The sequence below is a fragment of the Leptodactylus fuscus genome, chromosome 2 (genome assembly GCF_031893055.1).
Source record: "Leptodactylus fuscus isolate aLepFus1 chromosome 2, aLepFus1.hap2, whole genome shotgun sequence".
Classification (NCBI taxonomy): Eukaryota; Metazoa; Chordata; class Amphibia; order Anura; family Leptodactylidae; genus Leptodactylus; species Leptodactylus fuscus.
The window spans coordinates 101,619,710-101,691,798 of record NC_134266.1 but is presented as its reverse complement, the minus strand read 5'-3'; the positions used below and the strand labels follow the sequence as shown (position 1 = coordinate 101,691,798).

General features: G+C 42.0%; 1 protein-coding gene across 1 annotated transcript; it reads right to left on the bottom strand.

Annotated features, from left to right (window-relative positions):
* Positions 1-22,883: 22,883 nt before the first annotated feature.
* SARS1 (seryl-tRNA synthetase 1) lies at positions 22,884-48,490 on the bottom strand. Its single transcript, XM_075264302.1, has 11 exons — positions 48,247-48,490; positions 44,797-44,867; positions 39,801-39,881; positions 38,840-38,998; positions 36,133-36,276; positions 34,231-34,386; positions 29,222-29,443; positions 28,501-28,630; positions 27,685-27,842; positions 26,323-26,452; positions 22,884-23,244 (listed from the first exon to the last, which is right to left on the bottom strand). The coding sequence occupies exons 1-11, from the start codon at positions 48,380-48,382 to the stop codon at positions 23,096-23,098; spliced, it is 1,536 nt and encodes a 511-aa protein (XP_075120403.1). The 5' UTR covers positions 48,383-48,490; the 3' UTR covers positions 22,884-23,095.
* Positions 48,491-72,089: the final 23,599 nt, after the last annotated feature.

The window sequence follows — 72,089 nt, the reverse complement described above, 5'->3', positions numbered from 1 at the left end:
GTTCCACCTTAATATTTAATACAAAACAAACACTTACATTCACCTTCCATCACTCACCTTCCATCGTTCCCCCGACACTCCTCTCTCCAGTCACATACGCGATGCAGGAGCTGTGACAGCTCAGCTCCTGCTTAGCTGCGGCCCGGCTTGCGTGTGTAAGCGTGATGTGATGACGTCATCGCGCCTACACACGCAAGCCGGGCCAGAGCTTTAAAGCAGGAGCTGAGCTGACAGCTCCTGCTTTAATCGCGTATGTATTCAGCTCATCGGCGGATGGACGCCGATGAGCTGAAATCGTGACAGGCAAGTGCCGGGGGCCCCCAGAGGCTCTGTGGGCCCCGGCACTTGCCCGACTATGCCGAGCTGACCCGGACCATTTTGTTAGGTTGCCCGGCTCGCCCGGCCCTGGATCCGCCCCTGCTGTCAATACACAAACATAAAACTTTATGAGCCATCACTAGTGTGTCCTTTAACAAGAAGATCATATACCTGTGTGATGAGAAGAAGAATGAAAGTCATAATCATGCCATGTATAAGTGCACTTTGGTTAATCTGCCCTTCGGTTAAAATGCAATTTGGTTAAGATTAGAGATGAGCGAACACCGTTCGATCGAATATCAGGCTGTTTCAGGTATTCATTCCCAATCGAATACCACGCGGCATACGCAGTAAAAATTCGTATCCCCTCCCACCTTCCCTGGAATGTTTTTGCAGGGGAAGTGGGACAGGAACTACGACAACGGAGCCATTGAAAAAAATTTAAAAAACCCATTGGCTGCCAAAAACATGTGACCTCCCATTCATAAGAACGGCCGCCGCCATATTCGTGTCATTTCGCGGTGAAAGATGGGGAGAGAAACATACCTGCTGAGGGCTAGATAGACATTAGTTTCAGATAGGCAGTGAAAACCCGAAGAACAACAACAGCTCTTCTCAGAGCTATACACTACAGGAGTCCAGCTTTCCACGGACGGTGGAAAACAGGGATACTGAACAGTTACTTGTTGCTATATATGTATGCTATATATATACACCAGCTTTTGTTAGGGGTGCCCCCCCACAAAATAGCAGGAATGCACAGCTGTTACTTCTTGCTATATACGTGCAAACCAGCTTTTATTAGGGGTGTCCCCCACAAAATAGCAGGAATCCACAGCAGTCAGTTCTTGTTATATACGTTTAAACCAGCTTTTCTTTGGGGTGTCCCCCCCCCTAAATTTTCAGGAATACAGAGCAGTTACCTCCTGCTATATACGTGTATACAAAATAGCAGGAATCCACAACAGTTACTTCTCGCTGTATACGTGAAAAACTGTTTTTTTAGGTATGTGTCCCCCCCCCCCCCAAAAAAAAAAAAAAGATAGCTGGAATCCACAGCAGTTACTTCTTGCTATATATACGTGCAAACCAGCTTTTCAGGCAGTGTGTAAGCCAAAAACAGGGATACAGAGCAATTAGGTCCGGCTCAATCCAGATATCCAGGGTGTGTACCCCCAAAACCTAGGTGGGAGACACCGAAATTCAGTCCGGCTATGTACGCTCAATACAGATATCCAGGGTGTGTACCCCTAAAACCTAGGTGGGAGAGACACAAATTCAGTTGGCTATGTACGCTCAATCCAGTTTTTCACGGTGCGTACCCCCAAAACCTACCTGGGAGACACAGAAATTCAGTCAGGCTATGTACGCTGTATCCAATTTTTAAGGGTCTACCCCCCAAAAGCTAAGTGGGAGACCCAGAAATTCAGTCACGCTGTATCAGCTCAATCCAATTTTGTGTTCAATCCAGTATTGTTTGCTCCTCATGATGTGAACTATGCCTTTGTTTCTTGAAAAGCAACCCAACATGAAGTCAGCCATATGTGCCATTATGTTACTTGGCATGACTTTGCTGCCCCCAACTGTAAGGGTCACTCTTCATTTCCTCCATTTTCCATTCCCCTTCACACCATCCGTGCTGAAGCAATGGGATGGACTGAAATTCACCCTCAAGCCTCGTGTGGGACAGTGACATGAAATGCCACTTCATCCCCCTCGTCTTCCTCCGCCAGCCAGCGGTGCGAAGATGACAGGAGTGTGCTCTGAATGTTTTCAGCCTAGCAGAGGCTACTTCTCACTTATGAAAATGGCCGCACTTTGACCAGTATATCAGGCACAATGGTGTAGGTTTCAAAGAACCTTTGCACCAACAAGTTGAAAACGTGGGCCATGTGTGGACCGTGTTTGAGTCTGGCAAGCTACAGATCTGCTACCAGGTTCCGGCCATTATCACATACGCAAACATGCCTGGGCCCAGGTGCAGAGGGGAAAACCATATTGCCATATCATCCTGGATGGCATCCCTCACCTCGGAGGCAGTGTACTATCTGTCCCTCAAACTGATGAGCTTCAGCACAGCCTGCTGACATCTCCCCACGCCAGTGGTACAGCGTTTCCAGCTCGTAGTTGGGGTCGAGGTTGCAGCGCAGGAGTAGGCTTTCAGAGAAACCCTGCCATGAATTTTGGGCTGGGAGTGGAGATAGGCCACCCCAGTTTGCACCCCGGGCCCAGACTCCACTACATTCACCCGGCCTGTTATTAAAGATAAGCAACATCCCTGACCGCAGGCGCTTATCGATGCATCAGTGGTCAAGTGGACCTTGCAGCAAAGCGCGGAACTCTGGGCCCGACTGATATTATGGGACACGTGCAGGCGCAAGGCCGGGACAGCACACCAAGACAAGTAGTAACGGCTAGGCCCAGCATAGGGAGGTGCCCCAGCTGCCATCTGGTGACAGAAAGCCTGGGTATCCAGAAGCATAAACGCCAACATCTCCAGGGCCGTTGAGGGCTTGGACATGTGGGTGGCTTACGCTGTACTTCTACCTGCAATGAAACGTCTGGGAGATGGGGAGTGGCTGGGAAGAGGCGCATGATGGTGCAGGCCAAAAGGGCAGATGAAGGTGAACTCCCCAATGTGTCAGAGACAGATGTGTAGGTGTCCAGGCTGGTGTAAACAGTGGAAGAGGCAGTGTCGGCAACGCCGGGCCACGATTGTCCTGCATTTGCTCTCTCCCACTGAGCCCAGGGCTTGCCTTCCAAATAACAGCGCACGCAAAAGGTGGTAAGGTTGCTCTTTTCAGAGCCCCTACTCAGTTTAGGCTTGCAAAGTGTGCAAACCGCACTAAATTTGTCATGTAACTGGTGACACTAGGCACCTCAGTGGTGGTAGTGTGGCCAGGGGGTGCCACTAGCCTCCTGTGTGACAATGAAATCATCTGCCACTTCGTCATCCTCCTCTTCCTCCATCAATATATGCTGTGAAGTGGACAGGAGTGTGCACTGAATATCCTGCTGCAATGGTTCTGCTCCTATGCCTGACTAATTAACGTACAATGCGTTATCCCTGATAGTGATGAGGGATTCTTGCATCACAACATGCGCCTATACTTGTCCCTCCTGGTGACACTAGGCCCCTCAGTGGGGGTAGTTTGGCCAGGGGGTGACATTAACGTGTCCCAGACCTTGGAGAGTGTGACCCTGGTGGGTGTGGACCAGATGGCAGTTGTTAGCCTGTTGGAGGAATTAGTCTGGCAACATGGGCAAGTTTTGCATGAGTGGCAAATCTGTGGCCTTGCTGCCTCTGGACATGCCTCTGCCTCTAGCCACCTTTTTTGCTGCTGCGCTTGCATCCACATCTACACTGCTTTCATCCCTAGACATCACCCCAGTCCATGCCTCTGCCTGTAGCCACCTTTTTTCCTGCTTAGCTTGCCTCCACATCTACACTGCTTTCCCCGCTATACACCACCCCTGTCCATTTAGGGTCGGTGGCCTCGTCGTCCACCAACTCCTCTTCCAATTGCTCACTCTCCTCTTACTGCAAACCGCACATGACAACAGCATGCCCTGATGGCAACTGTGTCTCATCATCATCACTGAGCACGGAAAATGATGGTTGCGGGTCCACAACCACAAAATTGCGAGGTGATGGCGGATGCTCCAGTGTTTGGGCATCAGTACACACAAAGTAGTCTGGTAGCTCCTGGGATTCAGGAAGTGGTTCAACAGAGGGAGAGACAGTAAAAGGACCCGAAAAGAGATCCTGAGAGGGGGCAAGGGTGGGATGAGTATGTTGGGAAGATTGGGCATGTTGGGAGGAAGGAGGGGCAGACACTTGGGCAGAACACAACTGCAGGTAGTGGCTGACCGGCTGACCGGCTGCTGGAAAAGCAGCTGGAAGCATTATTCACTAGCCATTGTAACACCTGTTCCTGGTGCTCGGGCCTGGTCTGTGTTATACCCTGCACCCTGCTTAACACAGCTGTCATATCAGCAATTGTGATAAGCGCAAGCTACTGTTTCTTGTCCAGTGGAAAGGATGGGATAGGATTTCACATAAGTCTGCCACCCATAGAAACTCATGGTGCAGAAACTGAGGGAGCTGACTTTGATGCACCCTTGGGTTTTGTAGATGGAACTCCAATCAAAGGTCTCTGCTGCTCACACACCCTGCTCAACATACGGTATCTAGGGTTTCAGCACGTGGTGACCTCGAACAACAGCCGGTGCTTCAGGCAGATGTAGGCATTGCTGGAGTGTATTGAGGCTAGCACCAGGTACTGTAGACTTGCCAAAGTGGGAGCACAAGCGCCTCACTTTAACCAGTAGCTTGTGTAAATTGGGGTAAGTTGCTAGAAACCGTTGCACCAATAATTTGAAAACGTAGGCCATGTGTGGACCGTGTTTGAGTCTGGCAACCTCCAGATCTGCTACCAGGTTCCGGCCATTATCACATACCCCAACCTGCACCTGGGCCCAGGTGCAGTGGGGCAAAAAATATTGCCATCTCATCCAGGATGGCATCCCTGACCTTGGAGGCACTGTGCTGTCTGTCCCCCGAGCTGATGAGCTTCAGCACGGCCTGATGACATCTCCCCACACCAGAGTTGCAGCGTTTCCAGCTCCTAGGTGGGGTCGATTTAACGGCGGAGGAGGAAGGTGGTGTTTCAGCACTCCTGCCAGGAATATTGGGCGGGGAGACAAGGCAGGCCGCCACAGTTTGCGATCCAGCCCCAACTACATTCAGCCAGTGTGCCACGATTGAGATGCAGCGTCTCTGGCCGCATGCACTTGTCCACGCGTCGGTGGTCAAGTGGAACTTTGTGCAACTTTGCACAGAACTTAGGGCCCGCCTGATGTTACGGGACACGTGCTGGTGCAAGGCTCAACTCACCCTAAGGGCCAAAAACACTGCTGGTGAATTTTTTTTCAGTTTCAAAGGACTTTGTGTTTAGATTTGGCCCAGTCGCAGCTACAGGACATGCCTTTGAAGGCAAGGTTTCCTTTAGTGGCTCCATCTCAGCAGGATGATGATGGTGAAGCTTGGTTAAATCTGGTGACGGAAGGGAAAGTGGTTTCTGATCTACATCTAAAGTACTGGAGCATGTTGTTTGGACTATTAACACCTGATCAGAACCCTGTAGAGGTAATGTAGAATCCGATATTAGAGGACCATTACCGGTAGTAGTGGTTGCAGCCAATTCTCTACCTTTGCAGTCCTCTAAATAAAAGTTACCCCCAGGACTTGATGCCAAAATGTTATCAATTTCCCAATCAAAATCAAGGTCAATGTCTGGGTCCTCAGTCCAATCCACTGCATCAATCCCACACAATGAGAGTGATGGTTCTGGAACCACCGTTTTAGGGGCTAAGAATTTTAAAGGGGCTAACACTCTGCTGCTGCAAGGCTCAACTCACTTAAAGGGCCTAAAACTCTGCTGGTAGCTTAGTTTAAGGGGGCTCTATCAGTAAAATCATGCTAATAGAGCCCCACATATGCGTGAATAGCCTTTAAAAAGGCTATTCAGGCACCGTAAATCTTATATTAACCCCCGGTCCCGTTTTTAAATAAAAGGGTAAAAACATATATGCAAAACTTACTTGAACGTGCACTCTGGGCGGGGGTGCACGGTGCGACGTCATCTTCGGGCACGCCTGCCTCTTCTGTCTTCTTGGAGTAACGCCCTCTTCTCCGTGTCTCCTTCCGGCTTCTTCTCGTAAAATCCCGCGCCTGTGTAGTAGCGCTTCCCTCTGAATCGCTACTGCTCAGGCTCACTTTCCATTTCACTTAATGGCAGTTTGCGATTGTACTGCGCATGCGCAGTACTGTCACGTAAGTCTACGGGGACTGAGCCTGTGCAGTAGCGATTCGGAGGGAAGAGCCTACTACGCAGGCGCAGGATTTCACAAGAAGAAGCCGGAAGAAGAGGGCGTTACTCCAAGAAGACAGAAGAGGCAGGCGTGCCCGAAGCTGACGTCGCATCGTTTATCCCCACCCAGGGTGCACGTTAAGTTTTGCATATATGTTTTTATCCTTTTATTTGAAAACGGGACTGGGGGTTAATATAAGATTTACGGTGCCTGAATGGCCTTTTTAAAGGCTATTCACGCATATGTGGGGCTCTATTAGCATGATTTTGCTGATAGAGCCCCTTTAATTTGGAAGGGCTCAGGTTAAGGGCCAGAAAAGTTAATTTTGGAAGGTCTTACCACATCACACACACATCCACAATGACAGTTAAGGGTGCGGGGTTTTGGATTTCCCATTGCCTATTCTATCTGTGGTTGTCATGGGCAACGTGATTTAAAGGGGTGCTTGTTAATGTTTCTTTAGCTTAAATTTGGGTTTCTGTCCATCCATTTGGGGAAGAAAGAAGGCTGTGATAGTGGGGTAAAACAGTGACTTGGGCTTGTTAGATGCCCCCAGGCATGCTTCCCCTGCTGTCCCAGTTGCATTCCCGAGGTGCTGTCATAGTGGACTTGGTGACCCTCCTGAGTCGAATTGTGGGATCCCTTGAAACGAAGCATTTTTCCCCATAGCCTATAATGGGGTTCACTATTCGATTGAATAGTCGATTATTGAGCGGCTATTCGAAACGAATATCGAATATTTTACTGTTCACTCATCTCTAGTTAAGATGGATGCTGCATATGCTGGATTTTATGCTCTCTAATGATAAAATTTCCTTTGCACATTTTATCACTCGTCACTGCGCACTGTGCACTGTCACTTTCTTATTTATTTATTTATTTATTTTGTACACTCATTTTTTGCACAATTTTAATATTTGTTATATATGCATATATGAATATTGTGGATATCAATTAACACATTCTTATGATATATTTATATATATTTATTGTCATAATTTTTAATCACTAACTTATAAAATTGTCTTTGTTATTATGTATAGTAGCACACAGTCACTTTATTTACTGATGAATTAATTTGATATTCGGGCTCCAGCAGTAGTATCCATTATCCAGCATCATGAGAAATGGATCGATCATTTATTTACATTTGGCGCCTGCGCGGCGGCCATTTTTGATGTGATTTTTTACTATTTGGCCTATTGCAATATTAAGCAGTTTGCGTATGCGCAGAGCGATCACGCTCCGCCATTTTCTTCCCTTCAGTGCCGGAAGCACTATTACGGCTTTGCACATGGAAACGTGGCGTTACACATGGTGATGCTGATATGTAATGACGCAACCTGTACACTGGTTTTTGTTTGTACCTAATTTCTACCCCTATTTATACCATCATGTTACTCCATTCCCTATTTCTTGACAAAGCCCATTTTTGGGCGAAACGTACGTTGGGTGGTCGCAGATCCCTATGGTTCTGGTTGTATAGGTAATACCCTCCATAGTAGTCCCTTGTTTGTTTTTTTATCAGGTTTGTTGGTGTATTTACACATATGTTTATACTTCTCATGATTTCATAGTGATACTGATGTACGTGGTTGTATTTACTCACAATACTGCCTTTATACACAAACGTTTATTGGGACCTTTTGTGTATACATGCTTATCATCCTATACTCCGCTTTCCATTGGATTTTAGTATTGTTTGTTCTTTCCCCCTTTTTTTCAACTCTGTGTACTTTGTTTACTGTTTTTATTTTATTATTTTAATAAAATCATGGTTTTATTACCTTAGCTGGGTGTTTTTTGTATTTGAGTATATGTTTAATATTGATGCACACAGCACAGAGTTATTTTGTTTGCTTTGTATTACGCTGTGTGTGGTATGTTCCTTTGGTATGCTTTGTGAATTACACACTATTGATCACCAGGTGGTGCTATAGTTCTGTACATGCTATTTTCCATGGTATGTTCCATTGGTATTTTTTTGTGCGTTGCACACTATTCACCACCAGGTGGTGATGTCGCTCTCTGCGTGGTACATTCCATTGGTATTCTATGTACATTACACATTATTATTAGAGATGAGCGAACACTAAAATGTTCGAGGTTCGAAATTCGATTCGAACAGCCGCTCACTGTTCGAGTGTTCGAATGGGTTTCGAACCCCATTATAGTCTATGGGGAACATAAACTCGTTAAGGGGGAAACCCAAATTCGTGTCTGGAGGGTCACCAAGTCCACTATGACACCCCAGGAAATGATACCAACACCCTGGAATGACACTGGGACAGCAGGGGAAGCATGTCTGGGGGCATAAAAGTCACTTTATTTCATGGAAATCCCTGTCAGTTTGCGATTTTCGCAAGCTAACTTTTCCCCATAGAAATGCATTGGCCAGTGCTGATTGGCCAGAGTACGGAACTCGACCAATCAGCGCTGGCTCTGCTGGAGGAGGCGGAGTCTAAGATCGCTCCACACCAGTCTCCATTCAGGTCCGACCTTAGACTCCACCTCCTCCCGCAGAGCCAGCGCTGATTGGCCGAAGGCTGGCCTATGCATTCCTATGCGAATGCAGAGACTTAGCATCAGATGTAGCAATCTGATGTAGCAGAGCCGAGGGTGCACTAGAACCCCTGTGCAATCTCAGTTCACGCTAATAGAATGCATTGGCCAGCGCTGATTGGCCAATGCATTCTATTAGCCCGATGAAGTAGAGCTGAATGTGTGTGCTAAGCACACACATTCAGCACTGCTTCATCATGCCAATACAATGCATTAGCCAGTGCTGATTGGCCAGAGTACGGAATTCGGCCAATCAGCGCTGGCTCTGCTGGAAGAGGCGTAGTCTAAGGTCGGACCTGAATGGAGACTGGTGTGGAGCGATCTTAGACTCCGCCTCCTCCAGCAGAGCCAGCGCTGATTGGCCGAATTCCGTACTCTGGCCAATCAGCGCTGGCCAATGCATTCTATTAGCCCGATGAAGTAGAGCTGAATGTGTGTGCTTAGCACACACATTCAGCTCTACTTCATCAGGCTAATAGAATGCATTGGCCAATCAGCGCTGGCCAATGCATTCTATTAGCTTGATGAAGCAGAGTGTGCACAAGGGTTCAAGCGCACCCTCGGCTCTGATGTAGCAGAGCCGAGGGTGCACAAGGGTTCAAGTGCACCCTCGGCTCTCCTACATCAGAGCCGAGGGTGCGCTTGAACCCTTGTGCAGCCTCGGCTCTGCTACATCAGAGCCGAGGGTGCGCTTGAACCCTTGTGCACACTCTGCTTCATCAAGCTAATAGAGTGCATTGGCCAGCGCTGATTGGCCAGAGTACGGAATTCGGCCAATCAGCGCTGGCCAATGCATCCCTATGGGAAAAAGTTTATCTCACAAAAATCATAATTACACACCCGATAGAGCCCCAAAAAGTTATTTTTAATAACATTCCCCCCTAAATAAAGGTTATCCCTAGCTATCCCTGCCTGTACAGCTATCCCTGTCTCATAGTCACAAAGTTCACATTCTCATATGACCCGGATTTGAAATCCACTATTCGTCTAAAATGGAGGTCACCTGATTTCGGCAGCCAATGACTTTTTCCAATTTTTTTCAATGCCCCCGGTGTCGTAGTTCCTGTCCCACCTCCCCTGCGCTGTTATTGGTGCAAAAAAGGCGCCAGGGAAGGTGGGAGGGGAATCGAATTTTGGCGCACTTTACCACGCGGTGTTCGATTCGATTCGAACATGGCGAACACCCTGATATCCGATCGAACATGTGTTCGATAGAACACTGTTCGCTCATCTCTAATTATTATCATTATTATTATTATTATTATTATTATTATTCTTTATTTATATAGCACCATTAATTCCATGGTGCTTTACATTTGGGGGTTACATACAGTACACAAAATATACAGGTAGATATAATACTAACAATGACCAACTGGCACAGTGGGGTAGAGGACCCTGCCTGCAAGGGCTTACAATCTATGAGAGAAGGGGGGTAGAGACAGAAGGAGAGGGGGAGACTGTACAGATGGTGATGTGGTGATAGTGTTATTGGAGGTTGTAGGCCTTCCTGAATAGGTGAGTCTTCAGGGCCTTCTTGAAGCCTGTGATTGTGGGGATCAGTCTTATGTGTCATGGTAATGAGTTCCAGAGTATGGGGGATGCACGGGAGAAATCTTGGAGGCTGTTGTGTGAGGAGCAGATGAGAGAAGAGTGGCGTAAGAGGTCATTGGAGGATCTGAGGTTACGTGTAGGCAGGTAGCGGGAGATTAGGTTGGAGATATATGGAGGGGACAGGTTGTGGATGGCTTTGTATCTTAATGTTAGTAGCTTGAACTCAATTCGCTGGGCTATGGGTAGCCAGTGGAGTGACTGGCAGAGGGGAGCAGCCGATGATTCGGGGTGAGATGAATTAAACGAGCAGCGCAGTTTAAGGTGGACTGGAGGGGGGCGAGGGTGTTTGCTGGGAGTCCATGGAGAAGGGTGTTGCAGTAATCTAGGTGGGAGATTATGAGGGCCTGGACGAGCATCTTATTCGCTTCAGGGGTGAGGAAGGAGCGGATTCGGTGGATGTTCTTCAGTTGGAGGCGGCAGGATGTGTTGAGGGTTTGAACGTATGACTTGAAGGATAGGTCGGGGTCCAGTGTTACTCCAAGGCATCGGGTCTGTGGGACAGGGGTAAGAGTGGTTCTGATGACTTTGATAGATGGGTCGCGTGGAGGGGCCATACAGGATGGGGCAAAGATGACGAACTCTGTTTTCTCCGTTTGAGAAAGCGAGAGGAGAGGATGGAGGCTACAGCCGTTAAACAATCTGGAACTCTGGCCAGCAGAGAGGTAATGTCTGGTCCAAAGATGTATATTTTGTTATTGCTCTGTGAATAGTATATTCCACTGGTATTCTATGTGCGTTTCGCTCTATTAGCCAACAGGTTGTGCTGTCGCTCTGTGCGTTGTATATACCATTGGTATTCTATGTGCATTACACACTATTCACCACCAGGTGGTGCTGTCACTCTATGCAAGGATTATTGCATTGATATTCTATGTGCGTTGCACACTATTCACCACCAGGTGGTGCTGTCGCTCTGAGTCTAGTACATTTCTGTGGTATTCTATGTGAATTACACACTATTCACCACCAGTGGTGCTGTAGCTCTGTGAATTGTGTAGTCCAATGGTATTCTATAAGCATTACACACTATTCACCACCAGGTAGTGCTGTAGCATTGTGCATGGTATATTCCATTGGTATTCTATGTGTGTTGCACACTGTTCACCACCAGGTGGTGCTGTCGCTCTGTGCATGGTATATTCCATTGGTATTCAATTTGCGTTTCACATTATTTACCACTAAAAGGTATTGTAATGTGTGTTGTTCACTATTCACCACCACGTGGTTCTGTAATAATAATAATAGTAATAAATTTTATTTATATGGCGCCTTGTTGGCACAACGCTGTACAATTAGTAGGGTTCAAATACAGATAGAAAGATACATTACAAGAAATGCCATTTCACACAATGGGACTAAGGGCCCTGCTCGCAAGAGCTTACAATCTATGAGGTAGAGGGAGTGAAACAAGAGGTAGCAGGGGCGGCATTGCTTATACAGACAATTTTGTCATTACACAAACATAAAACTTTGAGCCGTCACCAGTCGTGTCCTTTAACATGTGGATGGAGCTTGGACATATAAAGTTAGCCTGAGATGGCATCATATCATGTGGGGTAATGTGGGAGCTTGAACAGAGGAGGGTTACATTTTGGGGATTCTAATGACGGTACGGAAGGGTTTACATTAAGAATTGTGATAGGCAATTGGGATTGTCTGAAAAGATGCGTCTTTGGGAGCTAATCTGATTGTCCAGGGTAGAGCATTCCAGAGAAGTGGTGCAAGTTGGGAGAAGTCTTGTATACGAGCGGGGGAAGTTCTGATAATAGAGGATGTAAGTGTTAGGTCATTGAGTGAATGGAGAGCACGGGTTGGGCGGTAGACAGAGATGAGGGAGGAAATGTAGGGAGGTGCAGTATTATGGAAAGCCTTGTGGATGAGGGTGATAACTTTATATTTTAGCCAATGTAGTGGCCGGCACAGACCAGAGGCATCGCTGTAGCGTCTAGACTGATAGATGAGCCTGGCCGCTGCATTCAGAATAGATTGTAGAGGGGAGAGTTTAGTGAGGGGAAGACCGATTAGTAAGGAGTTACAGTAGTCAAGGCGAGAATGAATCAGAGAGACAATAAGTGTCTTTAGTGTATCTCTGGTAAGGAAAGGGCGTATTCTGGAGATGTTTTTGAGGTGGAGGTGACATGAGCGTGCAAGTGATTCAATATGGGGAGTAAAGGAAAGGTCTGCGTCAAACATGACCCCAAGGCAGCGGCCATACTGCCTAGGAATTATAGTAAGGCCTGAGACTGCAATGCATATATCAGGGACAGATTGATTAGATGGTGGAAACAGTAGTAGTTCAGTCTTAGAAAGATTTAGTTTCAGATAGAGCGAAGATTTGTCTCAGATTTGAGACAGCAGAAAGATAGTCGCTGGTGTTCTGTATGAGTGCAGGGGTGATGTCACTGGAAGATGTGTATAATTGGGTGTCATCAGCATAAAGATGGTACCTGAAGCCAAATCTGGTGATGGTTTGTCCAATGGGGACTGTGTAGAGAGAGAAGAGCAGGGGGCCTAGGACCGAGCCCTGAGGAACCCCAACAGCAAGGGAAAGAGGGGAGGAAACAGCGCCTGCAAATGATACACTGAGAGTGCGGTCTGAGAGATAAGAGGAGAACCAGGAGAGCACAGTGTCCTTGAGGCCGACTGAGCGGAGCATAGTGAGGAGGAGATGATGGTCAACAGTGTCAAAAGCTGCAGAGAGGTCCAGAAGAATAAGAAGAGAGAAGTCACCATTAGATTTAGCCATTAGGAGATCATTGGAGACTTTGCTGTAGCTCTGTGCATCGTATAGTCTATCGATATTCTATGTGCGTTGCACACTATTCACCACCAGGTGGTGCAGTAACTCTGTGTATATTATATTCCATTAGTATTCTACTGTATGTGTATTACCCACTATTCTCCACCACGTGGTGCTTTAGCTCTGTGCATGGTATATTCCATTGGTATTCTTTGTGCATTACACATTATTGACCACCAGGTGGTGCTGTCGCTCTGTGTATGTTATGTTTCTTTAGTATTCTATGTGCTTTGCACACTAATCACCACCAATTGGTGCTGTCGCTCTGTGCGTGGTATAGTCCATTTTTATTATATGTGCGTTGCACACTATTTACCACCAGGTGGTGCTGCCGCTCTGTGTATGATATATTTAATTTGTATTCTATGTGTGTTGTATGCTATTCACCACCAGGTGGTGCTATTGTTCTGTGCATGGTATATTCCATTGGTATTATATGTGCATTGTGCACTATTTATCACCAGGTGGTGCTGTAACTCTTTGTATGGTACATCCATTGGTATTCTATGTGCATTACACACTATTAACCACCATGTGTTGCTGTAGCTCTGTGCATGGTACATTCCATTGGTATTCTATGTGCATTACACACTACTCACCACCAGGTAGTGCTGTAAGCTCAGTGCATGGTATGTTCCATTAATATTGTAGGTGCATTACACAGTATTCATGAGCAGGTGGCGTGATAAAATAAGATAATCTTTTAATAGTCCCACAATGGGGAAATTTCAGTGATACAGTTTCATAGATGGTACAGTAGTATATAACAAGAGAGAAACACATGCAAGCTCATGGCAGATAGAGATACTAGGAATCATAGCAACTAAAATGAAAAAAATACAAAGACACACTGCAGGATAATAATAAATTTATTTATATAGCGCCAACATCTTCCGTAGCACTGTACAATTTGTAGGGTTCAAATAAAGACAAAAAGATACATTACAAAGAAAGTCATTTCACACAATGGGACTGAGCCCTGCTTGCAAGAGCTTACAATCTATGAGGATCATTTAGTTCTCTGTGTGAAGTGATGTTAATAATACAGCCAGCTGTGGTTGGAGGACATGAGGAGGGGGGTCACCGCATGTAGATATAACAGGCAGAAACTTTTTTTTTTTTTTTGCAGAGGTGGGGGACATATGTAGCTATCATGATAACATATGGTAGTTCTTTGGTAGGTAGTGAGATCTCATGCTCAGAGCTAATAGTTCGGTATCTTGTATCAGCACTATTGTTCCTTAACCACAAAAAATGCCCCAAATGTCCTTCATCACAAGCCCTGCTCGTTTCTTCTTACCACTGTGATCTACTGCCCAAAGAAGTCTGAAGTCATCCAGGTGGACAGGGTGCTGCTCTCTTGCCAAGCTTCCAAAAACTCGTGGGGTAGGTGGGTGATGGTAGATTCCCAGGCTGTAACAGAGTCCCATGTGTCCACAGTAAAAGAAATACCAGTCAGCTGTAGGCATCTTCACACATCAGCAATAGATGCCAAAAATCATCTCATTGAAAGAAGAAGTCCACTTTTCCATGCAGGTTTCTCCTCCAGCTTTCTCTGCCGCATGGTGACCATGCTGTCCTTAGCTCGTGGGGAGATGGTAACAGGCACATGTGCACACAGGAAATTCCAGGTCTTGAGTCTTGTCCATGCTTTTCGCAATAGAAACAAAAGGGAAAAAAAATACTCCACAGGGTTTTCCATTCGATTTATAGTTGCTAATTCATAGTGCTAGTTTGCTTGAGTAGAGGATTCTTGAAGATACAGACAAAAAGAGTGAAAAGGAAAGATAAAGGTTGCTCTCAGCTTAGAGCTCTGTATCGAGGCTGCCACTCATGCGGCGCCATCTGTGCATGGAATTTTCCATTGGTATGCTATGTGCATTGCACATTCTTCACCACCCCTCCCCTCTTCCTCCCCTCTTTCCCTTGCTGTTGGGGTTCCTCAGGGCTCGGTCGTAGGCCCCCTGCTCTTTTCTCTCTACACAGCCCCCATTGGACAAACCATCGCCAGATTTGGCTTCAGGTACTATCTTTATGCTGATGACACCCAATTATACACATCTTCCCATGACATCACCCCTGCACTAATACAGAACACCAGTGACTGTCTTTCTGCTGTCCGTAATATCATGTCCTCACTCTATCTGAAACTAAATCTCTCTAAGACTGAACTACTACTGTTTCTACCATCTAATAGATCTGTCCCTTATATATCCATTGTAGTCTCAGGCCTTACTATAACTCCTAGGCAGTATGTCTGCTGCCTCGGGGTCATGTTTGACGCAGACCTTTCCTTCACCCCTCATATTAAATCACTCGCACGTTCATGTCACCTCCACCTCAAAAACATCTCCAGAATACACCCTTTCCTTACCAGAAATACACTAAAGACACTTATTGTCTCTCTGATTCATTCTCTCCTTGACTACTGTAACTCCTTACTAATCGGTCTCCCCCCTCACTAAACTCTCCCCTCGACAGTCTATCCTGAATGCAGCAGCCAGGCTCATCTATCAGGCTAGACGCACGCACGCACGCACGCACGCACGCACGCACACACACACACACACACACACACACACACACGGAGGTGGGGCGAGCGCGCCACTTCCAGTGAAGAGCCATGAGGGTTTTAGCAGCTGTAAAAAGATAAAGAAACAACTTCGATGTCTTTTTGCCCAAATGTGCAGGGGGGAGATTAAGCAAATAAACAAGGGGATCTAATGGGACACTCTGGCGTGTGATACTGGGTGCTGACCTGTGTATCTAATCCTTTGATCTGATCTGTATCTCAGTTTGGATATCAGTGGTGGATTGTACATGTGCAGTGATAGTGTTTATGGCAGTTGGAATATGAAAGAAAGACTTGCAGGTTTATATTTGCTAATGGGGGTCAGGGTTTTGGGAAATCTGTATCTCTGGAACAGTACGTTACAGCAAGTTGGGGCCTCATCTTAAACCTTCCCGGACACCTGAAGTATCTGTGTGCCAAATTTGGTGAAGATAGGTCAAGTCGTTTGGTCGCACATAAAGAACAGACAGAGAGAGAAATTCACTTTTATAATCTAGAGCGAAGAGATAATTAGAATTCCAATGAAACTGGGACCCTGAGGACGAAAAAGAGCAAGCTAAAACACAAAGTAATAGAGCCTCAGTTTTATCAGATTATGCATATATCCTAACAGATGCCCCACCCAATACAAATCTGGAGGGTAGAGATGTTTTAGGATCACTGACTTTCAGGATATTATCTTCTAATGCTGTGACTTTCAACTCTTCTTCCTTTGGCTAACCCCTGTAAGAGATTTCAAGTTTCCTTAGTCCATCAAAGTTAGATCTGAGAGGATCAAATACCCAGGACCCCCACAGATCACAGATACCCAGACAGTTATAGGTACTGTTTACATACCAAGATCTGCAAAGCTCACTTGCCATACAAACTGTAGTGGTGAGTGTGGGTAATGCAGCATGAGCTGTGCTTTCTCGGAACTGGTGATCTACATGGGTCAAGAACCACCACAGATCTAATATTAAAGAGGACCTTTCACCATCTGGGGCACTTGCCATTTAATACGCCGCTAGAAAGCAGACAGTGCGCTGAATCGGCTTTCCTGTTCTGTGTCCCCAGTGAAGAGCTATCGTGTGATCTGAGCTGATCTGACTGTGATCAGTTTCAGGAGCCATGTCGCATTTACAAAGCCCTTGAGGTGTCAAAACAGTGGAAACCTCTAGAAAGTGACCCCGTTTTGAAAACCGCACCCCTCAAAAAATTTATCAAGTGATGTAGTGAGCAATACTAACCCCGAAGTGAATGTGTAATCTGTGCGGAGTAAATTGGGTACACCAAATCCCATTCTATTTTCCCACTAGATCCTATGACACGGACGGGGAAGAGGAGCATTCTGGGGGATCAGCGCTGGTATATTATGGCGTATCCCATGAAAACACTCGCACAGCTTATACAATTCCTTCTAGTCGCAGCCACTTATGTCCTAATGATTTGGCAACTTTTGGGGTTTTTATCTTCACATTGTACAAGCTAGATTTTTATTTTCTGCCAATGTGGCCATATGAGGGCTTGGTGTTTGCGGTATTAGATGTACTTTTCAATGCCACCATTTTGGGGTGCCTGTAACTTATTGACTACATTTTATTAACTCTTTCTGGGTGGGATGTAAAAGGAAACATCAATTCTAGCATTGCTTTTAGCATTTTTTTTTTTCCCGTGCAGCATACAGCATAAGTAACATGTTACCTTTATTCTATGGGTCGGTACGGTTACGGCGATACCTCATTTATATTATTTTTTAATGCGTTGCTATTTGTGCAGAATACAATTCAATTTAGGGGAAAAAATCAATTATTTTTGCATCGCTATCTTCTGAAAGGCATAACATTTTTATTTTTCGGTAGACAGAGCTCGTTGAGGGCTTATTTTTTGCGGGATGACATCTGTTTTTTATTGGTACCATTTTGGTTTTCATCTGACCATTTGATTACGTTTTATTGAACATTTTGTAAGGGAAGGGTGGTGAATAATCATTATTTTGTGCGTTTTTCTAGGGGTTTTTTTATGATGTTCGCCGTTCGGGTTAAATAATGTTTTAATTTTATTGTTCAGGTTATTACAGACACGGTGATACCAAATATGTAATGTTTTGTTCTATTTTTCTTTATTTTACATAGTAAAACATTTTATATGAGGAAAATTGGATTTTTGGGGCTTTATTTATTTCTAATTTATTTTAAACTTAAACTTTTTTATTTTAACTTTTTTTATAACCCTTTTTTTTTCTATCCCCATGGGGGATTGAAGCAGTGATCTGCTAATCACTGCTTCACTAGATGTTTGACCGCCGGCATCTCAGGGGATAACACCCGCGATTAGACCAGGGCATGTTACAGCTGACACCCGCAGGGTATGGTGCGCATAGTTTCTGTACTATGCAGAAACTAGTGCCGTACTATTACGGCGGATGTCGGGAAGGGGTTAAAGGGATCCTATCATTCAGACATGAATTTTTCTAAGTACCACGTCGGAATAGCCTTAACCCCTTCCCGACATGCGCCGTAATAGTACGGCGCATGTTGGGTGTGTAACTATTGCGACCACCCGGCCGCCGGGTGTCTACTGCTTTAAGCAGTAGACAACCGGCTCTAATGCCTCCGATCAGAGGCATTAACCCCTCCGGCGCCACAGTCAAAGGCGCTGGAGGCGCCATTTTCCCGACGGCGTCATTTTGCCGGTGATCGCCGGCTCCTGGAGCATGCTCCAGGGCCGACGTCACGTTGGCATGACAGCCAGGAGCCTTTACAAGGCTCCCAGGCTTGTCTGCAAGTTCTTTCTTTTGCAGGCTGGTCTATGCAGCCTGCAAAAGAAACTATGATTTTTTGCAATGCATTGCATTAGTGATCAGACCCCCTGGGGTTCAACACCCCTAGGGGGTCTAATAAATGCAAAAAAAAAAAAAAAGTAAAAGTAAAAAAAATTAAAATATAAAAAGTATTAAAAATTCAAATCACCCCCCCCCCTTTCCCTAGAACACATATAAAAGTAGTTAAAAACTGTGAAACACATATATGTTAGGTATCCCCATGTCCGAAATCGCCTGCTCTACAAATCTATAAAAATATTTTTCCTGTTCGGTAAAAGCTGTAGCGGGAAAAATAGTCAAAAGTGCCAAACCGCCGTTTTTTCACTGTTTTGATTCTGATAAAAATTTGAATAAAAAGTGATCAAAGCAATAACATTTCCCGAAAATGGTAGAACTAAAAAGTACACCCAGCCCCACAAAAAAGATGCCCTATGCATCCCCGTACACGGACGTATAAAAAAGTTACGGCTGTCGGAATATGGCGACTTTTAGAAAAAAAAACTTAACAGTTTTGGATTTTTTTTAAGGGGTCAAAATGTAAATAAAACCACATAAATTTGGTATCCCTGGAACCGTACCGAAACACAGAATACAGGGGACATGTCATTTTGGCTGCACACTGAACGCCGTAAAACCAAAGCCTGTAAGAAAGTCGCAGAAATGCATTTTTTCTTCAAATCCACCCCTTTCTGAATTTTTTTTCTGCTTCCCAGTACATTATATAGAATAATTAATGGTGGCATCATGAAGAAAAATTTGTCCCGCATAAATTAACACCTCATATGGCTCTGGGAGCAGAGAAATAAAAAAGTTATGGGGTTTAGAAGGAGGGGAGTCAAAAATGAAAATCAAAAAATGCCATTGGCGGGAAAGGGTTAACAAAGGCTATTCCAAAGAAATAATACCGAGCAACCACAGGAAATATACTCAAATTAATCCTGTACAAAATACAAGGGAGATTTACAGCAGCAGTGATTTCATCCAAAAACCCCTTGGGGAACGACAGACCGATGGATGTGAAGAAGACTATGCTACTCTCTTGGGATAAACAACACACGCACTTTATTCCGCTTTCTTAAAAACACGACGCTACACACAGCGTTTCGGGGATTCCCCTTTTTCAAGTGTAACAGAAACACACAAAATACCCTAATAAAAACAAACATTTTGTTTTTTTTTCTATGGCCACCATTATCAGTGGTTGGGAATAACAATAATTTTGGACTTTGTTAGATAACACTAAGGTCTTCAATGGCTCCTGTGAAAGAATACCTTTATTTTTATTGTTACTAATTTAACCACTTCAGTACCGGGACAATTTGTGGTCCAGGACCAGACACATTTTAGGTTTATTATGTATGTGCGGTTTTGAGGTCTGTAAAATTTTTCTCGTATGTCTTAGTCAACTAATTTTTGCGTCTTTTTTCGGGGACACATAGGGCTTTATTTTTATGTTATTTTTATTTTCAAATGTGTTAATTTTTTTTATATCCAGGAAAATATAAACAAAATAGGAGGGAAATTGTGTCTGGTTTTCAATTTATAATTTTTTTTTTTATTTAATAACACAAAGTGTCACTGAAAAACTTTATAATATAGTTTTTCCTCTCCGTTACGGTAATTTTTATTTTGTATGGTGTCGTCGGGGGTGGGGCTATAACCTTTAATAACGGCGTTTTATTAGCGTATTATTTATTTATTTTTTATTATTTTATTTACATTTTTTTAAAACTTTATTATATTTTTATTTTATTTTTTTCCCAGATTGTGTCCCCATAAGGTGATAAGAGACCTTTGGGGACATCTAATCACTTTTTATTTTGTACTTGAGGCTGATTTCTCCTATAACTGAGGCTGCTACATTTAACCTCAGTTACTGGAGGAATACAGACTCCTGCACACTGTATACACAGTATGGAGAGCTGATCTGAGTCCTGTAGGACCCAGCAGCTCTGGCAGGATACTGCTCCCGGCAGAGCACGTGTCTGCCGGGTCAGAGGGCAGCTGATTTATGGCTGCGTCCATAGCTGTGTATACAGCGCTCATTGAGCGCTGTATACACAGCGATAGAGATAGCAGAGCAGGTAATAAATCTTCCCTGTTATCTCTCTGGGAGCTCCGGCTGAAGTTACAGCCGGCTCCTAGTGAAAGCAGCTGAACGATCTTGTGCAGCTGCTGTGTTCTGACTTGGACGTACAGGTACGTCCTGGCAGAACTAGACAACCACTATCCGGACGTATGGATGTGTCTGGGCGGTCCGGAAGTGGTTAAGACTTGCCATCTCACATTTTTTATGTATTATTTATTGTGTTATTTGTTTTTTATTAGGATATTTTGTGTGTTTCTGTTACACTTGAAAAAGGGGAATCCCCGAAACGCTGTGTGTAGCGTCGTGTTTTTAAGAAAGCGGAATAAAGTGCGTGTGTTGTTTATCCCAAGAGAGTAGCGCAGTCTTCTTCACATCCATCGGTCATTCTTCTGCAAGAAAGGCTATTCGTCTCCTACCTTTTGTTGTCTTCTCCGCGTCGCTGTTCACCTACAATCCCGGTTCTTGTCAGTATGCTAATGAGCTCTCTCACAGCATTTGGGGTGGGCCCCAGTGCTCAGACCGCTTTGGGAGCGTCCCCAATGCTGCGAGAGAGCTCTCTCCAGCGCCGCCTTCTCTTCTTCAGCAGTGTCATCTTCCTCCTATTCTTCCGGCGGTGGGTTGTAACTTCTAAGGCCTCGGGCGGAGCAGTCTGCGCATGCCCACAGGCCACGAGAAAATGGCCACTTGCATAGTATTCGAATCGTACCGAAACATAGAATACAGGTGACATGTCATCTTGGCTGCACAGTGAAAACCTTATAAACGAAACCCTTAAGTAACACACAAATGCAGTTTTTCTTCAAAATCACCCCATTCTGAATTTTTTTTCTAGCTTTCCAGTACATTGTACAGATTAATTAATGGCAGCAACATGAAGACTTTGTCCCGCAAACATTAAGACCTCATATGGCTATGAGAGAGGAGAAATAAAAAAAGTTATGCGGTTTGGAAAGGGGATGGTTGTGGGGGAGTCAAAAACGAAAATCAAAAAATGCCGTCGGTGGGAAGGCGTTAAACATTGGGATTGATAAATTAAACAAGAGGGGTCACAATGGACACAATCTTGTTTTGTGCCTCTGAATAGATCAATGAAGCCAAAAAGTTGACTTGAGACACTAATAGTGGCATCCATATGTAAATAGTGTGTATATTGTTTAAACCCATCCCTAAAATTTTACCTATTCAAAACTGCATATAAAAAGGTCCAGGCCACTCTATGAAAGGTCTACCCACTTCCAAAAACATTTACATTTCTACTTGCTTTTACACAGCTGCCATCCAGTGTGAACCCTGCATCTGCTTCACATAGGACAAGACAAGATAAATGATTGGCCAGTAATTTTTCCAGAAGCTTATAGTGATGAATTAATATGGATTAATAAATGTAATTTTACTTCACAATCCAGAACTGTCTGTTTTAGAACACTACACGTTAGGTCAGACCTGGGCATTGTACAGCCCATGAGCCACATCCTGCCCACCATCTCTGAATAGCCTACGTGAGATTGTTGTGCAGGGGCATTTTCCCTGTGCTTGGAGTACAGCATTGTAATCCATCCAGCGGTGCCTTTCTTCTGCTCTGTTGGCCATTCTCTGCCTCTTCTTACATGAGACCACCCCAAAATGGTCAACGGACATACGCAGTTGGCTGTTCCGTCGGCCATTTTGTGGTGGTCTTCTATAATTAATGACGTAATTAACATGGATATCTTTCTTTCCCCAAAAAAGGCTTTAGATGTATGTACAATTATCCAGTTTGAATCAGGCGTAAATCTTTTTGAGATCAGGGTTTCTATGAAGAGCTCTAAAAATGTTGCATACTTAAATTGTGTTTCAGGAACATGTAAAAAATTGCAAGTTTAATATAGTAATGTATCTGAAGCTCTAATTGAAGGGAAGTGTGGGAAATCATGCCCAAGTCATTAGGTTTATCTCAGACGTTTTAGGCAAAATACTCCCCATGTACAAAGAAATTTTTATAGTCTCTGACAAGAGCCCTTTCACTAGGAAGTGGCTGTGCAGTGGTTATAATACTGAACGTGGGCACTGTCTTGACTTCTAGCTGTTTTTATGCTTTAACTAGACCAGCAACAGAAGAACAACATATTGAAGTACACTTTTTTTTTCAATGTTTGGACAGATTCAGAAGGCCATAAAGCAATTGCATTTTAGTGTTCATTATAGAGTCTCAAAGCAGTAACAAGTCTAATACAATAAACACAATGAACTGATGAGGAACGGCACATTTAGATTTGTTATAACCTATTTATTCCATCTCCCTATGCCACTGTATTCAACATCATTACATACTTTAGTACATACAAGTGTCTGTATTTTCACTGTAGAAACAGTTTGAAGACCAGTAACAGTCAAATACAATGCATCTGTAATTTTCAGTAGGTCAATAATTAGTTGATGTTGAGCCACAATTAGCACAGTTTGACAACCACAAGAATGGATGGCTTATGAAGCATTGCTCATGTCCAAAGTCTGCATCTGAGATTCTAAAGCAGAATTTTGACTCTTCTTTCCTCCTTGCTGTTTCTTTTGCTTTTTTGTTTGTTCCTCATCAATTGGAGCTGGCTTTACAAATTTGATCATTTCTTTTAATCCTAAAGGGAATGGAATTTTATTAGAATAGAAAGTATTACATACATTTGACAAAATAAGTATTTGATACACTCGCAATTTTGCAAATTTTCCCACCTACAAATAATGGCGCAGTCTGTAATTTTTATCATAGGTACACTTTAACTGTAAGAGACAGAATCTTTAAAATTCAGACAATGTGAGTTTCTGGATTTTTTTTTTTTTTTTTTTTTAAATAATTTGCATTTTATTGTATGAAATAAGTATTTGATACAATAGAAAAACAGAACTTAATATTTGGTACAGAAACCTTTGTTTGCAATTACAGGAGGTCAAACATTTCCTGTAGTTCTTGATCAAGTCTGCACATATTGCACTGGATTTTGGCCCATTCCTCCATACAGATCTTATCCAGATCTTTCAGGTTTTGGAGTTTGCGCTGGGCTACATTGACTTTCAGCAACCTCCAAAGATTTTTTTAATGGGTTCAGGTCTGTAGACTGGCTAGGCCACACCAGGACCTTGAAATGATTCTTACAGAGCCACTCCTTAGTTGCCTTGGCTGTGTGTTTTAGGTCATTGTCATGCTGGAAGACCAAGCCACGACCCATCTCCAATGCTATTACTGAGGGAAGTAGGTTGTTGGCCAAAATCTACCGATACATGGCCAGAGTCAATCTCCTTTCAATATGGTGCAGTCCTGTCTCCTTTGCAGAATAGCACCCTCAAAGTATGAAGTTTCCACCCCCATGCTTCACAGTTCGGACAGTGTTCTTACAGTTGTACGCGTCCCTTCTTCCTCCAAACATGGCGAGTGGATTTGACACCAAAAAGTTCTAATTTAGTCTCATCTGACCACATGACCTTTTCCCATGACTACTCTGGATCATCTAGCTGGTCAGTGGCAAACTTCAAATGGGTCTGGACATGTGCTGAGCAGGGGGACCTACAGAATTTAAATCCATGACAGTAATAACGGTAATCTCAGAGACTGTGGTCCCAGCTCTAGTCAAGACATTGACCAGGACCTCCCGTGAAGTTCTGGGGCGATTCCTTACCTTTCTCAGAATCATCTTTACCCAACGAGGAGAGATCTTGCATGAAGCCCCAGACCAAGGAAGATTGATAGACAACTTGTGTTTCTTTCATTCTGTAATAATTACACCAATCGTTGCCATCTCATGAAGCTGCTTACCTACTGTCATATACTGTAGACCATTCCAGCTTTGTGCAGGTCTACCATTTTGTCTCTGGTATCCTTAGACAGCTCTTTGGTCTTGGCTATGGTGGAGAGGTGTGAACTCCTGTCCACACACAATCTCACTCAAACAGGTGCAATTAATACAGGTAATGGATGCAGAGTAGGAGGCCTTCTTAAAGAAAAACTAACAGGTCTGTGAAAGCCAGAATTCTTGCTGGTTGGTAGGTGATCAAATTTTTATTTCATGCAATAAAATGCAAATGAATTATTTAAAAATTATACAATGTCTTTCACAGTTGAAGTGCACCTACAATAAAAATTACAAACCTCTCCATTCTTAGTAGGTGGGAAAACTTGCAAAATTGCCAGTGTATCTTATTTTACGCACTGTAGTTACACAAACTTAAAAATACATAGGTTCATCAAATTCAAGTTATTAAGTAGACAACACATCTTATTTAGAATGCCTGTAAATTTAAAGGGGTTGTCCAATTTCTGGTATTGATGGCTTACCCTTAGGATAAGCAACCAATATCAGATCTGCAAGGCTCTGACAAAAGGGCTCCAAGTATTGTTTGCATTCTGGTTCAAGCCTGTCAGGATAGTGAAAACAGCACTGATTAACTAAACATTTCACCTGCAGCAGCTGACCATGAGTGATAAGAGGTGTCCTCAGAGGAGAACCTCAAACCCTCTCCCAATTATCAGTAATTACTATACTATAAGTAATATAGCTTTTGAACAGGGGCTTTCTTTATGAGATAACTCCTAAGTCCTTACTTCTGGAACAGCCAAGCTAAATGACCTACTAATGGCTGAATCCAACTACTACTAATCTAATACATATTGACTTTTGATCACTCCATTCCTCCAGAGACTCTCCTAACTAAGCATCCAAGGACAGGATCTGCTACCTCCTTTCATACATGATATTTAACTTCTCCTACTCCTAAAATAAATGGTTCTCCATGCTTTTTCCGTTAGATTCCCAAAAGGCTCAATACGTGATCCCCTGCTCTTCTCCATCTACACCTTGACAATCTAATCAACATTTGATCTTCAAAACCATCTACAAGCAAACGTAACTCTTGATTTCTTTACTCCTAATCTGAACACCTCGCTAGCCCTGTCTGTCATCTCCTTGTTTATGTCTTACTGAAACTAAACATGGATAGGAGTGACCTTATCATCCACTGGCTCCCATGCTAAAAATATATTTATTGTTAACATCCCATACTTCTTCAATATGATGCAAGTGTGTTGCCTAGGAGTCACATTTGACTCGGTCCTCACATTTAAAGGGGTATTTCAGCTCCTTTTTTTTTTTTTTTTTTTTTATTGAACACCTATCCTCAAGATAAAAGATCAGGATCTTGTGACCCCTTCTGCTAGGTGTCTGTTTACATGACACTGGCTGTTTTATAACAATGTAATGTAATTACAGGCTGGTCTCACGGAAGTGAAAAGGACGATATTGTAATTGCAATATCATATCATAAATATTTCATAAATGCAACAAAATGGCATGTGATTTAACACAGTGAAGTAGTCACTTTGTTCACATAAGTGTTTCAATTTATTAAAGCAGCCGGTCATCATGAGTCCTGGGTGTCAACCCCCACTGATTTCTAATGCCAACGTTAGGTCATCAATAGTAATAAAAAAAAAACAAAAAAAAAAAAAAACCTGAACTCACAACCGCACTGGAGTCTCCAATTTACATGACATTTACTTTTTCAATGTTTCGATTCAGAACCTGAATACAAACTGCCACTTAAAGATCGTTAGAAAATAAAAAGGATCAAAACAGCTCAAAGCAAATCTTGCTGAAAAGTGGAAAAGGATATAGCAAAATATACATGTTCAACAATAAACAAAGATAAATATCTTTCAAACTCACCAGGAGGCATGTAATCTCTTAGTTTTTCTGGCACAATAATGCCTTCATCAGTTTGGTAATTCTCTAAAATTGCACAGATGGTCCTTGTTGTAGCACACATTGTAGCATTTAACATATGCACATACTCCACCTGCAACAATATTTAAAATATTTAGTAGAAATTACACAAAGTTTAGAAAACCTAATCTTGATAATGCTTTCACTATAAAACTGACATAAGAAATTTTTTTTAAGATGAATGCAGAGTAGTATTTGCTATTTGGCAGCTCTAGCCAAAATCTGAAAATTCCTAAAATGCACATGATTAAAATGTCAAGAAGATCTATCAATTATGGTGCATATAATACAGTGTGGGATACTGTGTGGGAGGCCTACAGTGGAGCATATGATACTGTGTGGAAGCCAAAAGTGGAGCTATATACTGTGTGGGGGCCCAAAATGGAGCATATAATACTGCATGGGGGCCACTGTGACGCATAGAATACTGAAAGGGGTTTACTCTGGAGCATATAATACTGTGTTTGGACCACTGTGGAGCACATTGTACAGCCTGCACATGCCCACAGGCCACAAGAAAATGGCCGCTTACTTAATGTGTAAGCGGGCATTTTTCTTGTGGCCGCAGGCTCTGCCCGAGGCCTATAAGTTTGACTGCCTGCGCCAGAAGAAGACGCGAGAAGAGGACATTCCTGAAGAAGATGGAGGCGGCGCTGGAGAGTTCTCTCGCAGCATTGGGGACGCCCCCAGTGCTGTTTGAGTGCTGGGGACTGCCCCCAGTGCTGCGAGAGAACTCATTTGCACACCGACGGTGGCGTGGAGAAGACATCTAAAGGTAGGAGAAGAATAGCCTTTCTTAAGGCTATTCCTACATGTCAACAAGAAAAAAAAATATTTTAATGGTAGAATCCCTTTAATGATAGCATCATGAAGAAAAACTTGTCCCACAAACATTAAAACCTCATAAGGCTCTGAGTGTGGAAAAATAAACCAGTTAAGGGAGTCAAAAACTCCGGCGGGAAGAGGTTAAAGTAGAAGAGAAAAAATCCATTTTTCCAATTAAAAATCCACATATACTGCATAAATAATAAAATAAATATATATTTGATACTTTTAACTACCTGAATAATAAAGTTAAAATGATATTTTTAAGCAACAGTGAATGGGCACTACCATTCCTCTTTTAAATAGGACATGTGCTTGTACAGTATAAGACTGTCCAGTCAATGCGGTCAAGGACATACTTTTTTGTCAAAAGGAATGTTAACGCCCCACTGATTTATTTAAGGCATTACATTAGTTTAGATTTCATAAGGAAAATAAGAATAGTATAGGCCTAAATTTGTAATTTTCTTATAAGATTACCTTATCCATCATCTTTTTTGTTTGTCCATAACGAATACGTAGCCTTCGAGCTTGATAGTCAGTACAGTTGGAACAGGACACTAGCTCTCTAAAGGCACCAGAGCCTGGAAACCAGGCTTCTAAATCCAGCTTCTTACTTGCTGCATGATTTAAAGAACCTAAATAAAATAAAGTAAAAAATGTACTGTCAGAAAATTAGGTGTTAATTTAGTTTTGTACTTTAATTATTAAGGGGTTTAAAAATAGTAGCGTTTCTCTTATTTTCTACCCAAATAAATAAAAACATAACCTTAAAATGTCTCTGTTTTCAAACTGGCCAGTAGTGTACACAAAATTAGATTTTCCTTTTTTTGTCAGTTTTACGCTAGGTTCACACTAGCATTCGAGTCCCCAAAGGATTCCACTAAAAATAGAGAGTCAAAGGTCCCGTAAGCTTGAAAATACCCACTTAAAAACCTGAACTTTGAGGCTTCTTTTCAAGCAAAAGAAACAGTATGAATTCATATCATATAAAAAATACCAGCCCTTTCCAATTTTACATATAAAGATAAGGAAACAATAACACATAATTGGTATCTCCGTGCTTAAAAATGCCCAAAGTATTTACCTCATACAGTGCATGCTAAATTGAAAACAAAACCACAATAAAGCCATTTTGTACCCCAAAGCCATCCTCATACAGCATCGTAAAACAGAGATTGAAAAAAAAAAAAAAAAGTTATGGGTGTCATAATATGGCAATGCTATGCATATTTTCAAGTTAAATTTTTTTTTCAATATAATAAATATCTATAGTATGTGCAGTAGTGGGCATACCTGATACAATGTTGACAATACGGTATGGAATGCCCAGTGCTTGGTAAAACGCTTCTGCTGTCGTAATCATCTCTTCAAACAATTCCCATGATTTGTTATCATGAGGTGATGCATAAACAAACTGCTCGATCTAAGGTACAGATGATAGAGGAAGAAAAATAGATTAAATATATGCTAAATAACACTTAAATGAAATATGACAATGACCAAGACTACAAACTACTGGTTGTCTGGCTGGTAAAAAATGTCTATAAAAAGTCATACAAACCAAGGCCTGCCGATTAAGTTTCCTGTACCCACACTAGCTGCTCTATACTTATAGATACTCTATACTTATCTAAGCATACAGAACACTCCCACATACTTCAAACTATACATTTATCCTAATTATCCTCCCCTTCTGTAGAAATCAGTCTTGGGACGTATCTCCCAAGCCCAATCTTGTATCATCTTTCCCAGATATATTGCTGTACTAACATGCTACACACTTAAGACATTTAGCCTCATGATCAACATTATGGGCTTAAAACTGCTGAACGCAGATGAAGAATCTGTGGCTAGAACCAATGTACCCTTATCTGCGCCCCTCCTGTGGAGATGAGGTCCTGGAGTCTCTTGGTTCCCATGGCTTTCTCCAGAGTTATACTGCTAAACTACAGTATGGGATACAATGAGTACAGATAGAAGCAAGAACTACATTACACCCTTGGCTTTCAATTACCTTCTCAAATTGGTGCACTCTAAAGATGCCTCGAGTATCCCTTCCATGGGAACCCACTTCCTGACGGAAGCAAGTGGACAGACCAGCATACCGGATCGGTAAGTCCTCAGGCTTTAACCATTCATCACGATGCAAAGCTGCAATTGGTTGTTCTGAAGTAGCAATCAAATACTTTTCATCAATGGATCCATCATCATGTTTTTCACTTCCCTTTCCAATTACCTAATAGAAAAATAAAAGAATAGCAGATATATATTTATTTAAACTGTATTGTTTAACAAGACAGAAATTAAAAATATTTAACCCCGTCCCGAAATGTGATGTACATATACAGCACCATAGGGAAAAATTTCTCACACAATGCCCTTCATGTATGGTAGAAGATGGAATCCGCTCAGAAGTTTAGCTGGCATCATAAGCAACAGGGTTTAAACTGCAACAGCTCAAACCATTCTGCAGCTTCTGTGATCAGAGGCAACAATTACAAATCAACCTGCAATTAATAAGCCCTATCATCTCTCTATTGACTGCAAACTCAAAAAATTATGGCCCTCAGAAAATCAGCAAAATGTTAAATATACAAACTGGGTATCACTAGAATTGTACTGAGCTGCTAAATAAAGTTAACATGTCATTAGTACTACATGGGGAACGGCATAAATACAAAACACACAAAAAAAAACCACTAACATTTTTGATTTTTTTTAGTCACTTTGCCTCCCACACAAATACTAAGTGATCAAGAGGTCATATGTACCCCAATAAAAACATCAAGTCATCCTGCAAACATAAAAAAACCCTTTACATGCCAAAAGATGGTTGTTACAAAACAGTGACACAAATACGATTTAAAAAAAATAAAAATTAATAACAAAACATAACAAAAAAAATCTGCAGTGCCATCAGATAAAAGTAGTAAATACAAACATTATATAATTGGCTCTTCTAGTATAATAGTACTGACTAACAATGAAACAAACATATTCACAATTTGGTTGAGTGATGACAAAAATAGGATTCCTAATGCCTAAGCTTCTGAGGCCTGGTTCACACCTGTGTTCGGGATTCCGTTCGGGGGGTCCCCATGCAGATTCCCCAAACGGAATACCAAATGCAGATGTGAACCGGGCCTGATTTGTAGCCCCTTTGCTTCTTCTCAAAACATTTTTAAAAAGTGATCAAAAATCTTTATGTACCCCCGTAGTACCAAAAAAAATGTAGCTGATCCTGCAAATGACAAGTCCTTATCCAACCTCGTAGATAGATAAATAGAAAATAAAAGTGTTATGGCTCTCAAAATATGGAGGGGGACAAAAAAAAAGGTATTGTTCCCTGATGTACTCTGCCCAACAAACCAAAACAGAGCCCCACAATTTAAACTGAAACACTAGTAAAACCTAAAAATTGGGCAGTTATGACCCAAATCAAAATCACGATTAATTAAACTCCAAACATAATTAATAGTCCTTATTACACCTACTCTAAGGGATATAGCTTCCAAATCTGGTTCAGATCTCAAGGGATTCCACTGTGTCTATCATAGATCTCCATGTGTACTGTAGATCTATGCTATGATAGAAAAAGGGAGCTGCAGCCCCTGCCCTGCATAGATCACTACTTAGAAGACGACGAAGGACCTTGTAGTGACGTCATTACAGGGACAAGCCAATCACTGAGCAGTAGTGACATCATCAGAGGTCCTGTGCCACTAGCAGGGAAGAGACAGAGGCCGTGAATCGAAAACAGGAGGAGGGACTTACATAAAAGAACTCTAGCGTGAGTTAGCATGGAAATCAACGCCAGTTCCTACCTAGCGCAGATTTCCATTTTGCCACTGGGGCCTCAGCCACTTCATAATTCTGTCTTTCCCTGCGTCAGTCTGGCCTTTTATCAAGACTGGTACATGATACGACAGTGTTAATAAATTTCCCTGAGTGAATCTAAAGTTTCTCTGCGGCTCGGTAAACCTTCCCAAATGTAATACTGCATCTCCTGGTAATAGTCCCCCAAATAACTAATATAATTTATGTGGGCGGGCTATTACCTGTAGACGGGCTCTATTACAGTTACAGAGCCATAATACACCCCTACATGAAGAATAACCCCCTCCCTCCCCCATAAGTGACAAAAGCACTTTTAGGACACTATTATATTAATAGTGTTCAACAACAGTAATAATGCCTCTCCATTTGTAACACTATTACTTATATAGGCAGACTATTACCTGTGGGGGCCACTAATACTGTAATAGTGCCATAATAGTGCCCCTTTACAAGTAATATCCCCTATGTAATACTCTTACTGAACTAATGCCTCCCCACATACTGATCGCTGAACTGTATATAACATCAGGGGCGGACACTGAAAGCAAAGGGCCCTCCCTTCAAAAATAATAATGATGCTCAAATATATAATGGCATGTATCTGCGCACGCACGACATTGACTCATTAGAAACATAACAGAAAGCACTCATACATGACACATGCCACACACATTAGATATATGATGCACAGACACTTGCTCACTCCCTGGAGCATATTTATTAGGCACTGTACGCTAGAGTTTTGACATACAAAGCATAAAAAGATGCAATTTTTTTGTGCAAATAAGTGTTGTGCAACATTTTTACTTATGCAGCACCTCTGCCACTTGCCTGTAACTGCATGTGGCCCGGAGCTTAAAAATGTCAGAATACTGGCATGTGTTGTAGCTGAAATTTATACCTGTACTCGACTGGTGTAGATTTAAAGAAGTCCTATGACATAGGCAGTATTGCATACCACTAGAAAGCTAACTGTGACCTGAATTTAGCACACTCTCAGCTTTCCCAGTGTGCACACCATTAGTTTTGACACAGACATCCCTCCATTGTCAGAAGGGCGGGCCTCACAGCTGTGTCATCACTGGGCGGCAGTACCGAAACTAACGGCACCAATACCTCCAGCACAGGGCGCATAGCAGCAAAGCTGACAGTGCACATTATTCAGAGCACTATTAGCTTTCAACACCAAATTTACCAAAGCTTTGGAAAAATTAGGTATTTTCTAAATGTAAATTTCTGTGCTTTTAAGGCGTGGAGTCTTTCTACATGAAGGACTAACTACTATAGTAGTTATAACTGAAGATTCCCTACGTCTTGTCTTTTTTTAGCCCCCCTCCCTCGTCCTTCTGTTCTCTCCTTTTCTAGGTTTGGAGACTACAGCTCTGCTCCTACTGAACATTGGCTGGTGAGGCTGGACCCCATGGCCTTTTTCAACACTACCTGTCTGGATCACTGCTCCCCTTGGATGAGATCTGCATCGCTCATAGCTGTCATGTCTATGCATGGACCTTATTTCTAAGTGTGTAACATTTAATGTCAAGGGCCTGGGCTCCAACATGGTCCTGAGGGAACGTGGAATGGTGTTTCTTCAGGAAAAGTATTACAACCATTCAGGAACATTTAGCTAAGGTAGCGCCCTATAGATTAATGCAAGATTTTCAAAGAAACCTAAGGCATAATCTGGGAATTGCCAGACCAGAATAACCACTCCAAAAGGAAGACATTTAATTGCCAGAAAGAGTGCCCAATCTGTACCATTAAACTAAAATTCAGAATGGGGTGGAATTAGAGAAAAAAAGGGATTTTTGTGTACTCACCTGTAAAATCCATTTCTCGTTGTTTCACTGGGGGACAAAGTACCTTGGGGGTATAGACCTGGTCACAGGAGGCGGAGACTAGGAAAAAAAAAAGGCAGTTGGCCCCACCCACACAGGCTATGCCCTCTCACCGGTAGCACACTCAAGCAGTTTTGTACCACAGCAGTAGGAGAGAGTCCCAAATGAAAAATTATACATGAAACCAATAACCACCAAAACCTAAACTCGTGAAGGAGAAAAAAAACACAACCCTGTGCAAAAAACTTAATATGGGTGGACTTATGTCCCCCAGTGAGACAATGAGAAAAGGATTTTACAGGAGAGTACACAAAAATCCCTTTTTCTCGCCTATTTCACTGGGAGACACAGCACCTTGGGACGTTCAAAAGCAGTTCCAGAGGGAGGGAACAAAACAGACAACCTTGTGAACAATCAGCGCACCGCTGCCTTCAGAACCTTTCGATCCAAACTGAATGCACATGGAGAGGGGGCATTAAACTAGGGGGCAGATGGAGGGTGACATTAAACTGGGGCAGCTGGAGGAGGATATTAAACCATGGGGAGGGGGGGGTAGCTGGAGGTGGACATGTCTGCCTCTAGTTGCCACAAGTTTAATGTTCCCCTCCAGCTGCCCCACTTTAATCTCCCCTCTAGTTTCTGCTAGTTTATACTGGGGCACCAGGAGAGGGACTTAATATTGTGGGACATTTGGAGGGAAACGTTATAATGTGGGGGTGTATAATGTACGGGTGACTGTGGGGCACGTGGAAAAATTGAGAATAGGCGGAGTCAGCGGAGAAGTGGGTGGAGCTATATTTGCCGCTGTGCACATGGCCCTCTAGAACAGTTACAATTTCTCATGTGGCCCCATGGGAAAATTAATTGTCCACCCCTGCCCTAGATAAAGGAGGACTCTCAGTGAATTTTCTTACCTAGTGCCATATGGGTATACTTACCATCTTTACCTTGAGTTATGAATTTATATAATACACTAAAGTGTAAAGGTATTAAAGCATAAACTACATAAATGAGGTATAGTAGGGTATATTGTACCCAACCACATAATATAGGTAAAATAACACTTTTACTGCAACTGCAGTTTTTTTTGCAGATCCACCCCACTCTGAATGATTTTCTAGATCCCTGCACATCACAAAAAACATTAAATTGTACCACTGTCATGTACAATTCGCCATGCAAACATTCAAATCTTGTACAGTTCTGTGAACGCAGATATGAATTTGGGGAAATATATTTGGGGAAAAAAAAAAAAAAGGGCACCAACAGTACATGGGGTACTGTAACAGTACATTTCCAAAAACTCTGATGTAATTATGCCATTTCCACCAGATCATGCACTTATACACACCTTATACAGTTCCTCATCAAATTGGCTTAGCTGAGCTACTTCCTGCATGATATCTTTCCTCATGAAGAATGGAGTATAAATAGGGATGTAACCTTTTCCAGCTAAAGTGTGAAGTGCATACTGGATAATAGCTTGCTCCAAAAACACTAATGGACCCTACAGAGAAATAGGAAATAAAAACACAAACACATTTTAGATAGCATTTTCTTAAGGCAGGATTTTTGTTAAGTGACTATAGCTTAAAGGTGATGCTCAGACAAATATGAACAACCCTTTTAACATTTAAATCTGTTTGAGGCAGTGAATTTTTTTTTTTAAAGAGGACCTTTCATGGTTTGGGGCACAGGCAGTTCTATATACTGCTGGAAAGCTGAAAGTGCACTGAATTTAGCGCACTGTCGGCTTTCCCAATCTGTGCCCCGGGTAAAGAGCTATTGGTCCCGGTACCGTAGCTATTTACAGTCAGAAGGGCGTTCCTGACAGTCAGTCAGGTACGTCCTTCTTCAAACCAAGCCTATCCCGCTGTGCTGTGTGAGCGGGGAGGAACGCCCGATTCCCTCCTGGTAATACTCGTCTATGGACGAACACTGTGAGCAGAGGGAGGAAGCGTTCCTCTTCGCTCACACAGTACAGCGCGATAGGCTCCATCCCCCGAAAACGCCACCGAAACTGGCGAAAGTCTGCTCCGGCTCCACTGCAGGACCTGGGATGACGTCATCCACGGTCTTTCAGCTGTGCTCAGATAGGTGCGCACCAGTCTGGGGGGCATCCCAATGGCCGATGTGCGCTCCACTATACATTCACTAGGTTCAGTGGGTGTGGGCGCCGGATTCAGTGCGAGCTGGAGAACATAGCGGCTGCTCGCAGCTCCGGCTCGGCGCGGCCAGCCCGCCTGAACTTTGCGAAGCTCAACAAGTCCAGCGGCTGGGGACAGTCTGCGCCCCTCACACGCTGCCGCCTACTTCACAGCTCAGGACCGAGGTGGACACGCGGCCTGGCTCTCCGACACCTCACAAGTGAAGCGGCAGCGGCGACTGTGTGAGTACACCAGGGAACTGAAGGGTATAGGGCTGGGTGCCCAGCCAAGGGGCGCAGGAGTGGCATTTAGGGGGCCATAGGATCAAGCAGGAGGCAAGTGCAGGGGATAGGGGTTTTCGGGGCACGAGACCACAGAGCATTGGGGGGTCACGAGGGAGGAGTTTGGTAGGTGCGCATGGGAGGACAGGGCAACGCAAGGTGGTGTTGCTAAGGGGAATTTGGGGGCCAGGCCGGGGCTGCGGGGACACGGGGGAAGGATTTGGGGGGCCCACATGGGAGGAGAGAGCCGCAAAAGACGGCTTTATGTGGCCCGGGGGGGGACTACAGTGCCGTGCGCTGGTGGAATATTCTTTGGAATAATTCACAAGTGAGTCCAGGCTGTGTTTTGTTTCATGTTTTTTTGTTTTCCACTATGGGATATTATACCATGTGAAGGTGCCACTATGGGACATTTTTCAGTAAGACTGTGTTTTTGAACAAAAACGCAGACAATTTTCCAATAAAATGCACCATGTCAACACAACTATACCTCGAAGTGAAAGTATCAGTGGCCTATGACTGGATGCAGCTATAGCTACATCCAGATAGTTTGTTACTACACTTTCATTGCTTCTAACACGAAAGTACAGGTGTATGCTGAAAATAGCAATAAACGCACGCGTCCAGAAGCATCTTGTGGTTTTTTTAAAAACTGAAATCGGTACTCCATACAAAAAGAGGTTGCCTACTGGAGTTTTAGCATAAACTGGAGACCATTTAGCATTCTTTACTGTTTTTTTTCGCAGGCTTGCTAAATGGACACCTGGTCAGTGTAGTTAAATACTGACAATTTGCAGGTATTAAAATGCATATAAAAATACTCACCTTAAGAAAGTACCCTCTGCTACCGGCAACAACTGCCCCTTTTTCTCCTTCAAAGCCATCCACCATAGTTACAAGATCCACATGGGAGTATTTCTTTTGTTGAGTGCAATCCCCTGACAATCGTTCCACTTTGTTATCTTTATCCTAAAAGAAGCAAACCATCAAACCAAAAAGTCAACTCAGTTTCAAAACACCAAAAAAATTAAAACCATAGTGGGAGTCACACACAGACTAGTCCCACTTGGGCTGTATTTGCTCGTGGACTGACAGCATGTCAAACTGCTAAACCACAGCAGAAATCCAAGGCTTAAATTAGGACCAGTGTGCATTTGTGCCATATGTACATGCCCTAAATTAACTTTCCTTTAACCACTTCAGTACCGGGCCAATCTCTCTGGTTCAGGGCCAGACACATTTTTGTTTTTTTTCGTATGTGTGTATTTTTCTGTTACCTCATCAGGAGCATGCCCAGGCGTTGTAGGGAGGTCATACAGGCATGTGGAGGCCACACACACTACTGAGCCTCATTTTGACATGTTTTAAGGACATTACATGAAAGTTGGATCAGCCTGTAGTGTGTCGTTCTACTTTAATTGGGGGGAGACTCCAAATCCAGGCCTCCATTGGTTAATAAATTTGATTTGCATTGATGATTTGCGTGTGATTTTGTTGCATCACATTCAAATTTGTACAGAACAAAGTATTCAATGTGAATATTTCATTCAGATCTAGGATGTTATTTAAGTGTTCCCTTAATTTTTTGAGCAGTGTATTTCAATCCAAACATTCCCCTATTTATTTTGGTTGCCCTTCATTGCACTCTCTCTGTCCTGAAATTATGCACAATAGTTATCGGTGGCTGTACCAGTGATTTGTATAGAGCAGGAGTCGGCAACCCTTGGCAAACGTGGATAATTTGCTGGCACAACAACCAGCATGGGACCTGCATAAAGATGGAGTGTCCCTTCAGTGCTCTCTTAGAACTGAACTATAGGACACTCCCCCTTCCTCTTGCTGCCCTCTCTGCCTCCAGTGAGCCCAGGAAGCGTTGCTCATTACGGTACAGCAAATGGACCCTGCCTGCTACAGTGATGAGCTCCTGCCGACTGCTGATGGAGCTCTTCTCCTTTTCTTTGCAGGATGAAAAGTGAAAGTAAAAAAAAAAGCACCAGGTCCAGCTTGGGTTTTCTATTCCTGTTAATGTCAGTCATTTGGAGTTATTAATGTGAGGCACATGGCGTTAATAAAACTAGATTAATAGCAATTAACCCCTGTGTGCGTCACATAAGGGTTACTAATATGTGAGATATGTGGAGGTACTAATAGAGGGCCTCAATAATGAAGATGCTTAATTATTACCTCTATGTCTCTCAGATATCAGTAACGCATACAGGCGTTAATGTGAGGTACATAATGAGGTTAATTTCTATTAAAGAGGACCTTTCATGTGCTCATGTGCTTTCAAACATACTTCCAGTTATAAACAACTTTTCATAAATGAATAAAAAACAGGTGAAAAAAAACCTTGTAATAGATCTTAAGGAGATCTGTTACCTTCCCCACCTATTAAGCTGTTCTCCTATTCCTTATCTGATGGTTTAGTTTGCATTATATCAGTCAATCTTCAGCCTCACACAGAGGTCTAGAGAGTGAAATTCTCCTGTTTCTGGTTATTTGATAGTATTTGTGCTCTCACAGCCTCTTATCTACAACCTAGCAGTGTTAAAAAAATAAAAATTTTTTAGCAAGGAATAGCAGCAGCAATTGTTTTAGTCTTTTCTAATTCCCCTCCCCTCTTCATAGACTAATATGGAAAAAGTAACTTTCTAAGGGGGCGTTCACACTACCATCTAGATTCCATCTTGAGAGTGTCCATAAAAAAAACAAACAAACAAAAAAAAACCCAGCACCTAAAATAACCGCCAAAAAAGAGCAGTAACAGACAGTGCCGATGCCTTGGTGTCAGTTTTTCTTTTTTAAACTGATCCGTTAAAAAATACACGAAAACTGATACAAAACCCATCACTTAAAGAGGACCTTTCACCGATTTGGGCACAGGCAGTTCTATATACTGCTGCAAAGATGACAGTGCGCTGAATTCAGTGCACTGTCGGCTTTCCTGATCTGTGCCCTGGGTAAAGAGCCATCGGTCACGGAACCATAGCTCTTTACAGTCAGAAGGGCGTTCCTGACAGTCTGTCAGGTACGTCCTTCTCAACAGCAGCGCCTATCGTGCTGTGCTGTGTGAGCGGGGAGGAACGCCCCACTCCTCTCCTGATAATACTCGTCTATGGATGAGCACTGTGAGTAGAGGGAGGGGGCGTTCCTCACCACTCACACAGCACGATAGGCGCTGCTGTGGAGAAGGACGTACCTGACCGACTGTCAGAAACGCCCTTCTGACTGTAAAGAGCTACGGTACTGGGACCGATAGCTCTTTACCTGTGGCACAGATCGGGAAAGCCAACAGTGCGCTGAATTCAGCGCACTGTCAGCTTTCCAGCAGTATACAGAACTGCCTGTGCCCAAATTGGTGAAAGGTCCTCTTTAAGGCCCATTTTTGTCCGTTAAGTTTCAGTCTGTTTTTGTGTTTATTTGGTTGTTATAACACTGAATGACATCAGGAAGAAGGAACCATTTTCCACTTGTCATACACAAAACCACATAGACAAACAAATAAACAAAAATAAGAATATAAATTGCACACCTCATCATTACTGATGGGAACACTTGGATGCAGCAGGTTTCCTATTTCTCGCAGACACTCAAATCTTGCACTCTCTAAACGTAAACGCTCTGCGTCTGTTTCTGCAATTTTTTCATCTATTATAATCCGTAACTTCTTGATTTGTGTTACTGTCAATGACTGAAAAATAAAAAAAATTACACAAATTAAAATCACTTAAAACGAATGAATATTCCAGCAGTCAAAAGCACAGACAGTTATCCCCCCTTCTGCACATGAGGAATACATTGTTATGGGAAAACACTGTTAAGTATTTTATAAGACATAAAAGATATACTTATATACTTCCCTCATGTAAGAGCTTTAACACCTGTATAGGCAATATAAAATGAACAGAAAAAAACAATGTCTAGTTGTAAGTCAACTGATTGCAGCAAGTACTTCCATCCTGCCCTATATGTAGTAAGGCAGGTATAGAAAAAGAAGACCTGTACTGATATTTCCATTTTACTTAATGCTTGTATTCTCTATTAAATAGGGATTCTGGTGCATATTGTCCTTGATCTATGCACTGCACTCTTACGAATATGTCAACTCATCTGGACTTCATGGGAATCACATGTTTTTCAATACCCGTTGCTGCTACTGCTCGCTAAATCTGTAGATCAGGCACCTAGCAGCAATCTGGCTGATCAGGCCTACTGGGCATGAGTGACATCACCCTCACAGTCTCCTCACATCACAAGGGAGAAGTCAATCACGTCCATGAAGCATGATGAGCAAGATGCTATGGGTACTTAGGTTGATTTGCATTTACTTTTTATGCTTTCAAACAAAAGCAAAACAGAATTACTTGATCCTGCACAAGGTGGGACCAGTTTACATTGGAAAAACCACCTGACCAGTCCCCTTTAACTCAGATAGAATGTAATATAAAAACAAAGCATGGCCTATAGGGTATGTGGATATAAGGTAAACTTACACTTAATATATCTGCTGTTATTTCCTCCACATTACATATATCGCCTGGAAGAATGTCAGTGTCACCAACAGGTTCTTTTTTCTGCAATGACAATGAAAAAAAGTTAGCTGTGATCACTATGAGGATAACGCAGTATCACTGAGCTTGGGCAATACTCTAATGCGCCCCCAACCAGAGTTTGTATCTACTACACAAAAAGTTAATAATGGGATAGTCTATAAAGGAAAGGCCAAACTCTTGCTCATCTTTAACTCTTTTTCTAAGGCCCTCATTCAAAATATCCATTTATTGCTCTGGGATGCGAGGAGTGGTGTCAGATTCTAATACGCCATTCTATGCAAGAGAATAGTTCTTATAATAATCGATATTCGTAATCACAATGTTTCCCCCTTTGTAAGGTTTAATAGTTATCCCCTCTTCTAGTTACGAGAGTTTGTTACACTGTTAATTCAGGGGCCATCAAATTGTGATGAACAGGGTTATTCACGCAGACATTTATTGATGAGGCTGAGGAATTGACCAATAGGTTTCTGGAGAGAAGTTTTCCCAGCATGTAGTTGTCTCTGCTAGAAAAGGGGCCGATAAAAAAAATATTTTCCGTCAGGATCTCCCTATTCTGAAACAAAGAACTAACAGGGTGTTTTGCCAACTACTTTAAAGGGTCGGGTACGGCTTTAAAGAAGGCAACTCTGAATGCTATATTAATTTTATTATATGGAGAATCAGTGATCACATAAAATAAAAGAAGATAGTGTGATATTGCATACACTTTTGTATAATACAAGTTACAAAGGTTAAGTACAAAGCTTCACCAGGAATTATAAGCATCTTCTATCCGGCATCAGCTGGGAGAGGTGGGCCAGCGAAGACAGAGAGTTCCTGGGATCCACACTGCACCATGGGCGTCCCCTTAGCACGCAGGTCCAGACTTCTAATTTCAGAGCAAACTTTCTCAGCTTATATCTTATTTGAAAGCAAACGTCTGCGTAACCAAGTGCTACGCACACTAATACATCAGTATTTTTCCAGTATAAGGCCTCCCCCCTTCGAATGGCCAATTCTTCAGAGGTTAACCTGACACTGGAAAAAGAAAACCTTCATCGGATGTTGAATGCTCCTGGTACTAAACACACCTGCATTGCCATCAACCATTGTTATATGGTACAGCGTTCTCTTAACAATATTATGTGCGAAACATTGATAAGAGAGCTATGCGTAAATATGCACTGTCTCTCACTAAACATTACCAAGGGGTTACTTCTAGAGGATAAAACTCTGACCATGGTCATGTGATGAGCACACAGGTGCCGCTTGTTACAGTCACAGGACAGTATTCAGACAGCTGCCTGGTAATGGTAAAAAGTCGGCCTCGGCTTATGCTCGGGTCATTACGGTAATATAGTTGCAGACCCGGCATCCAGACCGGCATAAAGACACCGGGAGGGGTGCGGGGCCGCAGCATCGCCACGCTCATAGCAGGAGCGTAGCGATGCTGCTCATTTCAAACTGCAGAAGTACTTACAGTACCTCTTCGAGCAGGGCCGGAATACAGAAACCCCCCCCCCCCACACACGTAAGCCCAGGCCCGCACCCGACATGTAGCTGCGTTCCGGCCCTGCTAGCAGAAGTACCGTAAGTACTTCTGCAGTTTGAAATTGACAGCATCGCTACGCTCCTGCTATGAGCGTGGTGATGTTGCCGCTCGGCACCCGCCCCGGTGTCTGGATGCTGGGTCTGTAACTATAATGGCGCCGCTCTGCTTCAGAGCGGTCACCATACCAACCAGCACCTCGGAGCTCCCTACAATCATGCCTGCAATCAGAGATTGCCTGCAATCGTGTGGCCGGCCGACGGCAGAAGCGCTTCTGCCGGGAATTCCCCTCAGCGCTCCTGCTGCCAGTCAGCTACAGTTCTCCTTCAGGTCCAGTCGGCTGGGGATTCTGTTCAGAGCTCTAGCTGGGGATTCCCTTCAGAGCTCTTGCCGGGGATTCCCCTCAGAACTCCTGTACAGGCTCCCCTGCTGAGACTGAGTCCCCCCCACCCCACCACACACACACACACACACACTTGGAATTCAGCCTGACTACATCCAGGCTAAGTATAAGGTATCTGCACTGCTCACATTCCGTTGGGAAGGGGTTAATAGGAGCACTGCAGATACGCTATATTCAGCCAGGCTGAATTCCAAGTAGAGGAACAAAAAAAAAAAAAAAAAACCAGTCCTCAAGCTCAGGGAAGGGGCAGACAGACAACCAAAACACCCCCTCCCCTTCCCCAGCACCTACTGCACCCAAGAACTCCGAGCATTTTAATTTTTGAAATTTTCCAGTAGCTGCTGCATTTCCCCCCTAGGCTTATACTCGAGTCAATAAGTTTTCCCAGTTTTTCGTGGTAAAATTAAGGGGGGTCGGCTTATATTCGGATCGGCTTATACTCGAGTATTAGAAAAATGCTTCACAGCCCTAGGTGTTGTTTTACGTGGACCCAATGTGTATGCAGGAAAAATTATTCCATATACTGGCACTGTTGCACGAACAACCTAAAACCCTGCCGGTGCAGGTATTTGTCCAACAATCCCAAAGAAAAAAAGGTATGAATTCAGCATTCAGTCCAGTGTGATATTTAAAAACTGTAGTACTTTAATAGTCCATCTTAAAAATTGGAACATATACAGAAACCAGTGAAAAAATAGAAAAACTGACACAGCACTTACATGACAATGGTTACACGAAAAAACAAAAGCCGCCTACGCGTTTCAGGGCCCAAGCCCCTTCCTCGAGTATATACGGTAGGTTAATTTTAACAGTGAGAGATAGAACATCAAAAATGAAATCCAGAAAAATCATGTTGTATAAATTTATTTGCAAAGAGAAATAAGTATTTGAGCTCTCTGGCAAACAAGACTTAATACTTGGTGGCAAAACCCTTGTTGGCAAGCACAAAACATTATGTTTCCACCTCCATGCTTGACAGTGGGGACAGTGTTCTTTGGGTCATAGGTAGCATTTCTCTTCCTCCAAACACAGCGAGTTGAGTTAATGCCGAAGAACTCAATTTTTGTCTCATCTGACCAATCTGGATGATTGTAACAGTATTTAGGAGAAGGTGCTGTAGTCAGATGAGACAAAAATTGAGCTCTTTGGTATTAACTCAACTTGTCGTGTTTGGAGGAAGAAAAATGCTGCCTATGACCTAAGAACACTGTTCCCACTGTAAAGCATAGAGATGGAAACACTATGTTTTGGGGTGTTTCTCTGCTAAGGGCACAGGACTACTTCACCTCATCAATGGGAGAATGGATGGAGCCATGTACTGTAAAACCCCGAGTGACAACCTCCTTCCCTCTACCAGGACATTAAAAATGGGTACTGGCTGGGTCTTCCAGCAGGACAATGACCAAAAACATATAGCCAAGGTAACAAAGGAGTGGCTCACAAAGCAGTACATTAAGGTTATGGAGTGGTCTGGCCAGTCTCCATACCTTAATCCCATAGAAAACTTATGGAGGGAGCTGAAGCTCCGAGTTGCCAAGCAACAGCCTCAAAATTTTAATGATTTAGAGATGATCTGCAAAGAGGAGTGGACCAAAATTCTTAGGTGTGCAAACCCAAACAGCAATTACAGAAAACGTCTGACTGTGGTGATTGGCAACAAGGGTTTTGCGACTAAGTATTAAGTCTTGTTTGCCAGAGGGATCAAATATTTATTTCTCTCTGCAAAATACAAACAAATTTATAAAATTTATACAATACAATGTGATTTTCTAGATTTTATTTTTGATATTCTCTCACTGTTAAAATTACCTTACCCTTAAAATTTTAGACTGTTCATGTCTTTGTCAGTGGGCAAACTTACAAAATCGGCTAGGGATCAAATAATTATTTCCTTCACTGTATAAGCTCAGCTTATTTTCAGAGAAACACAGTATTATAAAATAAATGAGATCCTGTGAAGCCTCAGAAGGGCTTCAAACAAGTTAGAAGGTGCTGGGATTGTCTGTGTCCAGCTGTACCCAAGTATCTTGACCCTTACAGGATACTTTAAGAATTGAAGTATCACAGAGAGCAAGGAGAGGTCCCAATATTTGAGGATCAAAAAAACAATGTTAGGGTGAATTCACACTGAGTAAACGCTAGCTTATTCTGAACGTAAAACACGTTCAGAATAAGCGGCGTCTAAAGCAGCTCCATTCATTTCTATGGGAGCGGGGATACGAGCGCTCCCCATAGAAATAAGTGGGCTGCTTCTTTCACTCCGTGCAGTCCCATTGAAGTGAATGGGGAGTGCCGGCGTATACGGCAAGCTCTGCTCATGCCGGAGCGTACACGCCGGCACTCCCCATTCACTTCAATGGGACTGCATGGAGTGAAAGAAGCAGCCCATTCATTTCTATGGGGAGCGCTCGTATCCCCGCTCCCATAGAAATGAATGGAGCTGCTTTAGACGCCGCTTATTCTGAACGTGTTTTACGTTCAGAATAAGCTAGCGTTTACTCAGTGTGAATGCACCCTTACTCTTTCCTTCTTTGCGATGTGACTCCCTGCTGTCTTATGCACTTCTGACTCATGTCGAGGACTGCTGAGGCCTTTGTTTGAGCCTCAGCTGTCCATGATGTCAGTTAGAAGCACTGAAGACAGCAGGGAGCCCAGGAGAGGTGAGTAACAGGTTTTGGTTTTTCACACATTTTTTTTTCACATTTAATAACCTCACCTGGGCCTGAAGAGAACCCATAGTTATAATAGCAGTTTGATTCTGACATATTCAGTGTGAACAAAACTGAAGGTAGAACCTCACAAATATTGTATTGACCGAAATAAAATGAACAAAATCACTTCAGTTATCCTGGATGGTGTTCTGTTTCGGTTATTTTCCGAATAATCTCCCAGCCCTATCATGAATGCACTAAATCAAAAGTTTATGCCTTTTAAAATGTAACCACGTCTACGTTTTCAGTTTCAAATAAAATGACAACATGCAAGGGCTACTTTCCACTTACCTTCATTTTTTCTCCAATGCTTTTGCTGCACAGATTCTTTGACTTGTTCAAAGCATCTGCCTGAAATCTGCCTAGAATTAGAAACATCAGAAGACATTTAGCCAGTATTGCACATGCTTCACACAATTTTTTTTTCAATTTTATATTGGATAAAAAAAAAGAAAAAAATCATGGATAAAATGAATAAATCAATGGGACTGAGGGCTCTGCTCGCAAGATCTTACAATCTATGAGAAACCTATTAAAATACAAACTCCTGTGGGAAGAATTTTTCATGTGCAGAATGTTTGAAGTTAGGTTTGCCTGACTGTAAATGTAAGGCCTCATGCAGACGATCAGGTTCCCACCCAATACAACAGCCAGATGTTCCATGACAAGGGTGAATAGTAATGGGGAGAGCAGAAAGCCCTGCCTAGTCCTATTATAGTTATACAGGGGAGTTATTATATACTGTCAGGCAGTTTTCGCCTAACCAATATTGCTGCTCAGTAAGGCTGCTTGCACACTACAGTAACACTACAGGGATGTGGATTCTACAGTTCCATAGATTTCTATGGAGCCTGCAAGATTCACAGCTTTGTGCACAAAGAAGTCTATGCAACTGCCAAATCCATGGCCTGGAGGCCCGTGAAAAATACTATAGTGTGCAAGCAGCCACTAAGGATACCAGACGTGTTTTTTCAGTGCATGTGTATATGATCTGTGTATATGTATGCGTGTGTGCATGTATGTGTGTCCAAGCGTGTGATCCATGTGTATGTATATGTTCATGCACGTGTGTGGTCCGTGTATATGTATGCGTGTGCGCACGCGTGTATTTGTGTGTGTGTACGCGTGTGATCCATTTGTATGTATGCGTTTGTGCATACACGTGTGTTGTCCGTGTATATGTATACGTGTGCACGTGATCCATGTGTTTGTGCGTGCGCAGTGCAAGTGTCCATGCATGCAGTAGTTGTGTGTGAGTACACATGTGCTCTGTTCGTCCGTGTGTGTAGTGTGCATCCATCTGAGTGTGTTTGCGTGCGTGTGTGTGGTATTTATGGGGTGATGTTCATATGGTGTTTGTGAAATGTTTTTGTGTTGTGGTGCAGCAGTGACTCTTTGGCGCCGTCACTATAGTCCGTCCCCGTCAGTCGTCACAACTGTTCTTTTTCCCTCAGCACTTTCGCTTTCACTTTTCCCCATTAAATGTATAGGGCCTAATTTTGGGGGCCCTAATCTCATGATGGGGGGAGGCTAGCGGAATGTAACGTGTGCAGTATTCTGCTCCTGTGGGTAGAGAGGGGGTGTGCCAAATTTCACCCAAATTGGGCGAGAACTGTGGATTTGTATACAACAGATTTTGATGTCCAGGCAAAACTGGACAACCCCTTTAACTATTTTCTAATCAGCCAGGACAGACTGGTGCTTCTGCTGAATAGGTCTGTTCCAGAGTTCTACTAAAGTCATTGATTGGCCTCACCAGTCACTTGACCGCTGAGGCCAATCAGCAGCCTCAGGAAGAGACCCATGATGTCACAGGTAGTGCCATCGCAATTTTTTTTTTCCCCAATGCCACCAGCTGATTTAAAAGTTAAATGGGTTGTCCAGAAAGAAATGGACAACCCTTCTAACTTTTAAATCAGCCAGAGGCATTAGAAAAAAAAAATAATGCCAACTTACATGTCCCCGATGCTCAGGTGTCCTCCCGTGAGTCACGTAAGGCCAATAAACGAAGGGCCTGCAATGTCACTACTTGTGACATCATGGGTCTTATTCCTGAAATCACCGACTAGCCTCAGCGGTCATGTGACTGCTGAGGTCAATCAGCAGAACTCAGGCAGGGACCCAGGAAAAGCCAGAGCATTGGGAACAGACAAGTATGCAGTTTTTTGGGGTTTTTTTTATTTTATTTTTTTATTGTTTTCAATGCCCCTGGATGATTTAAAAGTTAAAAGGGTTGTCCATTCTTGCCTGGACAACCACTTTAAGTTGCTAAATATGTTATCAGGTATGTTTCTCAAGTAGCACTCACCAGATTTTAAAAATAGTCTCCTGAAGTCACATATTTGGGAAAAAATATGTGGCTTTCATTCAATTCATTGAAAAGTGTGGAAAAAAAAGCCCCAATATCTTTTATTAAAGATGAGCGAGTACTATTCGAAACTCCAGTTTCGAATAGCACACACCCATAGGAATGAATGGACGTAGCCTCTTCCATTCATTCCTATGGGTGCATGCTATTTGAAATGGCCGTTTCGAATAGTACTCGCTCATCTCTATCTTTTATATGTCCCTTATTGAATACCTTGGAGGAAGGGGATTCTAATTTATTGATCAAGTCATTTTGGGGATGTTCATTCTGTTTTTGGCTGTCACAGTAGCTGTAATGACAGTATGGTGTCAGCAAAACAGAAAACTTGGCCTTCAAAAACAAGTTTGCACACCCACTCATTGCAGGCTCTCCTGTAGGCCCACATAATGTAGAAAATACTTAAATGTGGTGTCTATAAAAACTGCAGAAATAAGAAAATATATTTTAGAATATTTTTTACAATTTATTTTTTTGAGATTATGTGTATGACTGTAGGAAGAAGCACTTTAACTTTTTTTTTTTTTTTGCCCTTTTTCCAACTGATATATTTTAGGCCTGGTTCACCTCTGCGTTTGGTATTCCTTTTGGGGAGCTCCCAAACGGAATACCGAACGCATTGACAAGCGGTGAGCTTATGAAAGCACACGGACCTCATAGACTATAATGGGGTCCGGGTGTTTTCTGCGCGGTGTCTGCATGGAACATGCGGAGAGAAAAGTACTTCATGAACTACGTTCCTCTACGCATGACTCGTGCGGACACCGCGCAGAAAACACACAGACCCCATTACAGTCTATGGGATCTGTGTGTTTTCATTGCTTACCGCTTGTCAATGCGTTTGATATTCTGTTTGGGGGGTTCCCGAATGCAGATGTGAACCAGGCATCTGGTAAAGGTAAAGCATCTGGTATGGAAGTGGTTAAACAGAAGACAAATCGTAGTGTGAACGGGACTGATGCAGCACTCCACCTTGTATCACCTCATATGCAGACATCTCTTTACATTGAATATTCCAGTATATATTTCGGCATAAGCATGTGTAGTTGCAGCAGTGTGTGGGATTAGCCTCTGTATAATATCTCATAGGTTTGTGTGACTGAGCTATTGCTTGTGCTCGCGTGTTCTAGGAGACGTCGCAGTAGTTAGCCACGCCCCTGCAGTCCGCTTGCAGTATGGTTGCATCAGACGTTGTGCACATGGAGTGCAGGATGACGCCGGTACAGGATGACGCCCGGCATCGCCTATAGCCAGCACACTAATGTGACGTGAGGGTCACCAGAACGGCACAGCGCGTACAAAATGCACGATCTATAAAGACTGATCTACGAGCCTACACGGACTGAGCAGAGAATAAAGGCTTCATTGCTACTCACATTTTCTCCATGCTGTATCTGCTTCTAATAGGGCGTCTACCAAGCCTGGGTCCTTAAATCTCTTCCTCTGCGTCTCTCTGACCAGCTCAGGGTTCCCGCCCTTATCTTCACGGAACAAGTCTAGCTCTAAAACCATGATGAGATCCGCACTCTAGCGACACACAGTCCGGTGACAGCGGCTGTACAGTAAGCACAAGAAAGCAATGAATCCCGGAGGCTACAGAGCGAGTCACGTGGGAGAGGGAGGAGTCTGCCGGGATCTCATTGTGTGTGGATGAGAGCGGACACCTCATACACTGGATTGGTGGAATGAAAGGATGACTGTACGGTCACGTGACTGGACGCTACAGGAAGCAGAACATGTAAGCTATGACCCGTATGGGTTGTGACTAAATACTAGACGCCGTAGGGACCTGCTCCTTACCAGGTCTAGTATTTAGCCGGCTCAGTGTGAGTGGTCTATTTCCCATTACTGGTAAGGACCTTTTTGCCCCCTAGTGGTCGGTTCCTTAACTGAGATAGTATTTAGCCAGCTCACAGTGAATTGGCTAAATCCCGTACTCCAGAGGGACCAAGACCTCACCAGTGATATAGTATAGTATATAGTATATATATGGATACAGCCAGGTCATCACCAGTGATAGTGTTTAGCCAACTCTATGTGAGCCGTCTATTTCCCATCATTTGTAGGGACCATTTTTCCCCCTATACATGAGTCCCCCTGCGAACTTCCGGTTGGCACATGCGCAATGGAAGGGCGGCAAGAAGACTTCCTGTTCCTTAGTGAATTAACCAGGGCTGGGTATGTACTTCAGGGTATGGTCCTCGGGTTACGACGAGCCTGCTGCAGAACCTCATTTTCTGAATGCTATACAGTGTATAGCATTCGGCAAATGAAGGCTGATTGTGTAGCAGGCTCGTCCTTGCTACGAGCAGGTAAGTATGCTGTTACCAGTTGACTTTTTCTCATTGAAATGAATAGACCAGCGTTGATTGGCCAGTTGCCAGTGATTTGGCCAATCAACGCTGGTTCTGCCAGAGGCTCGTCTGAGGAGGCGGAGTCTAACATCGGACTATTCATTCCAATGAGAAAAACTCTTGCCTGCCCGTGGCAAGGACGTGCCTGCTGCAGAATCAGTGTTCATTTGCCGAATGCTATACATATATATAGCATTCGGCAAATAAATATATATACTGTATAGCATTTAGCAAATGAGGTTCTGCAGCAGGCTCGTCGTAACCACGAAACAGTATGCCTATACCCCTGCTAGACATGGCAAACTCTCAAAACCGGAAAGAGATCTTCGACCGGAAATAGGAAGGGCGGGACTTAATCCTTTGTTATTGTTGTCAAAGGGGGACTCATGTATTGGTCGGTCCTGATCTCTTAGGGCTAGTTCACACGTGGGCAAAGGGGAGGTTTTTGACAGCGGAATTCGCTTCAAAAACCTCTCCTTTAACATGGTGGTCTATGTAGACCACTAGCTTTTTTTTTCCTCCTAGCGTTTTCCGCCTGAAGAAGCGACATGACCTTTCTTCAGGCGGAAAACGCCTGAAGAATTGCATAGAAGTGAATGGGAGGCGAAAACCGCGCGGTAAAAAACCGCGCGGTTTTTTGCACACAAAACCGCGCGGTTTTTTGCAAAAAACCGCGCGGTTTTCGCCTGCAGTTTCTATAGCACATATAGGAAAAAAAACCTAGCGAAAACCGCGTCAAAAACCTCGCCAAAAACCGCGCGGAATGCAAAAAACAGCGTCAAAAAAACTCCTCGAGGTTTTTTACCTCGCACAAATAAGCTAGGCGGTTTTCACGTGTGAACTGACCCTTATAGTATTTAGCTGCTTCACTGTGAATTGGCTAAACCCCGCTCTCTGCAAGGACCTTTATAATAACTGGGCTCCGACTTCAGTAATGTTTGTAAATCTCACAATAAAGGGACAAGATTAGATCATTAGAATTATAAGATAATAATAAGACACATATTATCTTTATTATTCCAACAATTATTTGGAAATAATAATAAAAGCGGGAAAAATATTTTTCAGCAAACAGTGTGAGGGAGTTTTCCATGTTTCATGCTTACAAGGTTTCATACCGGCGAGGTCCTCTCCAGTGATAGTATTTAGCCGTCTCACACTGAACTGGCTATTTACTATACTCCGTAAGGACCTTTTCCATGTTTCATATACTTACAAGGTTTCGATAGTATTTAGCCGTCTCACACTGAACTGGCTATTTACTATACTCCGTAAGGACCTTTTCCATCTTTCATGTACTCACAAGGTTACATACCGGTGAGGTCATTTCCAGTGATAGTATTTAGCCGTCTCACACTGAACTGGCCATTTACTATACTCCGTAAGGACCTTTTCTATGTTTCATGTACTTACAAGGTTACATACCGGTGAGGTCCTTTTCAGTGATAGTATTTAGCCGTCTCACACTGAACTGGCTATTTACTATACTCCGTAAGGACCTTTTCTATGTTTCATGTACTTACAAGGTTTCATCCTGGTGAGGTCCTTTCCAGTGATAGTATTTAGCCATCTCACACTGAACTGGCTATCTACTATACTCCGTAAGGACCTTTTCCATCTTTCATGTACTCACAAGTTTTCATACCGGTGAGGTCCTTTCCAGTGATAGTATTTAGCCGTCTCACACTGAACTGGCTATTTACTATACTCCGTAAGGACCTTTTCCATGTATCATATACTTACAAGGTATCATACCGGTGAGGTCCTCTCCAGTGATAGTATTTAGCCGTCTCACACTGAACTGGCTATTTACTATACTCCGTAAGGACCTTTTCCATCTTTCATGTACTCACAAGGTTTCATACCGGTGAGGTCCTTTCCAGTGATAGTATTTAGCCGTCTCACACTGAACTGGCTATTTACTATACTCCGTAAGGACCTTTTCCATCTTTCATGTACTTACAAGGTTTCATACCGGCGAGGTCCTTACCAGTGATAGTATTTAGCCGTCTCACACTGAACTGGCTATTTACTATAGTCCGTAAGGACCTTTTCTATGTTTCATGTACTTACAAGGTTACAAACCGGTGAGGTCCTTTTCAGTGATAGTATTTAGCCGTCTCACACTGAACTGGCTATTTACTATACTCCGTAAGGACCTTTTCTATGTTTCATGTACTTACAAGGTTTCATCCTGGTGAGGTCCTTTCCAGTGATAGTATTTAGCCATCTCACACTGAACTGGCTATTTACTATACTCCGTAAGGACCTTTTCCATGTATCATATACTTACAAGGTATCATACCGGTGAGGTCCTCTCCAGTGATAGTATTTAGCCGTCTCACACTGAACTGGCTATTTACTATACTCCGTAAGGACCTTTTCCATCTTTCATGTACTCACAAGGTTTCATACCGGTGAGGTCCTCTCCAGTGATAGTATTTAGCCGTCTCACACTGAACTGGCTATTTACTATACTCTGTAAGGACCTTTTCCATCTTTCATGTACTCACAAGGTTTCATACCGGTGAGGTCCTTTCCAGTGATAGTATTTAGCCGTCTCACACTGAACTGGCCATTTACTATACTCCGTAAGGACCTTTTCCATCTTTCATGTACTCACAAGGTTTCATACCGGCGAGGTCCTTACCAGTGATAGTATTTAGCCGTCTCACACTGAACTGGCTATTTACTATACTCCGTAAGGACCTTTTCCATGTATCATATACTTACAAGGTATCATACCGGTGAGGTCCTCTCCAGTGATAGTATTTAGCCGTCTCACACTGAACTGGCTATTTACTATACTCCGTAAGGACCTTTTCCATCTTTCATGTACTCACAAGGTTTCATACCGGTGAGGTCCTCTCCAGTGATAGTATTTAGCCGTCTCACACTGAACTGGCTATTTACTATACTCTGTAAGGACCTTTTCCATCTTTCATGTACTCACAAGGTTTCATACCGGTGAGGTCCTTTCCAGTGATAGTATTTAGCCGTCTCACACTGAACTGGCCATTTACTATACTCCGTAAGGACCTTTTCCATCTTTCATGTACTCACAAGGTTTCATACCGGCGAGGTCCTTACCAGTGATAGTATTTAGCCGTCTCACACTGAACTGGCTATTTACTATACTCCGTAAGGACCTTTTCCATGTATCATATACTTACAAGGTATCATACCGGTGAGGTCCTCTCCAGTGATAGTATTTAGCCGTCTCACACTGAACTGGCTATTTACTATACTCCGTAAGGACCTTTTCCATCTTTCATGTACTCACAAGGTTTCATACCGGTGAGGTCCTCTCCAGTGATAGTATTTAGCCGTCTCACACTGAACTGGCTATTTACTATACTCTGTAAGGACCTTTTCCATCTTTCATGTACTCACAAGGTTTCATACCGGTGAGGTCCTTTCCAGTGATAGTATTTAGCCGTCTCACACTGAACTGGCCATTTACTATACTCCGTAAGGACCTTTTCCATCTTTCATGTACTCACAAGGTTTCATACCGGTGAGGTCCTTTCCAGTGATAGTATTTAGCCGTCTCACACTGAACTGGCTATTTACTATACTCCGTAAGGACCTTTTCCATCTTTCATGTACTTACAAGGTTTCATACCGGCGAGGTCCTTACCAGTGATAGTATTTAGCCGTCTCACACTGAACTGGCTATTTACTATAGTCCGTAAGGACCTTTTCTATGTTTCATGTACTTACAAGGTTACATACCGGTGAGGTCCTTTTCAGTGATAGTATTTAGCCATCTCACACTGAACTGGCTATCTACTATACTCTGTAAGGACCTTTTCCATGTATCATATTGTTAAATATCTTGTATTTGCCGGTGAGACTTGTGTCCACTGTTAAATATCCGGACCTGGCCTTGTCCACGATAGGAAGAAGTCAGCTTGTTATAAATCAGTGTAGAGGTTTATTAATATCTTGAAGGAAAACACAGGAACAGGGAAAATGTCCAAATAACACAAATATCAGTCAATTGTCAATAGCTTACATCTTCAGAGAAGTTAAATCATCTGGATATCTTGTAGTTACAGCTTGGTTCATGCTTGTCATCTGGTTGGTGGACTTGGGATATTCACGACATCTTGTCCAGGATGACAGAGAGGGATGGCAGACAGACCTGCCATAGATTCCCCATGGATCCCCCTCATGGATGACGACCACGACGTGTGTGTCTGTCACTCATTTATATTCATGAGAGTGGGTGTTACCTTCCATGTTACAGCTATGTAGGGAGATTTCTAAAATGGTGTACTCTAACCGCACCCATGTACCCAAAATACAACAGATATGATGTCAGTAGAGTGTTAACCCCATGTCTGCTAGAGAATATTGTAAATATATAATATTTAACATTTCCCCCTTTTGAGAGTGAAATATCTGTTTGAACTCTCAAGATATACCATACAACAATATTCATACAATTAGATTATATCTTCTTTCTTCTTTGCTGGAACTTAATTTTCATTGATTGTCCATGTAACAATAATTTCATCAATTTGCAATACATTTTGACATTAATAAATGTTATGTTATGTTATGGTAAACTGTGATCAAAGATGAAAACAATTTGATCCACTATCTAACCTACACCTGATGAAGGCTCTTCTTTCATCGTCTGGTCTTCTGGTCATCTCTTTTTCCGTCATAATAGAAGGCTTATTACCACAAATGTAGTTCTTGACTTAAAGTCCTTTAGATTTCCTCCGTGTTGTGCAGATATTATAACATTGTCCATTAAAGTTCATATTGAGAAGATATTGATATAACAACAAAGTCCATATGTTATGTTTCACTTTACCAAGACATAGACTGTAGAAGGGTTTCCTTCTGTAATTACCTTGACCTCCTGTCACTGTACAATCATGTGACACTTCTGGAGCAATACTGCAAAAGCAAGGCAAGTGTGAATTCTGACATCATCCCTGCTGCTTGTCAGTAAGGTTCAGTCCTGGAATCTCAGTCTCTTGGATACACAATATCTGTGTTCGGGTTTTATCATTCATAACCCTTTTGCGTACAAACAACTTGAAGTCTTGAAATAGAGAGGATTCCACCAAACATTGATGAGGACGTCTTTATATCTGTCCAATCATCCGCTGATCAAAGGTTCCAAACTCCAGTAATAGTTTTTAAACACAGTCCTTGGCATAAGCTTAAGCATATAGCATCATACCTTCAGATTTTGTCTTTTCCCGCACATCTTCTTCTTGTAACTGTTAAAGTCTTTTTATTAACATTTGATATCAAACTTTATCATAATCTTGGACTTGATTGAAGATAAGTTTTCTTTCCCTAATAGCTAAGCCAAACTAGGCAATTAACTAAACTATAATATCACAGTGTACCATACCACTCATTTATATATCATACTTCTCTTTACATTGTATCAATATTTATATTTGACTTATTAAAATATTGATATTCAATACATTTATCAAACTATCAGATAATAGTACTTTGGATACAATAATCTATATAAACATCATATATCAACATATATATCTTTATATCTATATGTATGAATATATATGTGTAATTTACTTGTGATGACAAATTGCAACATAACTCTGAAATATAATGTGATTATTAATTACCATTCTATAGACAATCACAATATTTATTCTTTAGTTAGAACTTTTCACCAATTATACTAAACATATGTTCCTATATGAATGTGTTATCATACTTAATCATACATTTTAGTCACTTTATTTTCCTTTTTAATAAGAAATAATTTTATTTTAAACATTCATTTATTAAATATCATTGTGTTCTTTATCTGAGACACAATATTAACCTTTATTCATAAAAACGTATGTGCCTAAAGTTTCCTCTTAACACCTCGTCTCTTCACAGATTCCTGTGACCTTCTTAACCTTTCAGATACCTCCAATACCAAGAATAGAGACAAGACTTAAGACACTTGACTCTGTCTTACACTTAACTGTATATATTCTTGTGTACTGGTTGTATATGAACACCATATATATTAAATAAGTATATAAAACATAAGCATTTCAAAATGTCACATCCTATAATCAGAAGTTTAAAGAATAAACCAGAGACTATCACTCTTGATATCCCATATTCTTTGATGATATTATACTTTTCCTTTCATGAAGATGATTAGCTTATCTCATTTGCATATAAGACATATTTTTCCCAATGTTTGTAGATGTTGATGTGTGTAAGTGTATGCAAGTGTGTGCGTACATGTAAGAATACATAATCAATAAAACAATAATACAATAAATCAATACTGGCTATAACTAACTAGATTTTCTGCCATAACTAATATATTTATTATCCCATGATCCAATTACCCCAATAAGCCTTTATTGTTTGTCAGGTTTGAACAAATATATTGAAGAGCTATCTATATCTTAGTCAAAAGCTTCTTCTTTTGCAACAAACTATTCACAAACTAAAATAACCTTCACCCTACTGCATCTGTCACCTTTCCTCAGCTCATGTGACTTAAACACTTGGTTTTCCTGTAGGTATAAACATATGAGGTTCCTTTCAATGGATTTCAAATATATTTGCTAATTTCCCAGTTTAATATAGAGTATCACATAAGATAAAAAATAGAAAGAAATAGAAAAAGAAAATAGAAATAGAAAATAGAAAGAAATAGAAAATAGAAAGAAAATAGACGTCTCTTTGTTGGATATATTTTCCTTTTTTCCTTGTTGGATGCATCCTGATTTTCTTAGGCCTATTTGTGATGTCACAGATCTGTTGTATACACCAGTGGACACATAACACACATAACACTTATACTGACCAGCCCATCAGGGTCACAGGTCACAATGTGTTGCTGTCAATCAACTGACCACATGAACGAACACTTATTCTCACAGTAAGTAAGAGCTCCATGCCTAGTTGCATGCCTTCATACATAATGGATTATAACTTGAAAATACTTTACATGAAACTATTGACAAACATGCTTAAGGTAAGTTAGGACTTATATCACTTTATCATGCATTGTTATTAGTCACACCATGTGAAATTAGTTTACTCATTAATAGTTAGACACTCCATGTATTCTTTTGGCTATAAGGAAAGAATGATGAATGAATGGACATCACTGATTGAACTGATCCATTTTTCCATATATCTATATCTGATGAGAAAAAATAGATAAACTTTAGCAAAAACCAAATTAATACAATAATGATTTTAACCAATGGAAAATTTAATAACTTTATGGATCCCTAGTACTATTTGATCATATTCATATAATGTACATAACATGTTCCTCCTCTCTCTGCATCCAGAGAGTGGACTATGACAAAAATCTGTCACCACACATCAGGCTCTCCTCCTATATGTGTGTGTATATATATAATGATATGATCCATAGTATTATTCACAATAGCATAATTAGGATTATTTTACAAACATTATCACATAATCATGTGGATTATACCTGATCATTGGACTTCTCCTCATATAAAAGGGATTTCTCTTTACATAGCCAGATAGTACATAAGTAAATACTCAATAGACAGTCATTCCTTCAGAGATACTTTTAAACTCGACCCCTGACCTTCCTGTCAATCACATCCCACAATAACTCCACCAGGTCATTAGAGAATGCCAAGCTTGCCCTTTTCCTAAAAATATTAGGTAGCTCAAATTCCTCTTGGTTACTGGGAAGATCTGACATTTTGGAGACAACTGGTACATTCCCAGATACATTCTTTTGCAGATACTCAATAGATTTGGCTGGCTGCAATTCTTTAATTTCAGTTAATAATGGAATTTCAATTTGTGGATTTTCTTGCATGGCATATGGTTTATATGCAACATGTAATTTCCTACGTTTCTCATAGATTTTGTCACTTTCCCTCCTATAAATAGGGGACACTTTAACATGATTTGACAGATGTCTCTTAATAGGCTTTGCTTTTTGCTTTGGACATACTCGATTTACATTTGACATATGTTTCTGATGTCTTCTGGCCATGTCCAATAAACTAGCAGCTTCAAATAAAGTCTTCTTATCTGACGCACTGGCAAGGGTGACTGCATCCAAGAATTTGAACTTTTTAACAAAACTTTTCACCATAGATGAAGAGTTCACCTTTTGAATGACAGTTTTGTATGTTCTCTCAAATTTAGACATGAATGCATATGTACATTCTTTTCTGCCAATCTTTATCTCATTCAGTATATCAGGTGTTGGCATGCTGTCACCTCTAGTGCACCAGATTAGTTTCTTTAATCTCTCCACATCACTGTCTTTTAACCATTCATTTGACTCATTATCATAAGACATTTTTGCAGACAAACGTTCTGTAAAATCAATAGGAAGCCATAATTTAAACAGTTTATTTCTCTGTTCAATATTTAGATCAAATTTCTCTGCATGGCTTTCAAAAATTTCTGAGTTTCTACACACATGGATCTTTACATCATATGTGGGAATGGCTTTACTCAGATTGATCAAATATTCCTGAGATTTTAATTTCAATTTAGTTTCTTGTATCATTTGTTCCTCACCATCTATGGCCATTACTGCCACGTGGTGCTCTTTGTCAACATATTGAGATTTCTCATTATCTGTCTGAACAGATTTATGCATACTATTACTTAATTTCTTCTCTGTTACCACGTCATTAAAAATCTTTACCATAGAAGCTATATTCCTAAATACCTGCTTCTCTTTTGTAGAACAAATTTTATTTTCAATCTTAGAATTTGCCTGCTCACATTGTGTATATAAATCTTGCCATATACTCTCTAAACTGTCACTAGGCACAACTTTAAACTCAACGTTACATTTCTTAGACAATGACTCTAATTTTTCCATACTTTAAAAGTAAAATCTTTACTCACCACTGTAGAAAGCTTCACCTTTAGCTTGTCCTTGGAACAGTTGGTCCCTGTCATCAGAACGTCTCAGTACGTCTGGCACTTGTGGTCCTTCTGTGTTTCCTCACAGGCTTTCCTCACACAGGCTTCCGTATCATATAACACGTACAACAGTCATCTGTATCTCACCAATATAAGTTCTTTTTCGAAGTCTTCCTGAATCTTGCAATTCATACAACTTGCAAAATACTCCTCTCTTCCCCCTTAATTGCAAGTGAACGGAACGAGAAAAACAGGAAAAAAAACGACCGTGCTGGCTCGCCACTGTTAAATAGCCATGAAGTAACGGAGGAAGGCTGGCTCGCCACTGTTAAATAGCCGGACCTGGCCTTGTCCACGATAGGAAGAAGTCAGCTTGTTATAAATCAGTGTAGAGGTTTATTAATATCTTGAAGGAAAACACAGGAACAGGGAAAATGTCCAAATAACACAAATATCAGTCAATTGTCAATAGCTTACATCTTCAGAGAAGTTAAATCATCTGGATATCTTGTAGTTACAGCTTGGTTCATGCTTGTCATCTGGTTGGTGGACTTGGGATATTCACGACATCTTGTCCAGGATGACAGAGAGGGATGGCAGACAGACCTGCCATAGATTCCCCATGGATCCCCCTCATGGATGACGACCACGACGTGTGTGTCTGTCACTCATTTATATTCATGAGAGTGGGTGTTACCTTCCATGTTACAGCTATGTAGGGAGATTTCTAAAATGGTGTACTCTAACCGCACCCATGTACCCAAAATACAACAGATATGATGTCAGTAGAGTGTTAACCCCATGTCTGCTAGAGAATATTGTAAATATATAATATTTAACACATATACTTACAAGGTATCATACCGGTGAGGTCCTTTCCAGTGATAGTATTTAGCCGTCTCACACTGAACTGGCTATTTACTATACTCCGTAAGGACCTTTTCCATGTATCATATACTTACAAGGTATCATACCGGTGAGGTCCTCTCCAGTGATAGTATTTAGCCGTCTCACACTGAACTGGCTATTTACTATACTCCGTAAGGACCTTTTCCATCTTTCATGTACTCACAAGGTTTCATACCGGCGAGGTCCTTACCAGTGATAGTATTTAGCCGTCTCACACTGAACTGGCTATTTACTATACTCCGTAAGGACCTTTTCCATGTTTCATATACTTACAAGATTTCATCCTGGTGAGGTCCTTTTCAGTGATAGTATTTAGCCGTCTCACACTGAACTGGCTATTTACTATACTCCGTAAGGACCTTTTCTATGTTTCATGTACTTACAAGGTTACATACCGGTGAGGTCATTTCCAGTGATAGTATTTAGCCGTCTCACACTGAACTGGCTATTTACTATACTCCGTAAGGACCTTTTCCATGTATCATATACTTACAAGGTATCATACCGGTGAGGTCCTCTCCAGTGATAGTATTTAGCCGTCTCACACTGAACTGGCTATTTACTATACTCCGTAAGGACCTTTTCCATCTTTCATGTACTCACAAGGTTTCATACCGGCGAGGTCCTTACCAGTGATAGTATTTAGCCGTCTCACACTGAACTGGCTATTTACTATAGTTCGTAAGGACCTTTTCTATGTTTCATGTACTTAGAAGGTTACATACCGGTGAGGTCCTTTTCAGTGATAGTATTTAGCCGTCTCACACTGAACTGGCTATTTACTATACTCCGTAAGGACCTTTTCTATGTTTCATGTACTTACAAGGTTTCATCCTGGTGAGGTCCTTTCCAGTGATAGTATTTAGCCATCTCACACTGAACTGGCTATTTACTATACTCCGTAAGGACCTTTTCCATGTATCATATACTTACAAGGTATCATACCGGTGAGGTCCTCTCCAGTGATAGTATTTAGCCGTCTCACACTGAACTGGCTATTTACTATACTCCGTAAGGACCTTTTCCATCTTTCATGTATTCACAAGGTTTCATACCGGTGAGGTCCTTTTCAGTGATAGTATTTAGCCGTCTCACACTGAATTGGCTATTTACTATACTCTCTAAGGACCTTTTCTATGTTTCATGTACTTACAAGGTTTCATCCTGGTGAGGTCCTTTCCAGTGATAGTATTTAGCCATCTCACACTGAACTGGCTATTTACTACACTCTGTAAGGACCTTTTCCATGTATCATATACTCACAAGGTTTCATACCGGTGAGGTCCTCTCCAGTGATAGTATTTAGCCGTCTCACACTGAACTGGCTATTTACTATACTCCGTAAGGACCTTTTCCATCTTTCATGTACTCACAAGGTTTCATACCGGTGAGGTCCTTTCCAGTGATAGTATTTAGCCGTCTCACACTGAACTGGCTATTTACTATACTCCGTAAGGACTTTTTCCATCTTTCATGTACTTACAAGGTTTCATACCGGCGAGGTCCTTACCAGTGATAGTATTTAGCCGTCTCACACTGAACTGGCTATTTACTATACTCCGTAAGGACCTTTTCCATGTTGCATATACTTAAAAGGTTTCATCCTGGTGAGGTCCTTTACAGTGATAGTATTTAGCCGTCTCACACTGAACTGGCTATTTACTATACTCCGTAAGGACCTTTTCTATGTTTCATGTACTTACAAGGTTTCATACCGGTGAGGTCCTCTCCAGTGATAGTATTTAGCCGTCTCACACTGAACTGGCTATTTACTATACTCCGTAAGGACCTTTTCCATGTTTCATATACTTACAAGGTTACATACCGGTGAGGTCCTTTCCAGTGATAGTATTTAGCCGTCTCACACTGAACTGGCTATTTACTATACTCCGTAAGGACCTTTTCCATGTTTCATGTACTTACAAGATTTCATACCGGTGAGGTCCTCTCCAGTGATAGTATTTAGCTGTCTTACACTGAACTGGCTATTTACTATATTCCGTAAGGACCTTTTCCATGTTTCATATACTTACAAGGTTTCATACTGGCGAGGTCCTTTCCAGTGATAGTATTTAGCTGTCTTACACTGAACTGGCTATTTACTATACTCCGTAAGGACCTTTTCCATGTTTCATGTACTTACAAGGTTTCATACCGGCGAGGTCCTTACCAGTGATAGTATTTAGCCGTCTCACACTGAACTGGCTATTTACTATACTCCGTAAGGACCTTTTCTATGTTTCATGTACTTACAAGGTTTCATCCTGGTGAGGTCCTTTCCAGTGATAGTATTTAGCCATCTCACACTGAACTGGCTATTTACTATACTCCGTAAGGACCTTTTCCATGTATCATATACTTACAAGGTATCATACCGGTGAGGTCCTCTCCAGTGATAGTATTTAGCCGTCTCACACTGAACTGGCTATTTACTATACTCCGTAAGGACCTTTTCCATCTTTCATGTACTCACAAGGTTTCATACCGGTGAGGTCCTCTCCAGTGATAGTATTTAGCCGTCTCACACTGAACTGGCTATTTACTATACTCTGTAAGGACCTTTTCCATCTTTCATGTACTCACAAGGTTTCATACCGGTGAGGTCCTTTCCAGTGATAGTATTTAGCCGTCTCACACTGAACTGGCCATTTACTATACTCCGTAAGGACCTTTTCCATCTTTCATGTACTCACAAGGTTTCATACCGGCGAGGTCCTTACCAGTGATAGTATTTAGCCGTCTCACACTGAACTGGCTATTTACTATACTCCGTAAGGACCTTTTCCATGTATCATATACTTACAAGGTATCATACCGGTGAGGTCCTCTCCAGTGATAGTATTTCGCCGTCTCACACTGAACTGGCTATTTACTATACTCCGTAAGGACCTTTTCCATCTTTCATGTACTCACAAGGTTTCATACCGGTGAGGTCCTTTCCAGTGATAGTATTTAGCCGTCTCACACTGAACTGGCCATTTACTATACTCCGTAAGGACCTTTTCCATCTTTCATGTACTCACAAGGTTTCATACCGGCGAGGTCCTTACCAGTGATAGTATTTAGCCGTCTCACACTGAACTGGCTATTTACTATACTCCGTAAGGACCTTTTCCATGTTTCATATACTTACAAGGTTTCATCCTGGTGAGGTCCTTTTCAGTGATAGTATTTAGCCGTCTCACACTGAACTGGCTATTTACTATACTCCGTAAGGACCTTTTCCATGTATCATATACTTACAAGGTATCATACCGGTGAGGTCCTCTCCAGTGATAGTATTTAGCCGTCTCACACTGAACTGGCTATTTACTATACTCCGTAAGGACCTTTTCTATGTTTCATGTACTTACAAGGTTTCATCCTGGTGAGGTCCTTTCCAGTGATAGTATTTAGCCATCTCACACTGAACTGGCTATCTACTATACTCTGTAAGGACCTTTTCCATGTATCATATACTTACAAGGTATCATACCGGTGAGGTCCTTTCCAGTGATAGTATTTAGCCGTCTCACACTGAACTGGCTATTTACTATACTCCGTAAGGACCTTTTCCATGTTTCATATACTTACAAGGTTTCATCCTGGTGAGGTCCTTTTCAGTGATAGTATTTAGCCGTCTGACACTGAACTGGCTATTTACTATACTCCGTAAGGACCTTTTCCATGTATCATATACTTACAAGGTATCATACCGGTGAGGTCCTCTCCAGTGATAGTATTTAGCCGTCTCACACTGAACTGGCTATTTACTATACTCCGTAAGGACCTTTTCTATGTTTCATGTACTTACAAGGTTTCATCCTGGTGAGGTCCTTTCCAGTGATAGTATTTAGCCATCTCACACTGAACTGGCTATCTACTATACTCTGTAAGGACCTTTTCCATGTATCATATACTTACAAGGTATCATACCGGTGAGGTCCTTTCCAGTGATAGTATTTAGCCGTCTCACACTGAACTGGCTATTTACTATACTCCGTAAGGACCTTTTCCATCTTTCATGTACTAACAAGTTTTCATACCGGTGAGGTCCTTTCCAGTGATAGTATTTAGCCATCTCACACTGAACTGGCTATTTACTATACTCCGTAAGGACCTTTTCCATGTATCATATACTTACAAGGTATCATACCGGTGAGGTCCTCTCCAGTGATAGTATTTAGCCGTCTCACACTGAACTGGCTATTTACTATACTCCGTAAGGACCTTTTCCATCTTTCATGTACTCACAAGGTTTCATACCGGTGAGGTCCTTTCCAGTGATAGTATTTAGCCGTCTCACACTGAACTGGCTATTTACTATACTCCGTAAGGACCTTTTCCATCTTTCATGTACTTACAAGGTTTCATACCGGCGAGGTCCTTACCAGTGATAGTATTTAGCCGTCTCACACTGAACTGGCTATTTACTATAGTCCGTAAGGACCTTTTCTATGTTTCATGTACTTACAAGGTTACATACCGGTGAGGTCCTTTTCAGTGATAGTATTTAGCCATCTCACACTGAACTGGCTATCTACTATACTCTGTAAGGACCTTTTCCATGTATCATATACTTACAAGGTATCATACCGGTGAGGTCCTTTCCAGTGATAGTATTTAGCCGTCTCACACTGAACTGGCTATTTACTATACTCCGTAAGGACCTTTTCCATGTATCATATACTTACAAGGTATCATACCGGTGAGGTCCTCTCCAGTGATAGTATTTAGCCGTCTCACACTGAACTGGCTATTTACTATACTCCGTAAGGACCTTTTCCATCTTTCATGTACTCACAAGGTTTCATACCGGCGAGGTCCTTACCAGTGATAGTATTTAGCCGTCTCACACTGAACTGGCTATTTACTATACTCCGTAAGGACCTTTTCCATGTTTCATATACTTACAAGATTTCATCCTGGTGAGGTCCTTTTCAGTGATAGTATTTAGCCGTCTCACACTGAACTGGCTATTTACTATACTCCGTAAGGACCTTTTCTATGTTTCATGTACTTACAAGGTTACATACCGGTGAGGTCATTTCCAGTGATAGTATTTAGCCGTCTCACACTGAACTGGCTATTTACTATACTCCGTAAGGACCTTTTCCATGTATCATATACTTACAAGGTATCATACCGGTGAGGTCCTCTCCAGTGATAGTATTTAGCCGTCTCACACTGAACTGGCTATTTACTATACTCCGTAAGGACCTTTTCCATCTTTCATGTACTCACAAGGTTTCATACCGGCGAGGTCCTTACCAGTGATAGTATTTAGCCGTCTCACACTGAACTGGCTATTTACTATAGTCCGTAAGGACCTTTTCTATGTTTCATGTACTTAGAAGGTTACATACCGGTGAGGTCCTTTTCAGTGATAGTATTTAGCCGTCTCACACTGAACTGGCTATTTACTATACTCCGTAAGGACCTTTTCTATGTTTCATGTACTTACAAGGTTTCATCCTGGTGAGGTCCTTTCCAGTGATAGTATTTAGCCATCTCACACTGAACTGGCTATTTACTACACTCTGTAAGGACCTTTTCCATCTTTCATGTATTCACAAGGTTTCATACCGGTGAGGTCCCCTCCAGTGATAGTATTTAGCCGTCTCACACTGAACTGGCTATTTACTATACTCCGTAAGGACCTTTTCCATCTTTCATGTATTCACAAGGTTTCATACCGGTGAGGTCCTTTTCAGTGATAGTATTTAGCCGTCTCACACTGAATTGGCTATTTACTATACTCTCTAAGGACCTTTTCTATGTTTCATGTACTTACAAGGTTTTATCCTGGTGAGGTCCTTTCCAGTGATAGTATTTAGCCATCTCACACTGAACTGGCTATTTACTACACTCTGTAAGGACCTTTTCCATGTATCATATACTCACAAGGTTTCATACCGGTGAGGTCCTCTCCAGTGATAGTATTTAGCCGTCTCACACTGAACTGGCTATTTACTATACTCCGTAAGGACCTTTTCCATCTTTCATGTACTCACAAGGTTTCATACCGGTGAGGTCCTTTCCAGTGATAGTATTTAGCCGTCTCACACTGAACTGGCTATTTACTATACTCCGTAAGGACTTTTTCCATCTTTCATGTACTTACAAGGTTTCATACCGGCGAGGTCCTTACCAGTGATAGTATTTAGCCGTCTCACACTGAACTGGCTATTTACTATACTCCGTAAGGACCTTTTCCATGTTGCATATACTTAAAAGGTTTCATCCTGGTGAGGTCCTTTACAGTGATAGTATTTAGCCGTCTCACACTGAACTGGCTATTTACTATACTCCGTAAGGACCTTTTCTATGTTTCATGTACTTACAAGGTTTCATACCGGTGAGGTCCTCTCCAGTGATAGTATTTAGCCGTCTCACACTGAACTGGCTATTTACTATACTCCGTAAGGACCTTTTCCATGTTTCATATACTTACAAGGTTACATACCGGTGAGGTCCTTTCCAGTGATAGTATTTAGCCGTCTCACACTGAACTGGCTATTTACTATACTCCGTAAGGACCTTTTCCATGTTTCATGTACTTACAAGATTTCATACCGGTGAGGTCCTCTCCAGTGATAGTATTTAGCTGTCTTACACTGAACTGGCTATTTACTATATTCCGTAAGGACCTTTTCCATGTTTCATATACTTACAAGGTTTCATACTGGCGAGGTCCTTTCCAGTGATAGTATTTAGCTGTCTTACACTGAACTGGCTATTTACTATACTCCGTAAGGACCTTTTCCATGTTTCATGTACTTACAAGGTTTCATACCGGCGAGGTCCTTACCAGTGATAGTATTTAGCCGTCTCACACTGAACTGGCTATTTACTATACTCCGTAAGGACCTTTTCTATGTTTCATGTACTTACAAGGTTTCATCCTGGTGAGGTCCTTTCCAGTGATAGTATTTAGCCATCTCACACTGAACTGGCTATTTACTATACTCCGTAAGGACCTTTTCCATGTATCATATACTTACAAGGTATCATACCGGTGAGGTCCTCTCCAGTGATAGTATTTAGCCGTCTCACACTGAACTGGCTATTTACTATACTCCGTAAGGACCTTTTCCATCTTTCATGTACTCACAAGGTTTCATACCGGTGAGGTCCTCTCCAGTGATAGTATTTAGCCGTCTCACACTGAACTGGCTATTTACTATACTCTGTAAGGACCTTTTCCATCTTTCATGTACTCACAAGGTTTCATACCGGTGAGGTCCTTTCCAGTGATAGTATTTAGCCGTCTCACACTGAACTGGCCATTTACTATACTCCGTAAGGACCTTTTCCATCTTTCATGTACTCACAAGGTTTCATACCGGCGAGGTCCTTACCAGTGATAGTATTTAGCCGTCTCACACTGAACTGGCTATTTACTATACTCCGTAAGGACCTTTTCCATGTTTCATATACTTACAAGGTTTCATCCTGGTGAGGTCCTTTTCAGTGATAGTATTTAGCCGTCTCACACTGAACTGGCTATTTACTATACTCCGTAAGGACCTTTTCTATGTTTCATGTACTTACAAGGTTACATACCGGTGAGGTCATTTCCAGTGATAGTATTTAGCCGTCTCACACTGAACTGGCTTTTTACTATACTCCGTAAGGACCTTTTCCATGTATCATATACTTACAAGGTATCATACCGGTGAGGTCCTCTCCAGTGATAGTATTTAGCCGTCTCACACTGAACTGGCTATTTACTATACTCCGTAAGGACCTTTTCCATCTTTCATGTACTCACAAGGTTTCATCCTGGTGAGGTCCTCTCCAGTGATAGTATTTAGCCGTCTCACACTGAACTGGCTATTTACTATACTCCGTAAGGACCTTTTCCATCTTTCATGTACTCACAAGGTTTCATACCGGTGAGGTCCTTTCCAGTGATAGTATTTAGCCGTCTCACACTGAACTGGCTATTTACTATACTCCGTAAGGACCTTTTCCATCTTTCATGTACTTACAAGGTTTCATACCGGCGAGGTCCTTACCAGTGATAGTATTTAGCCGTCTCACAATGAACTGGCTATTTACTATAGTCCGTAAGGACCTTTTCTATGTTTCATGTACTTACAAGGTTACAAACCGGTGAGGTCCTTTTCAGTGGTAGTATTTAGCCGTCTCACACTGAACTGGCTATTTACTATACTCCGTAAGGACCTTTTCTATGTTTCATGTACTTACAAGGTTTCATCCTGGTGAGGTCCTTTCCAGTGATAGTATTTAGCCATCTCACACTGAACTGGCTATTTACTATACTCCGTAAGGACCTTTTCCATGTATCATATACTTACAAGGTATCATACCGGTGAGGTCCTCTCCAGTGATAGTATTTAGCCGTCTCACACTGAACTGGCTATTTACTATACTCCGTAAGGACCTTTTCCATCTTTCATGTACTCACAAGGTTTCATACCGGTGAGGTCCTCTCCAGTGATAGTATTTAGCCGTCTCACACTGAACTGGCTATTTACTATACTCTGTAAGGACCTTTTCCATCTTTCATGTACTCACAAGGTTTCATACCGGTGAGGTCCTTTCCAGTGATAGTATTTAGCCATCTCACACTGAACTGGCTATTTACTATACTCCGTAAGGACCTTTTCCGTGTTTCATATACTTACAAGGTTTCATCCTGGTGAGGTCCTTTTCAGTGATAGTATTTAGCCGTCTCACACTGAACTGGCTATTTACTATACTCCGTAAGGACCTTTTCTATGTTTCATGTACTTACAAGGTTACATACCGGTGAGGTCATTTCCAGTGATAGTATTTAGCCGTCTCACACTGAACTGGCTATTTACTATACTCCGTAAGGACCTTTTCCATGTATCATATACTTACAAGGTATCATACCGGTGAGGTCCTCTCCAGTGATAGTATTTAGCCGTCTCACACTGAACTGGCTATTTACTATACTCCGTAAGGACCTTTTCTATGTTTCATGTACTTACAAGGTTTCATCCTGGTGAGGTCCTTTCCAGTGATAGTATTTAGCCATCTCACACTGAACTGGCTATCAACTATACTCTGTAAGGACCTTTTCCATGTATCATATACTTACAAGGTATCATACCGGTGAGGTCCTTTCCAGTGATAGTATTTAGCCGTCTCACACTGAACTGGCTATTTACTATACTCCGTAAGGACCTTTTCCATCTTTCATGTACTCACAAGTTTTCATACCGGTGAGGTCCTTTCCAGTGATAGTATTTAGCCGTCTCACACTGAACTGGCTATTTACTATACTCCGTAAGGACCTTTTCCATGTATCATATACTTACAAGGTATCATACCGGTGAGGTCCTCTCCAGTGATAGTATTTAGCCGTCTCACACTGAACTGGCTATTTACTATACTCCGTAAGGACCTTTTCCATCTTTCATGTACTCACAAGGTTTCATACCGGCGAGGTCCTTACCAGTGATAGTATTTAGCCGTCTCACACTGAACTGGCTATTTACTATAGTCCGTAAGGACCTTTTCTATGTTTCATGTACTTACAAGGTTACATACCGGTGAGGTCCTTTTCAGTGATAGTATTTAGCCATCTCACACTGAACTGGCTATCTACTATACTCTGTAAGGACCTTTTCCATGTATCATATACTTACAAGGTATCATACCGGTGAGGTCCTTTCCAGTGATAGTATTTAGCCGTCTCACACTGAACTGGCTATTTACTATACTCCGTAAGGACCTTTTCCATCTTTCATGTACTCACAAGTTTTCATACCGGTGAGGTCCTTTCCAGTGATAGTATTTAGCCGTCTCACACTGAACTGGCTATTTACTATACTCCGTAAGGACCTTTTCCATCTTTCATGTACTTACAAGGTTTCATCCTGGTGAGGTCCTTTCCAGTGATAGTATTTAGCCATCTCACACTGAACTGGCTATTTACTACACTCTGTAAGGACCTTTTCCATGTATCATATACTTACAAGGTATCATACCGGTGAGGTCCTCTCCAGTGATAGTATTTAGCCGTCTCACACTGAACTGGCTATTTACTATACTCCGTAAGGACCTTTTCCATGTTGCATATACTTACAAGGTTTCATCCTGGTGAGGTCCTTTACAGTGATAGTATTTAGCCGTCTCACACTGAACTGGCTATTTACTATACTCCGTAAGGACCTTTTCTATGTTTCATGTACTTACAAGGTTTCATACCGGTGAGGTCCTCTCCAGTGATAGTATTTAGCCGTCTCACACTGAACTGGCTATTTACTATACTCCGTAAGGACCTTTTCCATGTTTCATATACTTACAAGGTTACATACCGGTGAGGTCCTTTCCAGTGATAGTATTTAGCCGTCTCACACTGAACTGGCTATTTACTATACTCCGTAAGGACCTTTTCCATGTTTCATGTACTTACAAGGTTTCATACTGGTGAGGTCCTCTCCAGTGATAGTATTTAGCTGTCTTACACTGAACTGGCTATTTACTATATTCCGTAAGGACCTTTTCCATGTTTCATATACTTACAAGGTTTCATACTGGCGAGGTCCTTTCCAGTGATAGTATTTAGCTGTCTTACACTGAACTGGCTATTTAGTATACTCCGTAAGGACCTTTTCCATGTTTCATGTACTTACAAGGTTTCATACCGGCGAGGTCCTTACCAGTGATAGTATTTAGCCGTTTCACACTGAACTGGCTATTTACTATACTCCGTAAGGACCTTTTCTATGTTTCATGTAGTTACAAGGTTTCATCCTGGTGAGGTCCTTTCCAGTGATAGTATTTAGCCATCTCACACTGAACTGGCTATTTACTATACTCCGTAAGGACCTTTTCCATGTATCATATACTTACAAGGTATCATACCGGTGAGGTCCTCTCCAGTGATAGTATTTAGCCGTCTCACACTGAACTGGCTATTTACTATACTCCGTAAGGACCTTTTCCATCTTTCATGTACTCACAAGGTTTCATACCGGTGAGATCCTTTTCAGTGATAGTATTTAGCCGTCTCACACTGAACTGGCTATTTATTACACTCTGTAAGGACCTTTTCCATGTATCATATACTTACAAGGTATCATACCGGTGAGGTCCTCTCCAGTGATAGTATTTAGCCGTTTCACACTGAACTGGCTATTTACTATACTCCGTAAGGACCTCTTCCATCTTTCATGTACTCACAAGGTTTCATACCGGTGAGATCCTTTTCAGTGATAGTATTTAGCCGTCTCACACTGAACTGGCTATTTATTACACTCTGTAAGGACCTTTTCCGTGTATCATATACTTACAAGGTATCATACCGGTGAGGTCCTCTCCAGTGATAGTATTTAGCCGTTTCACACTGAACTGGCTATTTACTATACTCCGTAAGGACCTTTTCCATGTTGCATATACTTACAAGGTTTCATCCTGGTGAGGTCCTTTCCAGTGATAGTATTTAGCCGTCTCACACTGAACTGGCTATTTACTATACTCCGTAAGGACCTTTTCCATGTTTCATATGCTTACAAGGTTACATACCAGTGAGGTCCTTTTCAGTGATAGTATTTAGCCGTCTCACACTGAACTGGCTATTTACTATACTCCGTAAGGACCTTTTCCATGTTTCATGTACTTACAAGATTTCATACCGGTGAGGTCCTCTCCAGTGATAGTATTTAGCTGTCTTACACTGAACTGGCTATTCACTATACTCCGTAAGGACCTTTTCCATGTTTCATATACTTACAAGGTTTCATACTGGCGAGGTCCTTTCCAGTGATAGTATTTAGCTGTCTTACACTGAACTGGCTATTTACTATACTCCGTAAGGACCTTTTCCATGTTTCATATACTTACAAGGTTTCATACTGGCGAGGTCCTTTCCAGTGATAGTATTTAGCTGTCTTACACTGAACTGGCTATTTACTATACTCCGTAAGGACCTTTTCCATCTTTCATGTACTCACAAGGTTTCATACCGGTGAGGTCCTTTCCAGTGATAGTATTTAGCCGTCTCACACTGAACTGGCTATTTACTATACTCCGTAAGGACCTTTTCCATCTTTCATGTACTTACAAGGTTTCATACCGGCGAGGTCCTTACCAGTGATAGTATTTAGCCGTCTCACAATGAACTGGCTATTTACTATAGTCCGTAAGGACCTTTTCTATGTTTCATGTACTTACAAGGTTACAAACCGGTGAGGTCCTTTTCAGTGGTAGTATTTAGCCGTCTCACACTGAACTGGCTTTTTACTATACTCCGTAAGGACCTTTTCTATGTATCCTATACTGACAAGGTTTGATACCGGTGAGGTCCTTTCCAGTGATAGTTTTTAGCCGTCTCACACTGAACTGGCTATTTACTATACTCCGTAAGGACCTTTTCCATCTTTTATGTACTTACAAGGTTTCATCCTGTTGAGGTCCTTTCCAGTGATAGTATTTAGCCGTCTCACACTGAACTGGCTATTTATTATACTCCGTAAGGACCTTTTCCATGTTTCATATACTTACAAGGTTTCATCCTGGTGAGGTCCTTTCCAGTGATAGTATTTAGCCGTCTCACACTGAACTGGCTATTTACTATACTCCGTAAGGGCCTTTTCTATGTTTCATGTACTTACAAGGTTTCATACTGGTGAGGTCCTCTCCAGTGATAGTATTTAGCTGTCTTACACTGAACTGGCTATTTACTATACTCCGTAAGGACCTTTTCCATGTTTCATATACTTACAAGGTTTCATACTGGCGAGGTCCTTTCCAGTGATAGTATTTAGCTGTCTTACACTGAACTGGCTATTTAGTATACTCTGTAAGGACCTTTTCCATGTTTCATGTACTTACAAGATTTCATACCGGTGAGGTCCTCTCCAGTGAAAGTATTTAGCTGTCTTACACTGAACTGGCTATTTACTATACTCCCTAAGGACCTTTTCCATGTTTCATATACTTACAAGGTTTCATACCGGTGAGGTCCTCTCCAGTGATAGTATTTAGCCGTCTCACACTGAACTGGCTATTTACTATACTCCGTAAGGACCTTTTCTATGTATCCTATACTGACAAGGTTTGATACCGGTGAGGTCCTTTTC

Bases quoted from the DNA above. Each gene is read 5' to 3' on its own strand.
- SARS1 (XM_075264302.1), bottom strand. From the start codon at position 48,382: ATGGTTTTAGAGCTAGACTTGTTCCGTGAAGATAAGGGCGGGAACCCT. The intron at 29,444-34,230 runs GTGTGTATAAGT...TTTTTCTATTAG, and splicing joins TTGATGAGGAACTGTATAAG to GTAATTGGAAAGGGAAGTGA. The intron at 23,245-26,322 runs GTGAGTTTGAAA...CATTCCCTTTAG, and splicing joins AAGAGATTACATGCCTCCTG to GATTAAAAGAAATGATCAAA.